The sequence below is a fragment of the Gorilla gorilla genome, chromosome 19 (genome assembly GCF_029281585.2).
Source record: "Gorilla gorilla gorilla isolate KB3781 chromosome 19, NHGRI_mGorGor1-v2.1_pri, whole genome shotgun sequence".
NCBI lineage: Eukaryota > Metazoa > Chordata > Mammalia > Primates > Hominidae > Gorilla > Gorilla gorilla.
The window spans coordinates 42,083,627-42,155,715 of record NC_073243.2 but is presented as its reverse complement, the minus strand read 5'-3'; the positions used below and the strand labels follow the sequence as shown (position 1 = coordinate 42,155,715).

Sequence of the window (72,089 nt, the reverse complement as noted above, 5' to 3'; positions counted from 1 at the left end):
GATAGTCACTCAAATATTTTTATTATCATTATCATCATCATTACTAATATACTTTTCATAATTACTCCATGTGCTTCACCTCCTTTTATCTAAAACATGTGTTTTCCTCAAAAATAATTTTCATAGCAGTTGCAGTAGTAACTAGCAGGGTTCTAGTGAAAAAGCAGGCCCCCCTCATATATGTTTGTTTTATAAACAGAACACTCCATACTACTCACTTATTCAACAGCTATTGATTGCATTTTATTATATATAAGGCAATATATATGTATGTCCTAGTCCAGTATACCTTTCCCCACCCTTCCCCACTTTCAGCTCACTGTTTTTAAAGGATGCCATGTATCTAAGCAACTGTTTCCAAAGGAACAATGTAACACTGGTTTAGTTAAAATACAACCGTCACACATGTGTGGCCTTAAAAGGCTCTCTCAGGATAAAGTGTAGTAATAGTACATTAGAATGGGCATCAGGAGCCTAGGAATGTAATCTCTGTTATGCAACAAGCAAATTAGTTTTGTGATTTCAGGAAAGTCATTTCACCTTTGTGGGCTTTAATTTCCTTGAAAAATGGTCCTCCAATTAGCCTGGTGGCTTTTAGTCATTTTGGTGAACAGAACCTATGACTCAATCTAAGGATATCATTAGCTCCTCTCCAGAACATGAACATACACATGCAAACTCATAATTCACATTCAATTTCAAGAAGTTCCTGGCTTTCCTTGAAGCCCATCTGTGAACCTTGAAGGTTCATGGATGAGAGGTAAAGAACCCTTATGCTAGAATAAGGCTCTCTGCTTCACTGTTTTGAAATTCTAGACCCCACTACCAACACATGATCTCCTACTCAAAAATAACAGGATTAAAGTCTCTTCCTAGATAAGATATCATTTCACACCTCCAGGATTATAACTAATCTTTCATCACCTTCTCTAATCGCCTTTTATTATTCCAAATATGCTGATAGGAATATATCTCAGAAAAAAATATTGGCAATCAAAACTCTGTACAGATCTTGAATAATCACTGAACTTTAATTCCATGGAAAACTAATTAACAAACTTCCCCTAGGCACTACAGCTTCCAAAGGGATTACCATGAAGAGAAATTGTGCTCATTTTCTTAGGCCTCCAATATTTAGACCCAGCTATTTCCACCAGAAGAAGTCTGTGTCATTGTCTTCTTATATGATAATACAGCCAAGGGAAAAGTGAAAGGCTTTTGGACCACAACATATTTTAAATTGGGAAAGAAAGAGTAGTGGGTTAAAAAAAGAAAGAAAGAAAAAGAAAAAAAAAGAGCAGAAGCCATCCCAGAGACCAGGCAATGAAAATATATTCATATTTTAAAATGGTGCCATTGCAGATGATCCTTGGCTTATGGACCAATTGAACTGACCTCAGAGGTCAGAATAATCCAACCTCCCACACATCACATGTGTGACACATCATAAACTCTTACACACACACAACACACACACACACATCCTCACACACACACACACTATTGACAACACCTGAGCTCAAGCCAAAGCCTTGATGTAAGGCAATGTCATAGGCAGGTTTCTAAGAGGATCTTCAGTGACCTTTACCCTTATGTAATCTCCTCCTCTCAAGTGTGGACAGAGTCTATGAATAGACGGTCATGCATTGTTTAATGACAGGGATATGTTCTGAGAAATGCATTGATAGGTGAGTTCATCCTTGTGCTAACGTCATAGAGTGTATTCACACAAACCTAGATGGTATAGCCTACTATACACCTAGCTATATAGTATAGCCTATTGCTCCTAGGCTATACACCTATATAGTATGTTACTGTCCTGAATACTGTAGGCAACTGCAACACAATGGTAAGTACTTATACCTCTAAACATATCTAAATATAGAAAAGGTATAATAAAAATACAATATTATAATCTGATAGGACCATTGTCAATACGCAGTCTGTTGTTGACTGAAGAGTTATGAGGCACATGATTGTCATGAGATACCACTCCTATGACTATGTTACATATATAGCAAAATGGATTTTGCAAATGTGATTAAGTTCCCAAATCAGTTGACCTTAACAGACACAAATTATTCAGGTGGGCGTGACCTCATCAAGAGCCCTTTAAATCTGCATCTAGAGGTGAGAGACAGAAGAAGTAAGAGACTTGAAGCATAAGAAGAATTTCCTGTACCATGTCATTGCAGGCTTAAAGATGGAAGGAGCCATGTGGCAAGGAAGTGGGTGACCTTAGAGACTGACAGCAGCCCCCATCTGACAGCAAGCAAAGAAATGGAGACCTCAGTTCCACAAGCTCAAGCAACTAATTTCTGTCACCTAAGAGAATGAACTTGGAAGTGGATTTTCCACCAGGGTCTCCATTTGAGAACTCAGTACGGACAATGTCTTGATTTCAGTCTTCTTGAGCAGAATCCAGTCATGCTGTGAAGGACTTCTGACCTACAGAGCTGGGCTAATGAATGGGTATTATTTTAAGCCTCTAAACTTGTTATTTGTTACCCAGCAATAGAAAACTAATACAGGGAAGAAATAAGAAAGATGTTTGTAATTTGATTCTCCATAGTCAGGCACATGGAAAAGTAAACTCTTTCTTCCCACTTCTAAAAGCCAAATTCATACACCCTCAGGCTATGTGTGATTTGCCTAAGCAGTCATATAAAGCTATTTTATGCTTTCAACAAATATTTATTGACCTTCAGGTGATACCTTGGGAACTGTGTATGTAGGAATGAGTAAAAATATTGGAATTTGATATTTTAACATTTTAAACTAGTTGGACCATTAGAGAACTAGTAGAAGATCTTACCAAAAAGAAAAGAATGACTTATGACAGCAGTCCCCAATCTTCTGGGCACCAGGGACCATTAGAGAAGTGGAAGTATAGCATTTTAAATGATTTGGTTTAAAACTGGCAGCATCATCATAGTGTATGTCTGCCTATATTTTAATATAGATGCATAATTTATTTTTATAACAATTTTTATAATTTATTGGCAGTGTGTATGTATTTGATAACTGATATGGTTTGGCTGTGTCTTCACCCAAATCTCATCTTGAATTTTAACTCCCACAATTCCCACATGTCATGGGAGGAACCCAGTGGAAGGTGATTGGATTATGGGAGTGGGTCTTTCCTGCGCTGTTCTCATGACAGTGAATGAGTCTCATGAGACTGATGGTTTCAAAAAGGGGAGTTTCCCTGAACAGGCTCTCTTCTCTTGCCTGCCACCATGTGAGACATGCCTTTCACTTTCCACCATGATTGTGAGGTCTCCCCACCCACATGAAACTGTAAGTCCAATAAACCTCTTTCTTTTGTAAATTGCTCAGTCTCAGGTATGTCTTTATCAGCAGTATAAAAACAGACTAATACAATAACTTTCATCATAAGTGGTTCTCAACTAAATCAATTGAACAATACATTAAATTGTGTATTGAATCTTGACATTGTTTGGGGTATATTCATTCACTCACCAAGTATTTACTAAGCATCTATTATCTGTCAAACATGCTTTCAGGCCTTCAGTGTATAAAGATTAAAAAGAAAATTAAATATGACTTAAGGAGTTTACAGTCTAATGGAGAAGACCAACATACAATAAACAATTATACATGTTATTATATACATATAATTATACATATACACATACAAAATTATATATGTATATATTCATATATACAATTAAGCTATAAGCTCCTTCATGTGTGTGTGTGTGTATATATATATACATATATATATATATATGTGTATATATATATATATGAATCTCTTTTTCCTCTTTAAGGACAGACATAGACCCTCTGCAATAGTGTTGTTGTATCATGAATGACCTTTAAAGAGAGATACCAGAGTTTAGAGCAACTAGAGACTCAATCCCCTGATCTCAATCCTAGGCCTGCTACGGGGCTCATCAGGGCACGAATGTCAGCAGCCAGTCCAAACCAGTCTGCTGCCTGTGTTCCAGCCAGTAGCCAACTTCCCCACCAACTCCTTGCTACCTGGCCATTGGAAGAACATCTGTATCATGTGCTTGGGAGCTAAGACCATCTGCCAAAGAAACTAGCCAAAACTCTAGGGTTTGGGAAGATAGTTCTAAGTGTCCCACCCTCTGAAGGCCTTTCTCTTCCTATTCTAGAAGCCAGGCCCTAGACCATCAAGACTCTGCTGTCCCAGCAAATTGGGAATCTGGGAGATATGGACAGCCTGCTTGAGGGCACCACAAGCTGAGATCCTCTGGCACTTGACACATATAATATTCTTTTTATTGAATGCTTTTTTAGTTCAAATAAATCATTTGTTTTCTTGCTCAAGTGCAAATGATTGGGATTATTACCCCCAGCAACTCCATAACAAGGAAAAGTACATGCACTTGGCCTACTGGTTAGGAAAAATATGAAATGGAAGAGCAGTGAAAACAGAGATGGGTCAGGGAAAGAGACCTGTGGTCTGCAAACATCATGTGCAGAGGTCAGGAAGGGGGCCAGAGGTTTTTTAACCAGAAAAAAAAGCACACCTTATGGCAGCCATCCACAGCCTTTTGGGCACCAGGGACTGGTTTTGTGGAAGACAATTTTTCTGCAGACCAGGGTCAGGGGGTGGTTTCAGGATGATTCAAGCACATTACATTTATTATGCACTTTATTTCTATTATTATTATGATACATAATGAAATAATTATACAGCTCACCATAATGTGGAATCAGTGGGAGTCCTGAGCTTGTTTTTCTGCAACTAGACAGTCCCATCTGGGGGTGATGGGAGACACTGACAGATCATCAGGCACTAGATTCTCATACAGGGTGTGCAACCTAGATCCCTCACATCTGTAGTTCACAATAGGGTTCACACTTCTATGAGAATCTATTGCTGCCACTGATCTGACAGGAGGCAGAGCTCAGGAGGTAATGCAAGCAATGGGGAGCAGCTGTAAGTACATACAGATGAAGCCTCACTCACTCATCCCCCCACCACCCACCTCCTATGTGGCTCAGTTCCTAACAGGCCACGGACCAGTACCGGTTCATGACCCGGGGGTTAGGGACTCCTGCCTTATGGCACAGAGAAGAGAGCAACTTGTGGAATTTGCCAAAACTCAGTTCTCACTCAGTATTATCAATATTGATCAATTTGCCTGTTTTTCAGTTTACCAAAAACTTAATTAACTTTCTCCAAATACTATAGCAAATCATTTCCCTTAAATGGTTGCAACAGCCTTTAAGGATTTTTTTTCACCATTTAGTTTACCTTTTTAGTTGAAGCAATTTGAAATTCACAAGAAATCTTCATTCCCCAAATCATAAATTTAAAGTACCTAAAATACAGAACTTTGGCTCACTGCTGATAATTGAGTAAATTGACTTTGTGAGGTTAAACTAACTGAAAACTAATGAAAACCTGTGTTTATATGTGGTTTTAAATCACTTTACCTTTTGATTTCCTCTATTTCTCCCAATTGCTACCACATTGACATTTATTATTCTTTTGGCAACTTAACATCTGAATCCTGTTTCAATGGGGATGTCTTCTAATGAGAGAGAACATGCCTCCTGCTAGGAAAGGTAAAAATTCCAGTTACTCCATTCTCTTGCTTTCCTTACAGCTAGGGCAGGGCTATGCGAATTGCTATAAAAGGTATCAAATGCTATAAACATTACTTTTTTTAAATCTCCTTAAATTTTATCAAAGAATTAGACACACTCTTCCCCTAGAGCTTTTCATGTCTGGCTCCCTCCTACGATTCAGTTACTAGAAATCTTCTCCTAAAACCCCTGATCCCAGCACCACCACACACCTCCCACAATGAAAAGCTGCCTCTCCTTATCCTGTGCCGTATTAAATCAGTAGATTAATTAATTATAATTGTAAAATTGAATTTCAATTCCCTAAAATGCTGCTATGAAAGCAATAAAATGAAAACCAGTCAACTAAAGCATTACAGAAATAATCAGAAGTTGTTTAAAAAATCCCATCTAATATAAACTGCCATGAAGTTTATAGTTTTTTTAACACATTTTTTTGGAAAATTAGTATTTGGGGTATCTTAAGGATAATTGATTCCTTGGTCAAATTCATTTCTAGTGAATCGATGTTTGGTGACTTTGACCTAGAAAGCAAGAGATGATGGATAGAGCCATGTGCAAGGACCAGCTCATGGCTTATCTCAGCCATGCTAAGGGGTCTGAACTCGATCCTGAGAACATCTGAGAATCCCTGAAGGAAACTAACTTGCTACGACTGTATTTTGGAAAGATCTGAATTAGCTGGATAAACTTAACAGTAGTTATATGGGGGTGGGAGGGGAGGACAAGGGAGGTATTGGGGAGATGCCAAATTATCTTTTTGTTTGGCTTCTCTAGTTTCCCAACAGTGTTACTGCAATGATTTGGGAGAGGGAAAGGAGGAAGAAAAGTAAGGCAAAGAGCCTCAAGTTTTCCCTGGGCTTTTTGTACAAAGAAGTGATGCTGGCTAGATAGCAATTTGTACCTTTTTTTACTTCTTTGTACATATTCTTACTCTACCTTCACTAACAAAAGCAAAAATCAATATTCCACTATCAGAAAGAGAACTTTTTGCATGATTCTTCTAGTAATTATGGATATTGCACTCAGCTACAGAAATACTCTCTTCTATTAATAATAAACAGCATTAATCCAGTAGCTGCTCAATAATTAGCTGTCTGTGGCTAAATTCTGGTTCACTGCTGTCCCAGTGTTTCTCAAAGTACATTTTTTGACTCACTAGCAGCAGTTTCACCTGGGATGCTCACTAAAAGTGTAAATTCCTGGATCCTGAGCCAGTTTCACTGAATCTGAATCTCTGGGGTTGGGGCTTAAAGGTTTGCATTTTAATAAACTATCTCTGTGATTCTTAAACAAGATAAAATTAGGGATCTTCTACCCAGACTATCTCTGGGCAGTGGTTCCCTAACCAATAGCAAGCTGGAATCACCTGTATTGAAAACACAATCCTGGATGTCTCCTAAAGACTTTATTTCATAGGTCTGGCCTGGGGCTCTGGATGGCTGAGAATCCTCTGAAAATCAGTGGATTTACCTGGTACACTTGATGGCACTCATACAGGTGGTCCAAAAGAAATGTGAGCACTTCCCACAGAGGCCCTCTTCACTTTGCCACACTGATTATCTAATCTTTTAATTATTCACCACTAAAAGCAGGTTTGATATGAATCCACAAAACATCTGCCTGCATGTCAACTGAGTATTTCTATGTATGTGAAAAACATTAGTGGTAATGACAGAGAAACTGAAATAAACTCCAATAACTAGAATTCACAAAGATCCAGATGTGGATTCTCCTTGTTCACAGATAGCCTGACATACATTGTAAAATTCTTGGAGGCTTCAACCTAAGCGTAGTCTTTACTTGACCAAATAATTTTTTTCTCTTTTTCAAAAATGATAACAGAAGTGAGTTACAACGAATATAGGCCTAAAATATCATTTTTCCAGTCTGTCAAGGTGATGATTAACCTAATGGCATTTCAGAGGTAGAAGTAGTCATCTTCATAGCATCAAAATGGAATTTCAGGCAAATTATTATTTGCTGGCATGAAAAATATATAAAATTGACTTGCACAAGATGGCTAAATAGGAACAGCTCCAGTCTGCAGCTCCCAGCCTGATTGATGCAGAAGACGGGTGATTTCTGCATTTCCAAATGAGGTACCTGGTTCATCTCATTGGGACTGGTTGGACAGTGGGTGCAGCCCATGGAGGGCGAGCTGAAGCAGGGTGGGGGCGTCGCCTCACCCTGGAAGCACAAGCGGTCGTGGGAATTCCATTTCCTAGACAAGGGAAGACATGACAGACTATCTGGAAAAATGGGACACTCCTGCCCAAATACTGCACTTTTCCCAAGGTCTTAGCAACCAGCAAACAAGCAGATACTCTCCCGTGCCTGGCTCGGCAGGTCCAACGCCCACAGAGCCTTGCTCACTGCTAGAGCAGCAGTCTGAGATCGAACTTCGAGGCACACCCTGGCTGGGGGAGGGGCGTCCACCATTGCTGAGGTTTGAGTAGGTAAACAAAGTGGCTGGGAAGCTCAAACTGGGCGGAACCCACAGCAGCTCAACAAGGCCTACTGCCTCTAGACTCCACCTCTGTGGGCAGGGCATAGCTGAACAAAAGGCAGCAGACAACTTCTGCAGACTTAAAAGTCCCTGTCTGACAGCTCGGAAGAGAGCAGTGGTTCTCCCAGCATGGCATTTGAGCTCTGAGAATGGACAGACTGCCTCCTCAAGTGGGTCCCTGACCCCCGTGTAGCCTAACTGGGAGACATCTCCCAGTAGGGGCTGACAGATACCTCATATAGGTGGGTGCCCCTCTGGGACGAAGCTTTCAGAGGAAGGATCAGGCAGCAATATTTGCTGTTCTGCAATATCTGCTGTTGTGCAGCCTCCGCTGTTGATACCCAGGAAAACAGGGTCTGGAGTGGACCTCCAGCAAACTCCAACAGACCTGCAGCTGAGGGACCTGACTGTTAGAAGGAAAACTAACAAACACAAAGGAATAGCATCAACATCAACAAAAAGTGCATCTACATCAAAACCCCATCTGTAGGTCACCAACATCAAAGACCAAAGGTAGACAAAACCACAAAGATGGGGAGAAACCAGAGCAGAAAAGCTGAAAATTCTAAAACTCAGAGCACCTCTTCTCCTCCAATGGATTGCAGCTCCTCACCAGCAACGGAACAAAGCTGGATGGAGAAGGACTTTGATGAGTTGACGGAAGTAGGCTTCAGAAGGTCAGTAATAATAAACTTCTCCAAGCTAAAGGAGGATGTTTGAACCCATTGCAAGGAAGTTAAAACCTTGAAAAAAGGTTAGATTAATGGCTAACCAGAATAAACAGTATAGAGAAGACCTTAAATGACCTGATGGAGCTGAAAACTGTGGCTCGAGAACTTCGTGTTGTATGCGCAAGCTTCAATAGCTGATTCGATCAAGGGGAAGAAAGGGTATCAGGGATTAAAGATCAAATTAATGAAATAAAGTGAGAAGACAAGGTTAGAGAAAAAAGAGTAAAAACAAACATACAAAGCCTCCAAGAAATCTGGGACTATGTGAAAAGACCAAATCTACATTTGAGTGGTGTACCTGAAAGTGACGGGGAGAATGGAACCAAGCTGGAAAACACTCTTCAGGATATTATCCAGGAGAACTTCCCCAACCTAGCAAGACAGGCCAACATTCAAATTCAGGAAATACAGAGAACACCACAAAGATACTCCTTGAGAAGAACAACCCCAAGACACATAATCGTCAGATTCACCAAGGTTGAAATGAAGGAAAAAATGTTAAGGGCAGCCAGAGAGAAAGGTCAGGTTACCCACAAAGGGAAGCCCATCAGACTAACAGCAGATCTCTCGGCAGAAACCCTACAAGCCAGAAGAGACTGGGGACCAATATTCAACATTCTTAAAGAAAAGAATTTTCAACCCAGAATTTCATATCCAGCCAAACTAAGCTTCATAAGTGAAGGAGAAATAAAATCCTTTACACACAAGCAAATGCTGAGAGATTTTGTCACCACCAGGCCTGCCCTACAAGAGCTCCTGAAGGAAGCACTAAACATGGAAAGGAAGAACTGGTACCAGCCACTGCAAAAACATGCCAAGTTGTAAAGACCATCAACACTATGAAGAAACTGCATCAATTAATGGGCAAAATAACCAGCAAACATCATAACGACAGGATCAAATTCATACCTAACAATATTAACCTTAAATGTAAATGGGCTAAATCCTCCAGTTAAAAGACACAGACTGGCAAATTGGATAAAGAGTCAAGACCTATCAGTGTGCTGTATTCAGGAGACCCATCTCATGTGCAAAGATGCACGTAGGCTCAAAATAAACGGATGGAGGAAGATCTACCAAGCAAATGGAAAGCAAAAAAAGGAGGGTTTGCAATCCTAGTCTCTGATAAAACAGACTTTAAACCAACAAAGATCAAAAGAGACAAAGAAGGCCATTACATAATGGTAAAGGGATCAATTCAACAAGAAGAGCTAACTATCCTAAATATATATGCACCCAATACAGGAGCACCCAGATTCATAAAGCAAGTCCTTAGAGACCTACAAAGAGACTTAAACTCCCACACAATAATAATGGGAGATTTTAACACCCCACTGTCAACATTAGACAGATCAATGAGACAGAAAGTTAACAAGGCTATCCAGGACTTGAGCTCAGCTCTGCACCAAGCAGACCTAATAGACATCTACAGAACTCTCCACCCCAAATGAACAGAATATACATTCTTCTCAGCACCACACCACACTTATTCTAAAATTGACCACATAATTGGAAGCAAAGCACTCCTCAAAATGTAAAAGAACAGAAATTATAACAAACTGTCTCTCAGACCACAGTGCAATCAAATTAGAACTCAGGGTTAAGAAACTCACTCAAAACCACACAACTACATCGAAACTGAACAACCTGCTCCTGAATGACTGCTTGGTAAATAATGAAATGAAGACAGAAATAAAGATCTTCTTTGAAACCAATGAAAACAAAAACACAATGTGCCAGAATCTCTGGGACACATTTAAAGCAGTATGTAGAGGGAAATTTATAGCACTAAATGCCCACAAGGGAAAGCAGGAAAGATCTAAAATCAACACCCTAACATCACAATTAAAAGAACTAGAGAAGCAAGAGCAAACACATTCAAAAGCTAGCAGAAGGCAAGAAATAACTAAGATCAGAGCAGAACTGAAAGAGATAGAGACAAAAAAAAAAAAACCCTTCAAAAAATCAATGAATCCAGGAGCTGGTTTTTTGAAAAGAGCAACAAAATTGATAGACTGCTAGCAAGACTAATAAAGAAGAAAATAGTGAAGAATCAAATAGATGCAATAAAAAATGATAAAGGGGATAACAGCACCGATCCCACAGAAATACAAACTATCATCAGAGAATACTATAAACACCTCTATGCAAATAAACTAGAAAGTATAGAAGAAATGGGTAAATTCCTCAACAAATACACCCTCCCAAGACTAAGCCAGTAAGAAGTTGAATCTCTTTTTTTTTTTTATTTTTTTATTTTTTATTGATCATTCTTGAGTGTTTCTCGCAGAGGGGGATTTGGCAGGGTCATAGGACAATAGAGGAGGGAAGGTCAGCAGATAAACAAGTGAAAAAAGGTCTCTGGTTTTCCTAGGCAGAGGACCCTGCGGCCTTCCGCAGTGTTTGTGTCCCTGGGTACTTGAGATTAGGGAGTGGTGATGACTCTTAACGAGCATGCTGCCTTCAAGCATCTGTTTAACAAAGCACATCTTGCACCGCCCTTAATCCATTCAACCCTGAGTGGATACAGCACATGTTTCAGAGAGCACAGAGTTGGGGGTAAGGTCACAGATCAACAGGATCCCAAGGCAGAAGAATTTTTCTTAGTACAGAACAAAATGAAAAGTCTCCCATGTCTACCTCTTTCTACACAGACACGGCAACCATCCGATTTCTCAATCTTTTCCCCACCTTTCCCCCCTTTCTATTCCACAAAACCGCCATTGTCATCATGGCCCGTTCTCAATGAGCTGTTGGGTACACCTCCCAGACGGGGTGGTGGCCGGGCAGAGGGGCTCCTCACTTCCCAGTAGGGGTGGCCGGGCAGAGGCGCCCCTCACCTCCCGGATGGGGCAGCTGGCCAGGCGGGGGGCTGACCCTCCCACCTCCCTCCCGGATGGAGCGGCTGGCCGGGCAGAGGGGCTCCTCCCTTCCCAGTAGGGGCGGCCGGGCAGAGGCGCCCCTCACCTCCTGGACAGGGCGGCTGGCCGGGTGGGGGGCTGACCCCCCCACCTCCCTCCCGGACGAGGTGACTGCCGGGCGGAGACGCTCCTCACTTCCCAGACGGGGTGGCTGCTGGGCGGAGGGGCTCCTCACCTCTCAGATGGGGCGGCTGCCGGGTGGAGGGGCTCCTCACCTCTCAGACAGGGCGGTTGCCAGGCAGAGGGTCTCCTCACTTCCCAGACGGGGCGGCCGGGCAGAGACGCTCCTCACATCCCGGACGAGGCGGCAGGGCAGAGGTGCTCCCCACATCTCAGACGATGGGCGGCCGGGCAGAGACACTCCTCACTTCCCAGATGTGATGGCGGCCGCGAAGAGGTGCTCCTCACTTCCTAGATGGGATGGCGGCCGGGCAGAGACGCTCCTCACTTTCCAGACTGGGCAGCCAGGCAGAGGGGCTCCCCACATCCCAGACGATGGGCAGCCAGGCGGAGATGCACCTCACTTCCCAGACGGGGTGGTGGCCGGGCAGAGGCTGCAATCTCGGGACTTTGGGAGGCCAAGGCAGGCGGCTGGGAGGTGGAGGTTGTAGCAAGCCGAGATCACGCCACTGCACTCCAGCCTGGGCACCATTGAGCACCGAATGAACGAGACTCTGTCTGCAATCCCGGCACCCCGGGAGGCCAAGGCTGGCAGATCACTCGCGGTTAGGAGCTGGAGACCAGCCCGGCCAACACTGCGAAACCCCGTCTCCACCAAAAAAATACGAAAACCAGTCAGGCGTGGCGGCACGCGCCCGCAATCGCAGGCACTCGGCAGGCTGAGGCAGGAGAATCAGGCAGGGAGGTTGCAGCGAGCTGAGATGGCAGCAGTACCGTCCAGCTTCGCCTCGGCATCAGAGGGAGACCGTGGAAAGAGAGGGAGAGGGAGACCATGGGGATAGACCAATAACAGGCTCTGAAATTGAGGCAATAATTAATAGCCTACCAACCAAAAAAAGTCCAGGACCAGACAGATTCACAGCCGAATTCTACCAGAGGTACAAAGAGGAGCTGGTACTATTCCTTCTGAAACTATTCCAATCAATAGAAAAAGAGGGAATCCTCCCTAATTCATTTTATGAGGCCAGCATCATCCTGATACCAAAGCCTGACAGAGACACAATAAAAAAAGAGAATTTTAGACCAATATCCCTGATGAACATCAATGCAAAAATCCTCAATAAAATACTGGCAAACCAAATCCAGCAACACATCAAAAAGCTTATCCACCACGATCAAGTTGGCTTCATCCCTGGGATGCAAGGCTGGTTCAACATATGCAGATCAATACATGTAATCCATCACATAAACAGAACCAATGACAAAAACCACATGATTATCTCAATAGATGCAGAAAAGGCCTTTGACAAAATTCAACAGCCCTTCATGTTAAAAATTCTCAGTAAACTAGGTATTGATGGAGTGTATCTCAAAATAATAAGAGCTATTTATGACAAACCCACAGCCAATATCATACTGAATGGGCAAAAACTGGAACCATTCCCTTTGAAAACCAGCACAAGATGGCCAGGCGCAGTGGCTCGCGCCTGTAATCCCAACACTTTGGGAGGCCGATGCGGGCGGATCACGAGGTCAGGAGATCGAGACCATCCTGGCTAACACGGTGAAACCCTGTCTGTACTAAAAAAATACAAAAAAATTAGCCAGGCGTGGTAGCAGGCACCTGCAGTCCCAGCTACTTGGGAGGCTGAGGCAGGAGAATGGCATGAACCTGGCAGGCAGAGTTTGCAGCGAGCCAAGATCACGCCACTGCACTCCGGCCTGGGTGACAGATCAAGACTCTGTCTCAAAAAAAAAAAAAAAGAAAAGAAAAGAAAAGAAAACCAGCACAAGACAAGGATGCCCTCTCTCACCACCCCTATTCAACACAGTATTGGGAGTTCTGGCCAGGGCAATCAGGCAAGAGAAAGAAATAAAGGGTATTCAATTAGGAAAAGATTAGGAAAAGAAGTCAAATTGTCCCTGTTTGCAGATGACATAATTGTATATTTAGAAAACCCCATCATCTCAGCCCAAAATCTCCTTAGGCTGATAAGCGACTTCAGCAAAGTCTCAGGACACAAAATCAATGTGCAAAAATCACAGGCATTCCTATACACCAATAACAGACAAACAGAGAGCCAAATCATGAGTGAACTCCCATTCACAATTGCTAAAATGGGAATAAAATACCTAGGAATCCAACTTACAAGGGATGTGAAGGACCTCTTCAAGGAGAACTACAAACCACTGCTCAACGAAATAAAACAGGATACAAACAAATGGAAGAATATTTCATGCTCATGGATAGGAAGTATCAATATCATGAAAACGGCCATACTGCCCAAAGTAATTTATAGATTCAATGCCATCCCCATCAAGCTACCAATGACTTTCTTCACAGAATTGGAAAAAACTACTTTAAAGTTCATATGGAACCAAAAAAGAGCCCGCATTGCCAAGACAATCCTAAGCAAAAATAACAAAGCTGGAGGCATCACACTACCTGACTTCAAACTATACTACAAGCCTACGGTAACCAAAACAGCATGGTACTGATACCAAAACAGAGATATAGACCAATGGAACACAGCAGAGCCCTCAGAAATAATACCACACATCTACAACCAACTGATCTTTGACAAACCTGATGAAAACAAGAAATGGGGAAAGGATTCCCTATTTAATAAATGGTGCTGGGAAAACTGGCTAGCCATATGTAGAAAGCTGAAACTGGATCCCTTCCTTACACCTTATACAAAAATTAATTCAAGATGGATTAAAGACTTACATGTTAGACCTAAAACCATAAAAACCCTAGAAGAAAACCTAGGCAATACCATTCAGGACATAGGCATGGGCAAGGACTTCATGACTAAAACACCAAAAGCAATGGCAACAAAAGCCAAAATTGACAAATGGGATCTAATTAAACTAAAGAGCTTCTGCACAGCAAAAGAAACTACTATCAGAGTGAACAGGCAAGCTACAGAATGGGAGAAAAATTTTGCAATCTACTCATCTGACAAAGGGCTAATATCCAGAATCTACAAAGAACTCAAAGAAATTTACAAGAAAAAAACAAACAACCCCATCAAAAAGTGGGCAAGGGATATGAACAGACTTCTCAAAAGAAGACATCTATGCAGCCAACAGACACATGAAAAAATGCTCATCATCACTGGTCATCAGAGAAATGCAAATCAAAACCGCAATGAGATACCATCTCACGCCAGTTGGAATGGCAATCATTAAAAAGTCAGGAAACAACAGATGCTGGAGAGGATGTGGAGAAATAGGAATGCTTTTACACGGTTGGTGGGAGTGTAAATTAGTTCAACCATTGTGGAAGACAGTGTGGTGATTCCACAAGGATCTAGAACTGGAAATACCATTTGACCCAGCTATCCCATTGCTGGGTATATGACCAAAGGATTATAAATCACGCTACTATAAAGACACATGCACACGTATGTTTATTGCAACACTATTCACAATAGCAAAGACTTGAAACCAACCCAAATGTCCATCAATGATAGGCTGGATTAAGAAAATGTGGCACATATACACCATGGAATACTATGCAGCCATAAAGTAGGATGAGTTCGTGTCCTTTGCAGGGAAGTGGATGAAGCTGGAAACCATCATTCTCAGCAAACTATCACAAGCACGGAAAACCAAACACTGCATGTTGTCACTCATAGGTAGGAATTGAACAATGAGATCACTTGGACACAGGGCAGGGAACATCACACACCAGGGCCTGTTGGGGGATGGGAGGCTGGGGGAGGGATAGCATGAGGAGAAATACCTAATGTAAATGATGAGTTGATGGGGGCAGCAAACCAACATGGCACATGTATACCTATGTATCAAGCCTGCACGTTGTGCACATATACCCTAGAACTTAAAGCATAATAAAAAGAAAGAAAAGAAAGAAAGAAGAAAGAAAGAAAGAAAGAAAGAAAGAAAGAAAGAAAGAAAGAAAGAAAGAAAGAAAGAGTTTAAAAAAATAAAATAAAATAAAATTCTGAGTGGCAGATGAGAGCCAAAACTTGAGAGGGGCCATAAACCATGGAGAGATTGCTATCAGTGAAAGATGATTAATTCTCATAGAGACTAATAAATAAAGATAACAATATGTTGTATTATGCTTAGCACGTCTGGTACTTCAAAACTCATAATCAAAGCACAAACTGAAATTTGAGTCAGCTATCCTCACTGGGGAAGTTACCTCAGAGGTGACTCTGAACTGCTTTTTCATGAAATCAGCACTGCATGGGACGTAATCGCTGGCCTTCAGCTCAGGACAATGCAGTAATTGCAGGTGGTGAAAGGGGGATTATCAGGTTTCAAGTGGCTAAAGAGTCAGGTGGCACCAACTTTGTAAAGTGGATCAATATTTGTACAATCGATTTTTCTCTCTTTCTTTGGTCTTCAAATGTTAAAGGGTCAGAGAAAAGCATAGAAGATGTATTCCAAGTTAAGAACAAAAAAAAAACAAGAGCATACATCTGAGTCACTTTTCTTAAATTGTTGTCATCATGAAGTAACCACATATTAGTTATTAAAATCAGAATTTGAGAATTGAATGGGCAAGCTAAAATCCACTTAATCCAACTTGCTTCCTTTCTGGATGTAGAAACTTATGATCAGCTGAAATGAACTTATCATTTTAATGAATGTAGTATTTATTTCTTAAATACAAGTTCTATTGGAGCTATCCCATTGATTATTTTTAGGATTTCTTAAATTGAGATTCCATCTTTATATAAAATTCAGCTCAGTTTTTTTCCCTGAAATTATGCTGTGTGCTTTAAATTATAACTTGTTTTTTTAGAAAATGAAAATGTTACATTATCAGGAAGAGGCATAGAAATGACTATTTGAAAAACTCCTAAGCCATATAAAATTCTCATGAGACATTAATTGATCAAATTGTTCTTAATCATGATCTATGTGCCTGACACTGGGTTCATTGCCAGACCTAAAGGAACTAATAGCCCATAAAGGAAAAAAGACACCTGAACAAATATTTAATAAAGCGTTTCAATAAATATATGGTAAATATTGTGGTAAATAAAGATGTGGTAAATATTGCAATATTGGTACATAAATGCTGTGAAAAGAATTAGAAGTAAAACATCTTGAAAAAATAGTAACCTGTGTAATCTGGAATATTCTGTGGCACCATTTCCAAGGAATAGTATTAATAAATCACTTTAATTGCCCTTATCCAAGTCAGGATGACAAAATAAATGCTTTATATGAAATGGTGAAAAGCAGAAAAAATTAAAATTGGGGGACTTTGTTATTTCATAGGCTGTAATTTCTAGATGCTATTACTACAAAAAATACTTCATGGTAGAAATAATTTATGGACAGCATAGTACTTCATGTGGAATTATGCTGGCTGATAGAGATACAGAATTACTGAGTTCCGTTCTTGAGAATCTCACAGTCTTCAGAGAGAAAGAGACAGGTAAATAAATAACCATAAATGCTACAATACCTAAAGTACAGAGAAATGTTTCTCTTGAATCTGTTTTGGCTACACAAGATAAATCTCTTTGAAGGATGTCAATGAAAAGTACAATCATAATTAGGAGCAGAATCCAAGCCTTGTAAATAAGAAGCAAGGTAGAACACACATTCTGTTGCCTACTCTGAGTTGGCACAAATCTGGCAGGTGTGGATTTGCATCCAGGTAACCACCTCAGGTTCACACAGGTCAGCACCTGTAGCCACAAACACAGGTGATGGTTGGCAGCATTTTTGAAACTTTACCTACTAAATTACAGTCTCCTGTTTCCACCTTCCAAATACCACCGTATGTTAGTCTGGCCTTATTTTCTATCCTCCTTAAAGAGAACTAGGAATTTCAAACCTTCCAAAGGGCTGTGAAACCCAAATAAAGTAAATTTCCTGCTCCAGTGGTTCTCCAACTCTGACCATCAGTTTTTTTAAATGCAAATTCCTAGGACAATCCCACATCTATCAAATTAAATCCACTGGGAGTAGAGCCGGGGGAACTGGTGGTTTTTTTTCAGGTACCCCAAAGGAATTCTGATATAGGTAGTTTATAAGCCTCACTTTGAGGAACACCACCTTAGGTTATACAAATATGTACATGCTAGTCAGATACCATCAGGTATTTTGATCCAAGAGTAAGGTGATAAAATGTCTCAGCCACATTTTTTAAGTGATTAAAGTTATGATAGTTTTCAGTTATATTCTGCAATTAACATGGCCATGTATGCTTGTTATACACATTCACGAATGGGGAATTACATACAATAAACACTCTCCCCTTCCTCCTCCTCCCACTAGGCCACTTTCCACCCCAGAGGCTGAGCACTTGGTCACTGCATACAGAGCCTTCCAGGCCTGTTTCTATACAACCACATATCTATAACTATGATACAATTAAGATTTACTGTGTTTTAATTTTACAGAAATCAAGCTTTTTCATTTTTCACTTAAAAATTTATACAGATTTTCGAAGTTAGAATTTATGAATACATTTCATTCTTTTTATTTATTCTATTATATTCTAGTATAAATATACCGTAAGTTGCTTAATTATTCTCAACAGATGTACATTTAGGTTATCTCTTTCCTTTGCTATTACAGAAAGCATTTCAGTGAAACATCTTTATGTATGCCTCTTTGTGCAAACGTGCAAGAATTTCTTAGGGATAACCACATAGGTGTAGAATTTCTGAATCCAAAAGTATATACATTGTAAGTATCGATTGCCTTCAGACACTACCCATTTACCACCACATAATAAAACCTAAATAAGCCTGGTATAATGTCTTGAGCCTGTAGTCCCAGCTACTTAGGAGGCTGAAGTGGGAGGATCCCTTGAGCTGAGGAGTTCAAGGCTAGTCTGGGCAACATAGCAAGACCCTGTCTCAAAAAAAAAAAAAAGCAAAAAACAGACCTCTCTTTTAGCTTTATTTGGACCTTTGTAAAAAACAAACTAATGAAATATACTTTTTTAAGCCAACTTGATGGGTGGAAATTATATCTTATGTGTTTAATCTGTATTTCCCTGATCATTACTCAATTGAGATTTTTTTTGAGAAGTATATGGGTCATCTGTGTTATTTCTGTGAATTGCCTACTCATATCTTTTGCCCACTTTTCCATTCATCTGTTTATATTTATCTTGTTGATTTATGGGCATTTTAAATAGTCTTGGTGGTAATAATATCTATGAAATAATCCTGAGAAAAGTAGAAAGAAAACCAACAATCACATAATAATTACAGAATTGGGGCTATAAATATGAAATTAATATTATAAGCAATATTTCAGTGTGTCTATTATATGCGTTTTTGTTTTATTTATGATGCCTACTGTCATACAGAGCTGTTTTCTATTTTATGTAGTCTAACCTGTCCATCATCATGTCTATAGAGTCTAAATGTACTTACTGTCTCTGTTGCTTTCTGGATGTGCATGGGGGGTGGCTGCTGGGGTGAAGAAGAGAGGCAGGGTAAAAATTGATCAGGGCTTTTTAGCTTCAGTGACTTCACAGTGAGTGGTACCATTAACTGACATAGGAGATGGAGGAAAAAAAGCAGACTTGAGAAGGAAAACCATTGTTGAGTTCTGTGTGGGGTATGTTGGGTTTCAGATTCGAGATGAAAATCTTGATTGCGATGCCCAGTACAAAGTTGAAAATGTACCCATCACTCACCAAAAAAGGAATTTTTTTTTTTTTTTTTGAGACAGAGTTTCGCTCTTGTCACCCAGGCTGGAGGGCAATGGCACGATCTCGGCTCAGTGCAACCTCCGCCTTCCAGGTTCAAGTGATTCTCCTGCCTCAGCCTCCTGAGTAGCTAGGATTACAGGCATGCACCACCACACCCAGCTAATTTTTGTATTTTTAGTGGAGATGGGATTTCACCACACTGGCCAGGCTGGTCTTGAACTCCTGACCTCAGGTGATCCACCCGCCTCCAAAGAAGCAATCTTTTTATGGATGTTTGTGGCCCCTGACTGGTGCTCACCTTCTAGTTTTGCTGTGTGAGCCTACTTTCTTTTGTTTACATGAGACTGGAGTCCAGCCATCAGCTCAAAGCACATGATGTCAAGTTTCTAGAACCAGATTGACTAGAGCCTGCTAATGAGCTCACTCTCATGGTCTGTGTTCTTGTCTGGAAATACAATATTGCATACATTTTTTAAATAAGCCCACTGGGGCAAAAATTATTCCTAAGCTCCTTGCAGAGGTTACTACCTGTTTGTTCTAATTTTCACGGTTTTTAAGCAACTAGATAAACAGAAAATATTGGCGTTTCAGCAGCTACCTGCTCTTTCTGCTTCAAGGCTTTTTACATTTTATGAACATGGACAGTTTAGACCTATGTGTAGGCTGTAATTATCAATATATTATTGACTTACCAGCTTGATGTTTGCAAACATTCCTATAGCCTTCAAATTTTACAGAGACACTGAAGCTTAGAGAGATTGAATGCCTTGCTCAACATCATGCCGCTAGTAAGTGAAAGTGCCCAGATTTAAACAAAATATGTTCCTTCATTTCTGGGAATAATGGTTAAGCCCTGAGCTCAGGAGAGAGGTCTAGGCTAGAAATATGGACCTGCGATACATTTCCTTGAAGATCTGGAGCTGAATACAGGTTTGGCTTCATGGATGTACAACTTGTGTAGTTATAAAGGAATGCTATGTCCTCACCAAAACTCATGTGAAAATTTGATTCTCAAAGTAGTGATGTTGGGCAAGGGAGCCTAGTGGGAGATGTTTCAGTTATGGGGGCAGATCCCTCATGAATGGCTTGGTGCCATTCTTACAGTAGTGAGTTCTCATCCTAGCGTGACTGGATTTGTTCTCCAGGAATGGATCAGTTTCCATGTCAGTGAGTTGTTATAAAGCCAGCATGCCCCTCAGATTTTGTTTGTTCACAATGTATCTGCTTCCTTTTCAACCTTCTCTGCCATGTTATGATGCAGCACAAAAGCCTTCTCCAGAAGCCAGGGCCATACCCCTTGAACTTCCCAACCTGCAGAACTATGAGCTAAATAAACCTCTTTTCTTTATAAGTTTTATAAGTTATCCAGTTTCAAGTGTTCTATTACAGCAACACAAAACAAAGAAATGAGGTCATGTCTGGCTTAATGTTCTGCTATTGCCATCTTGAAATTTTTAATAATTGTTAAGCAAATGACCCTGCATTTTTATTTTACACTAGGCCTCACAAATTATGTAGCCAGTCCTGGCTGAATGAGATTGTTTAAGGGATGTGAATAAATTAAGGCTCACAGCAAGACAAGGGACAGAATCCTAGCAGACCCAACTTGGAAGTATTGGCAGAAGTAGAATTGTCCACGAAGAGAATTTTGAAATAATGATGCAAAAAGTAGAAAGAAAACCAACAGGCGGGGTTGTGGTAGGAAGTGAGGGAGGAGCTCAATAAAGGAAGAGAGGATCCACAGTGTCATCTCTTATAAGGGGTCCAGGCCACTAAAAACTAAAATGAGGCATTTGTCTTTTGAGGGGTCAGAAAGTGAGAAACGGTGCTGGCAGAGGCCAGATGCAGCTGAAGTGTGACAAGGAGGTCATGAAGTGAAGCTGGTGTAGACTATCCAAGGAAGAATTTTGGGAAGCAGTTTGGAGATTATGCAGAGACAAGGGACAGCAATTTTTTAATGGGAGAAATCAGAAAATGTCTATGCCTGGGGGAAGAAGCAAGAAAGGGGAAATAAGTAGAAATAAAAGAACAGATGATTCAAGAGAAATTAGCATTATCATGAGGTCTGAGGTCATATGTAAAAGAATGAGGTAGATGATGGGCATGCAGTTAGACAGAAGAACAGAGAGAAAAGAGAATGAGTACAGATAAACAAGGGAAGGTGGAAGGTAAGGAAACTTAAGGAGTTTATGCTGGGTAACCTCTGTTTTTTTCTAATTACATAGGAACAAGACTTCAAATGTGAAGATAGGAGGAGCAAAGATAAAAGTCATTTCTAATTGGAAAGAGAGCCAACCATGCATGAGTAATGGAAAAGTCAGGCTGTGGGGTTACTGACTCCCTGAAATTTTTGTCAGACCACATGCAACATTTTCTTGCATGGCTGTGAATCAAACAGGAGAGAGTCATCTTCACATTTCTGTCCAGTTGGTTTTAGTTGTTCAGAATTATTTACAAAGTGACATGTTTCTTGAATGCTTTCTTATATTCTAGATCTGAGAATTATCAGAGGTAAGACAGAAAGAATTAGCTTAGCTCTGCTTTTGGCAGCATGAGGATTCCAGGAAGTATTGATATTCAAATTCTCTAATTATACTAATTTTTGAATCTGTGTCACTTCTTTTTCCTTTTCAAAAAATTTTTTTGTAGAGATGGGGTCTCACTATGTAGCCCAGGCTGATCTTGAACTCCTGGCCTCAAGTAATCCTCCTGCCTCAGCCTCCCTAAGTGGTGGGATTACAGGTATGAGCCACCTCACCCAGCCTGAGTCTGTGGCATTTCTGTGCAAGCTTACTAGGCTCCAGACATTTTTATATACATCATCTCATTTAATCCTTGTAAGATTCCTATGTCATTATCTTAATTATGCAGAGAAAGAAATTGAAACTCCAAGAACTGATAATAAAGTTCAAGGTCACAGGTAGTACCAATCAGGATTCAACCAGACCATAACAACACTGTGGCCACTGCCCATTCCCCAACCATATGCATTAAAAGCACCTTATGAGTTATAGCAATTTTGCACAGATGGTCCCACATGAAGTTCATAAACAACCCTGAGAGGTAGATATTATTATTTTCAGTTTACAGATAAGAAAACTGAGATTCAATGTGACTTGCCCCAAATCACTCAGTGGGTGAATTCAGCCTTTTTAGCATAAAAACCCATGCTATTTCCAGAAAATACATTTAGGGCAGCATTCCTCCCAGTGAACCATATCAGGTTTGCATATAGCCACTGAATTTATCTTGAGATGATACTGTCTGAGAATGCACAGCCTGCAGGTGTGGTTACCTAAAAAGAGAAAGTGTATAAGTTGATGGGAACTGAGACTTTCCCCAAAGGGTGTAGAGTGTAGAATTAAAAAGGAACCAGCGTCACATTGGGCAAATGTGACCGTTGTTCTCTGTGAAGAGTTACCCAAAGATTGGAATATGTCCTTGGGGTTGCCGAGGTGGCAGCTGTGTACCCAGGATGGAGAAGGGGAGAGTAAGACAAAGTTCCCCTTTTGCTTAACAGGACCAGGTGGAGGTCCATGAAAGGACAAGCCTTTAACCCAGAAACTGCAGGGAATCCAAAGAGCCGGTGGTGGCAGGGGAGAAAGCCCATGATCCTCTAAGGGGGCCCCTGCCTTGTTTGAGGCTGAAAACTGAGTGATCCTGAGAAGTCAAAGATAGAGGAAGAACCCTCTTGCTGGAGAGAAGCAAAACAGGGAGGTCCTGGCCAAATTTTTTTTAAGTTAATTTTAAGCCTATGCTAAACTATAACTTACCAAATCTCTATATTGCTTGGATGCCCTGAAGTGTTGTGCATCATAGTTTGAGGCAATGTGTTCTATTTCATTTACATGGTTTGGGGAACAGTTCTGCAGCAGAATTAAATGGGGAAAGTCAGAAGCTCCTCAAAGGGCCATCTTTCAAGGAGAATTTCTTCTTAGTTTGAATTAGTGGTGATAGCAGAAAGTTACCAGAATAATCAGCAGCAGTACGCAGGAAAGCACCTTCTACACACAGGCTGCCTTCCTGGCACCTGTTGTCCCTCATAGTGATCTATTCACACTCCCAGTGGTTACTGTGTGACACCAGGATCTCTTCCCACAGTTTCAGTTCAGAGTTCATCTGGCCTCTCCCACCAATACACACTGACGTCCTGCTCCTCCTAGGTCTGGCTCTGCAAGCTTACTAAATCAATGTCACAAGTTTCTCACCAGGGTTAGTAACTTATAAGTGAGAAGTTGCTCAGATTATCATTACTAGGACAATAATTATGACCTTCAGTCTTATTGGAGCAAGAGAAAATGTCTAGGTTTATATATGTAATTCTATGTATGAATATGTGTGCGTACACATATATTTACACACACACAGTGCCATCAGCAGTTTATCTGAAATTGATTTTCATTATGAAAGGCATAATGAAAATTGGAAGCTTCATCAAAATAAGACGACATGAGTATTGCATGTTGCCAAAACCATTAAAATGAATGAGATAGTTATGCTCCTAGCACGGGGCCACCAGCTTAGGCTGGAGTGTTATCACAGCCCTGCTGGTTAATCAGCAGTCCTCCAAGGACAGCTGCTATTTAGTTAGTTAATGCATTTCTGTTTGGCATGTGCCCTCATGTTGTTGAATATCTGAAGTGTGTAGTTTAGCAAAGCAGACACAGAAGGATTATATTCCTATGACTTGACTGCAGACACAGCTGACTAGACATAATTTTTCGTTAGAAACTTTATCTTGTACTATTAGCAATATTTAACCCAGCATATTTTCCATTCATGTAATTTACCAAAAAAAAAAAAAACAGGTATTTAAAATGTTCAGAGTAACACACCACTTTGGAAAAGAGTTTGTCAGCTCCTTAAAAAATTAAATGCAAATCTACCATACTAATTCAGCCATTCCTCTCCTACGTGTTTATCCAAGAAAAATGAAAGCAAATGTCCATACAAAGATTTATAGAACAAGAATGTTCATAGCAGCTTTATTTATGATAGCAAACATCTAAAAGCAACACAAATATCCATCAGCAGGTGAATAGATAAGCCAATTGTGGTACATGCGTGCACTGAAATACTACTTGGCAATAAAAATGAATCAGCTGTTGATACAATGAAATCACACGAATGAATCTCAAAATAATTATGCTGAGTGAAGGAAGTCAGACAAAAAAAGAATACATATTGTCTGACTCCATTTACATAAAATTATAGAAAGTGTAAACTGATCTATAGTGATGGAAAGCATATCAGTGGTTGAGTACACAAAGAAACAAGTTCATTAACTTGATCGTGGTGATGGATTTATAGGTATATGCATATGTAAAAACTTATCAAATTATACAATGTTAAAGATGTGTTATTTACTGTATTTCAATTATATCACAATGGATTTTTTAAAAGTAGAGACTGTATGTAGGAATGTGGACAAAGTAAACAAGATTGGCAAGGATATCCTTGCTCTATAGGAGCTGTTTGGTTAAGAAGGCACTACATGACCAACTCAATAATAGAAGGTGAGAGAAAATCATGTATATGCTTATTTTGCATTAGTTACATATTTCTTTTCACCATCTCTACGTCTTCTTCTCACCTCCTGCCCCCAATCCTCTCATTGATTAGTAAGTGCTATTATTGAAGCAGAGATATTTTGGTTCGTTGTTAGCAATTTCAGCTTCTGTTAATATCTTTCTTCCTCTTGACTTAGGGTGGAAATTTAGCATTACAACTGTAAAAAAAAATTAGGAGTAGAAGTTGAAACTGAGGTTGAGAGAGAACAGTTAATAGATCAGTTTAGTAGTAGGTAGAAATTAGAATTTGGGAAGTTTGCCTTGGAAAGAAGGGCGGATACTTTTGTTTAGGGAAATGGGACCAAAGGAATAGAGGAGGAGATGGAGGGATATTGAAGGAGTTGGAACACCGCTTAGCAAATGGTCTTTTTTTCTGGCATGTTAATGGAATAGTCTTAAGATAAAGATAAGGAATATAAATAATGGGCTGGGATTTGAGGCAAAAGAAGAATTTGGGAATAGTCCCATGGGAAATCACTAGGGAGTCAACAAGAAGTGGGGGGAAAAAAAGAAAAACAAAAGCTTTGCTGAATAGCACAGAAGCAGCACTTGAACTCAACTAGCATGAATTTTTGTGGAGTGCCCTTAGCATGGTTTAGAAAATTTTCAACAATATTAGTGGTATTCAGTTAGGGGCACAATCAGCCTTCATTGTCAGAAGCAGAAAAAAGTGTTTGCACCTTTAAAAAAATTAAAGTCCATTCTCAGCCAGATAAACTACTATATTAAGAAAAATTGAGGGGCTGGGCACGGTGGCTCACACCTGTAATCCCAGCACTTTGGGAGGCTGAGGCGGGTGGATCACGAGGTCGGGAGATCGAGACCATCCTGACTAACATGGTGAAACCCTATCTCTACTAAAAACACAAAAAATTAGCCGGGCGTGGTGGTAGGCGCCTGTAGTCCCAGCTACTCGGGAGGCTGAGGCAGGAGAATGGCAGGAACCCAGGAGGTGGAGCTTGCAGTGAGCCGAGATCGCGCCACTGCACTCCAGCCTGGGCGACAGAGAGAGACTCTCTCAAAAAAAAAAAAAAGAAAGAAACGTTGAATTATGCTTTTCAAAATGTTTGCTCACAGATTTTCAACTACTTTCAGTAACGTATATTGTCTCCCAAACATGCACTTTATTGTATGTAGTAACTGAGTATTTTTACAACTAACTATAAATAAAGCTATTGTAACCAGCTTATTTACTTCCTGGTTTCAATGTGGTAGGCACTACTTTAGGCATTTTAAATATATTAACTCATTTAATGCTCATAACAATGCAATTACATGCTTCACAAAGGAGAAAACTGAAGCACACAGAGGTTAGACTTCTGATCAATGACAAAGCTAGGATTCAAGAATCTGGCTCCAGGGCCCAGTTTCTAACCGATATAATACAGTGCCTTGCATACAATTATGATATTACATTATGTTAGTCATGTATGTCACAATTATACCAAATAAGCCAGAGTCATGGAATACAATCAGAAAGCAACTTTCTTTTCATCCCCCACTGTACTTTTACATTTATTCAGTATGTCTAGTCCATCCCTATTTCTGAATGAAATTTAGGGCAATCTCATGACTTTTAGAGTTACTCTTAATAATTTAAGATCATGCAATCAGTAATATACACATCCAGTCCAGTGCAATAACTAGCCTTTAGATTTCATCAAAAGCTGATTCTTTTTTTCCAGTGCAGGCCTAATCACCCTAGCAACCTATGAAAATGGTAGTAGGAAGGAAGTTTGACTTTTTCTCTCTCTTTCCCACATTGCACTTTTATACTTCCTGACCTGCCTTGTCTACTGTACTTTCTGGCGCCTACCTCCAAGGTCAAAGGGGGAAGAGGAGCTTAAGTGGCAGCAAACGTCTAACTAACAACACTGTGGTATTAGTGCCTTCCAGTTACGGGTTCAAAGCCTACCATCTCCCAGAGGCACTTTGGTGGTCTGTTTGCAATTCATTCCTTACCACCAGGGATTTCTTACTTGCAGTTCCCTTGAGTAAGGCAAGTCCAGCTGATCATTAGCTACTTCGTTGACTTTCCAGGTAACTGACAGTTTCTTCTGTTGGGGTTTGCACACACTTAGACAGTTCTCTTGAACAAAACTCAGGTGGTCCTGTACAGGCATTCTTTCCCATTGAACCATATCTGATCCATGAGAAACATTCAAGCATCATTTGTCCTGACCAACTCCAATGGTCCAGGCCACTAACATAGCCATCTCTCCTTTGATAAGCCACCTCTTTTACATTTTCCATAAAGGATTCGGGAGCACAGTTCACCTAGAACTGTAAACTGTAGAGAATAGTTTATTCGGTTCTTTAAATCCCTCATATCTTGACTTGAGGTGAAGGAGAAAGTAGTTCCCAGTCAACCCCTTCCATTTAGGTTGAAGGACTTATAGCACACCCCTAGCTGTCTCCAAAAAATTCTCCTATAATCTTTGATCCCATCTCCTTTTGTTTATTTTTGAGAGTGCATTAAGAGTTACAAACCTAAATTTCTAATAATCAAATTCAGCAAGTTTGCTGGATATAACAGCACTATACAAATTCAATAGTGTTCCTAGGTGGTTATCAGTAACCAAATACGTAATATTTATAAGCATAATAAAATATAATTTAGAAGCCATTCACAATAGCAACAAAAATTACAAGGCATCCAAAAATAAATTTACTCTATATAAGATAGTTATGGGAAGGCACAATATCATAAAATCTGTTCCTCCAACATTTTCTATAAATGCAATAATATTCCAAAATTTTTAATAACTACAATGAAATGTTTCATGTCATTTAACAACTAATGAAAAATATATACAAAAGATTAAAGGGTGGGAGTTCTAAACAATTCTGAAGAAAAGAAAAAGGTGGGAAGTCTTGATGTACAAGCATGCAAGACTTTTTTTTTTTCTTATTTTATTTTATTTTTTTTTTTTAGAGACAGAGTCTCACTCTGTCTCCCAAGCTGCAGCCTTGACTCCCTGGGCTTAAGCAATCGTCCCACCTCTGCCTCCTGCGTAGCTAGAACTACAAGTGTGCACCACCATGCCTGGCTAAAAGATTTATTTTAAAGTTATGGAGAAGTAAAAGTGAAGTATTGGTTCAGGAACAGACAGATAAAGAACAGAACAGAGAATTTTTTAAAGTCCAAGCAAAAATGAGATATTGTTATAAAATGTGGGACTAAAACTTAGCTGGAAAAGGATGAGCTATTCAATAAACTAAAACAAGAGGACAAATGAAAATAGGTCTCAGTCAAAAAAAATTCAAACAAAAATTCCATAAAGACTAAAACAAGTATAAAATTGAAACTTGAGGAACAAAATATCAAAAACTATCCCATGATATTAGGAAAGGTAGAGATTTCTTATAAAAGACACCAAAAGCACAAAACTAAGAAAAAGATGGAAAATTGTGACTACTTAAATGCAAAACATCTGGCAGTCAAAAGATACCATAACCAAGTTAAAGCAAGCTACAAAGTGAAGAAACATATTTACATATATACAAGCAAAGGCTTATATCCAGAATACGCAAAAAGCTTCTACCGCATCATTAAGAAAAGAAATAGAAAAATACTGGCGGGGAGAGCAAGGTGGCTGTCTAGATAGAGCCAGGTGGAACGGCTCTCATGGAGGGATTGAAACAACTGGCATCCTCCTAACAGATCTTTAGAGGAAAGACACCAGGAGTAGACAGAGGGAAGACACAGAAGCTGGGCTGAAGGGGAAGAAAGCTGGGAACCCTGAATGGAACTACCATGCACTGGGACTCATTCCTGACCCACAATGGCTCTGGGGGAATAGATGGGTTGAACTGGGAAGGAGAAACCCACTCTCACCATGGGCCTCTGGAACCCTAGTAGGAGACACCTTGACCACCATGGACACTTGAGTTGGCAGGGAGAGCTGCTTAGAGAAGTGGTAGGGGCAGCAAGTCAGCTGATGTGGAGCCCAGAGGGTTTGGTGCGGGAATGTCTATAGCAGAGCACAGCCAGGGATAGCCATCTGCCTAGGCTCAACTTGCTTCCATAGGAGACTTTAGCCCTTAGGGAACTGTCAGACCTGATCTCTGCAGGATGGTCTTGCCCATCAGAAGATGCTGGTCTGACCTGAGTACCTATTGGTCTGTTGGCCTCTCCCAGGGCCCCAGCCTGACCACACCTGCTTTCATGGCAGCCTTGGGTGTCCTGGGGACCTGCACCATAGCTTCTATGCTGGTGGACCATGCCTAACCAGCAAAGATCTCCAGAAGGGTGGTCCTATGGCCATGCACCAAACTGCCCTCTCCCTCCCCATACTGCAGCTTTTCCCAGGGCCTCGAAAACTCTCCACATCACTTTTCTGGCACCTGTCTGCACAGGCAGGTCTTGCTTTCCTTGCCCTGCCAGTGTGGGAGTGCACCTCACCCTTCTTCCCCTACTGATTGCCTTTGCAAACAGAGCCTTGGCAGGCACAGAGCCATCCAGCCCCACCCCCACCAGTGTCCCACAGTTGCACTAATGCTGTGCAGAGAACAGCAGATCCTACCCTGCCCTGAGTGATCACTCCTGCTTGCAGGGCACAGAGAAGGCACCCAGACCTGTGTCCGCCAGTGCCCTGCTCCCGAGCAAACACCAACTCCAGTGAGACTGTGTTCAAAATTGCCAGCAGGGACTCCCCACACCCCCTACAGCTGCATTGCCTTTGCCTCTGTGGTGAACACCTGCAGGGAAGCAGGCACCCTGGGAACTGGTAGCACTCTGTTGCAGCTGCCATACCTCAGCCCCACAGTACAGTGGATTCCTAATCTCAAGGAGCCAGAGAACAAAGTTGGGGCCCAATACAAGCTCCCCAAAGTTAGAGCATGCAGTACGGGAGTTGAAAGCTGAGCGTTGGCTCCCTAAAATCCTCTAGAAACCAAGCCAGTCAGCTGAATCCACCTTAAATCAAAATCAAACCCTCAAGGTCATAGGATAAAAGAAAAAGAAACCCACCCAAAGGTCGGCAACCTCTAAGATTGAAGGTAGACAAGCCCACAAAGATGAGACAGAATCACCACAAGAGCCCTGAAAACTCAAAAAGCCAGAGTACCTTCTTTCCTCCAAACAACCACATCCCTTCTAAAGCAAAGGTTCTGAACCAGGCTGAGATGGCTGAAATGACAGAAACAGAATTCATAATATGGATAGGAGTAAAGATCATTGAGCTACAAGACTACATTGAAATCCAATCCAAGGAAACTAAAAATCATGCTAAAACAATGCAGGAGCTGACAGACAAAATATCTAGTATAGAAAAGAACATAACCAACATAATAGAGCTTGAAAACACACTATAAGAATTTCCTAATGCAATCACAAGTATTAAGAGCAGAATAGACCACGCAGAGGAAAGATTATCAGTGCCTGAAGACTGGCTTTCTGAAATAAGATAGTCAGATGAGAATAGAGAAAAAAGAATAAAAAGAAACAAAACCTCGGAGAAATAATAAATTATATAAAGAGACTGAATCTATGACTCATTGGTGTCCCTGAAAGAGATAGAGAAAATGGTACTAACTTGGAAAACATATTTCAGGATATCATTCATGAGAACTTCCCCAACCTAGCTAGAGAAGCCAACATTCAAATTCAGGAAATGCAGAGTACCCCAGTAAGATACTTCACAAGATCATCCCCAAAACACATAATCATCAGATTCTCCAAGGATAAAATAAGAGAAAAAATGTTAGAGGCAGCTAGAGAGAAATGTCAGGTCACTTCCAAAGTGAAGCCCATCAGATGTAACAGCAGTTCTCTTAGTTGAAACCCTGCAAGCCAAAAGAGATTGGGGCCAATATTCAACATTCTTAAAGAAAAGAAATTCCAATCCAGAATTTCATATCTGGCCAAACTAAGCTTCATAAGCAAAGGAGAAATAAAATCCTTTACAGGCAAGCAAATGCTGAGGGGATTAATTACCACCAGACCTGCCTTATAAGAGCTCCTGAAGGAAGCACTAAATATGGAAAGGAAAAACCATTACCAGCCACTACAAAAACAAAATGAAGTGCACAAACCAGTAACACTATAAAGCAGCCATATAAACAAGTCTGAAAAATAACCAGCTAACATCAGGATGATAGGATCAAATCCACACGTATCAGTAACAACCTTGAATGTAAATGGGTTAAATGCCCCAATTAAAAATTGCAGAGTGGCAAGCTGGATAAAGAATCAAGACCAATTGGTATACTGTCTTCAAGAGATCCATTGCACATAAAATGACACACATAGGGTCAAAATAAGGGGATGGAGAAAAACACACCAAGCAAATGAAAAAACAGAAAAAAGCAGGAGTTGCGATCCTAGCTTCAAACAAAACAGATTTTAAACCAACAAAAGACAAAGAAGGGCATTACATAATGGGAAAGGGTTCAATTCAACAAGAAGATTTAACTACCCTAAATGTGTATGCACCCAACACAGGAGCACCCAGATACGTAAAGCAGGTTCTTAGAGACTTTCAAAAAGGTGTTAGACTCCTACACAATAATAGTGGGAGATTTTAACACCCCGCCAGCAATATTAGACAGATCATCGAGTCAAATCAGGAGTGTAATCTCATTCACAATTGCTCACAAAAAGAATAAAATACCAGGAATACAGCTAATCAGGGAGGTGAAAAGGCTCTGCAAGGTGAACTACAAAACACTGCTCAAAGAAATCAGAGATGACACAAACAATTGGAAAAACATTCCATGCTCATGGATAGGAAGAATCAATATTATTAAAATGACCATACTACCCAAAGCAATTTATAGATTCAATGCTATTCATAATAAACTACCATTGACATTCTTCACAGAACTAGAGAAAACAATTTTAAAATTCTTATGCAACCAAAAAAGAGCCTGAGTAGCCGAGGCATTCCTAAGCAAAAAGAACAAAGCTGAAGGCAACACACTACCTGATTTGGCTGTGTCCCCACCCAAATCTCATCTTGAATTGTAGCTCCCATAATCCCCATGTCATGGGAGAGACCTGGGGGGAGGTAATTTAATCATGGGGATGGGTTTTTCCCATGTCGTTCTCACGATAGTGAATAAGTCTCCAGAGATCTGATGGTTTTATAAAGGGCAGTTCCCCTGCACATGCTCTCCGTTGCCTGCCACCATGTAAGACATGGCTTTCTCCTCCTTTGCCTTCTGCCACGATTGTGAGGCGTACCCAGCCATGTGGAATTGTGAGTCCATGAAACCTCTTTTTCTTTATAAATTACCCAGTCTCAGGTATTTCTTTATAGCAGCATAAAAATGGACTAATACAATACTATTTTAAAATTCTTATGGAACCAAAAAGAGCCTGTGTAGCCAAGGTATTCCTAAGCAAAAAGAACAAAGCTGGAGGCATCACACTACCTGATTTCAAACTGTATTACAGGGTTACAGCAACCAAAACAGCATGGTACTGGTACAAAAACAGACACATAGACCAATGAAACAGAATAGAGAACCCAGAAACAAGGCACACACCTACAACTATCTGATCTTTGACAAACCTGACAAAACCAATGGGAAAAGGATTCCCTGTGGTGCTGGGAGAACTGGCTAGCCATATTCAGAAGACTGAAACTGGACCCCTTTCTTCACCATATACAAAAAATTAACTCAAGATGGATTAAAGACTTCAGTGTAAAACCCAAAATTATAAAAAACCCTGGATGACAACCTCAGGCAATACCATTCTGGACGTAAGAATAGGCAAAGATTTCATGACAAAGATGCCAAAAGCAATTGCAACAAAAGCAAAAATTGACAAATGGAATAGCATTAAAGTAAAGAGCTTCTGCACAGCAAAGGAAACTATCCACAGAGTAAACGACCTACAGAATGGGAGAAAATTTTTGCTAACTATGCATCTGACAAATGTCTAATACCTAGAATCTATAAGGAATGTAAACAAATTTACAAGGAAAAAAACCATTAAAAAGTGGGCAAAGGACATGAGCAGACACTTTTCAAAAGAGGACTTCCTTGCTTGTTGTAACTCTCTCACCTATTTCTCTCTCTGTCTCTGTCTCTCTCTGTCTCTCTCTCTTTCACACACACACGCACACACACACACACACACAAACACACACACCACTCCCAAGAAGACTGTAGTATTTTCTAAAATTTCTGGCTCATAAGAGTCACTCAGAATGTGTACAAAAGCCAGACCTCTAGCTCCACTTCAGAACTGTGAAATCAGAATCTCCAGGGAAGGGGCCTTAGAACCTGTGTGTTGGTCAGGCACAGTGGCTCACGCCTGTAATCCCAGCACTTTGGGAGGCTGAGGCGAGCAGATCACCTAAGGTCAGGAGTTCGAGACCAGCCTAGCCAACATGGTGAAATCCCATCTCTACGAAAAATGCAATAATTAGCCGGGTGTGGTGGTATGTGCCTGTAATCTCAGCTACTTGGGAGACTGAGCCAGGACAATTGCTTGAACCCAGGAGGTGGAGCTTGCAGTAAGCCAAGATCATGACACTGCACTCCAGCCTGGGCGACAGAACAAGACTCTGTCTCAAAAAAAAAAAAAAAAAAAAAAAAAAGAACCTGCATGTTGAACAGCTGAATCTTAAAAGCAGGCAAGTTTGGGAACCAGAAAGGGAAGCCACATCTGAGCAGGTTTGCTAGCACCTGATTTGAGCTCATGAGACAATCTGAGCCAAAGAAGCTCATGCGTAAGCCCAGTGTTATAATATAGGTAGAATCATGTCCAAAGAAGCAAACAGACCAGAGGGAGAGTTTCACCCGTGTACCATGGCAGGGGAAGAGGAAAGACAAAAATAATACCTGTGAAAGGCATTAAAACTGTTCACAGAGGTGGAAGGCTGTGAAGACCACAAACCTGCCCTCCCATGTATCAGTGTCCCCATTTTATTTTATGTTCATTGCTTCTGGGCTTCATAAAAGGCTCCACCTCTCCCTGGGCCTCAAACTACTCACTTGACCAAAACCACTGGAGGAGTGGGGCAAGAAGAGGCAAGAAGAGAGAGGAATAGCTGAGTGTGTCATCTGTGCCGAAGTCATAACCACTTTGTGTTCTATCACTTCAGAAACTTGGTGGCATTAGAAGAATTTTCATGTAACAACAGAGGCCTGTTACTAGCCCTCAGGAGCAATGATTTGTGTTGGAAAGATGCCATAAGTTTGGAAAACTGCTCACATTATGAGCCTGCAAATCTCATGGAAAAAAATAGTAAACGGATGGGGGTTAGAGGGATGGGGGAGCCAGAAGCTGAGAAGGAACCGAGAAGCTGTTAGTTTATCAATCTGCAAATCTGGAGCCAGGCCAAATTTGGTAGCTGTCAAATCAAGTATGCACCTAAATTAGAAAGACATATCCATCTGTAATGATTCATAAGAGGGCCCTTATAAAAGTTCAACTTATAAAAATTCAAAAGGATCGGCCGATGTGATGGCTCACGCCTGTAATCCCGGTACTGTGGGAGACCAAGGAGGGTGGATCACCTGAGGTCAGGAGTGCAAGACCAGCCTGGCTAACATGGTAAAACCCCATCTCTACTAAAAATACAAAAAAAAATTAGCTGGGCGTGGTGGTGGGTATCTGTAATCCCAGCTACTCGGGAGGTTAAGGCAAGAGAATCGCTTGAACCCGGGAGGCAGAGGTTGCAGTGAGCCGAGATCGTGCCATTGCACTCCAGCCTGGGCAGCAAGAGTGAAACTCCATCTCAAAAAAAAAAAAGAAAAATTCAAAAGGGTCTATGTAGGCATTTTATGCTACAATTGGGGGAGGAGTTAACACCTAACCATATTTCATTTGGCACTTATTTATAACATGTATTGTAAAGTAAATAGTTATTTTAGAAATTGAGGACATTTTGGTACTATTGCTAAACCTGGGGAACATATAATTAGTAATAATAATAATTGCCTGTGTAGCATAGACTCTAGGCTAATTACTGTATGTTTGCTGTCTCATTCAGTCCTCAGTCCTCAGAACAGCCCTCGGAGAGAGTGACTATCTTTATGTCCAGTTTATATACCAGCAAACTGGTGCTTGGAGATGTTAGATTACTTTCCCAAGCAGAATGCTTTCGAGAGTTCATATGGCCAACAACTGTGCTCTTCATCAACTCTAGCTGTTTTATTGGTAAATTTCTTGGACCTGTATCCCACTTCTTTAAGGTGCTTTCCTCATTTCTGTGTATACCAACATCTCCTCCTCCCAGCTTATCCTGATATTCACTGTGACTGTCTTTCTGCTCCTTAGTTCAGACACACTCAAATGTTGCTATTTAAATGGTGCTTTGTTGGTGTGTTACACCATCTTCACTAGATCCCAAGCTACCTGGGGGCTGAGATCATGTCATATTAGTTCATCTTCTTCTTTCCTGATCTCTCTCTTTTTTTTTTTTTTTTTTTCGAGACGGAGTCTGCTGTCTCCCAGGCTGGAGTTCAGTGGCACAATCTCGGCTCACTGCAAGCTCGGCCTCCCGGGTTCTCGCCATTCTCCTGCCTCGGCCTCCCCAGTAGCTGGGACTACAGGCGCCCGCCACCACGCCCAGCTAATTTTTTGTATTTTTAGTGGAGACGGGGTTTCACCATGTTAGCCAGGATTGTCTCAATCTCCTGACCTCGTGATCCACCCACCTCGGCCTCCCGAAGTGCTGGGATTACAGGCGTAAGCCACTGCGCCCTGCCCTTTCCTGATCTCTCTAAGTAGCAGATATTCGTTAGACAATTATTAAATACATGTTATGTCACTGGAGGTTATCACACTTGTTATTCTAGCTGAAAGAATGAAAAAATTACTAATTAGGGCATTTTAAAAACCAACCAACTTATTTTGCTATTAAAATCTGATATTCTCAGTGAAACAGTTTTCAGACACTAGAGTTTATGGCTCAAGATTATTTTGTTATTAGGAGAAATAAATTTAAAAGAACCTACAAGCTTGATGGCCCATATGTAATGAAATATACATTTCGTAAATCATTTCATTGTCAATCTCTGCTTAGTCAACCTCGTCTTGCCAGTAGTTAATGGCAAGTCTATTAACTCTACTAAGAAGTAATGATTTGAAAAATGAAGATTGATTGAGCTGCAGTATCTTCAGATAACCATTTATCATCACTAATTACACTTCTGACTTTGTAACTATTTCAAGGTAATTTATAGGAACTAAATTCATTATTCACAAAAACCAATGACAGATGTCAAGGATAGAGGGTTACAGCCCAGCAGGTCTCACTAATCAGCATTTCCTTTCTCCAGCTTGCCTGTTGCTCAATTTATGCCCGATCTCCATGATCTTAGGTAAGCATTATTCATAGTAAGTCTTAACAGAGAAAGAAATCTGAAGGCAGTTTTCAGAAAATCACAAACAACCTCTACCATTCAGCTCTTTCAAATAAAATATCAAAAGTAAGTTTCCTTGCTTTACTTCAGTTAGAAGAATTTTTCCAAGGTATTATCAATGAAACAGGTCACAGTGCTCTTTGAGTTACCTAAGCGGGCAGCTAAGCTCCCCGTTGCATCATTAATGACATATACAGTGAGATGTCACTTTTAAGAGCTGCTGTTTAACCATTCATAAAATGATTGTTTCTTTCTGTATCTTATATAGTGAAAATTAATTGTCTTCAGTGGAACACCAAAGCAGGTGGCTTTTTGATGGGCTGGAATCCAGTCTTTTGCCATTCACACCCCTACTTCTGTGGAGTCTACTTTGGTGGAGGTTTTAAAAGGTCATGGCTTTATATATATATTACACCCTAAGTGTTGCTTTTGTATGTGTTCAACTTGCCACTTGGTAAGTCACCATATCTAGATTGTCTCTGCTAAATTAAATCAATTTGATATGCAAAGATGTCACAGGTTTGACCTACTGAAATGTGAGTGTGTATGTGTGTGTAATTTAAAAAAAAATCTTTATTAGATTGGAGTGTATTTTTTAAAAGCACAAAATATATGGAGGAAATCTAATTTTGTTCACAAAAATAGTACACATGAAAATATATCTCCCTGCTACAGACAGAAGTCATGCCTTTTATGATTTTATTTTATTTTATTTTATTTATTTAGTTTTTGAGGATGGCATGGGGGAAAATTGTGCAAGAACAGTTAATCCCAGAGAAAATATCTCTGTTGGAACACTAGCAAGGTCAGTGTTCCCTTAGTTATTCACTGTCAAATGTCAGTCTGACTGCAAATAATAGATGAGTCTTATATGTTGAAGGTCTCCGAATATCTCTGTATCTCAAGGTTGTTCTCGACTCTGTATGATCTAGACTTCAAGAGCAGATGCCAAAGCAGTGGATGTCTCTTAAAACCACTTTTGCTGAAAAGAGGATTCCCCCTTTTGTGTGTCCCTAGAAAAAGGTATTGGGTAATGCTGCTGACACCGTGATTTTGTACTTCTGGCCTCCAGAACTGTGAGAATAAATTCCTGTTGTTTTAAGTCACCAAGCTTTTGGTAATTTGTTATGGCAGTGCTAGGAAACTACTACAGGTCAGTAACATTGTCTTTATAAATAAAGTGTCTATAAGCATCACCTCCACTATCTGATATCCAAAGACTCCTCTGAGGATGGCTACTTTATCAAGAATTGGTGCCAAAAATTAAAAATCAACTTCTCCTCTTAAGGATTCATGACATGAAAGCTAAAATAAAATGTTTATAGACTGGGCGCAGTGGCTCACGCCTGTAATCCCAGCACTTTAGGGGGCTGAGGTGGGCGGATCATGAGGTCAGGAGTTCAAGACCAGCCTGGCCAATATGGTGAAACCCTGTCTCCACTAAAAATACAAAAATTAGCCGGGTGTGGTAGCGCACGCCCATAGTCCCAGCTACTCAGGAGGCTGAGGCAGGAGAATTGCTTGAACCCAGGCTGGTGTGCAGTGGCATGATCTCGGCTCACTGCAAGCTCTGCCTCCCAGGTTCACGCCATTCTCCTGCCTCAGCCTCCCGAGTAGCTGGGACTACAGGCGCCTGACACCACGCCAGGCTAATTTTTTGTATTTTTAGTAGAGATTGGGTTTCACCGTGTTAACCAGGATGGTCTTGATCTCCTGACCTCGCGATCCACCCGCCTCAGACTCCCAAAGTGCTGGGATTACAGGCGTGAGCCACTGTGCCCGGACTGGTTAACTCTTATTCGTCATGGATGACTTGGGTCAAATGTAACTTCTGTAAAGCCTTCTCTGACCTCACACCCTGCTTCATATTCCCACTGGACCATTATACCAGTTCATGTTTGTATGTTGCCTCTCCCACTAGTCTGTAACTCCTTGAAACCAGAAACCTCTCTTATTAAAAATGAAAAGTTCAGTCTCTGGAAACAGACAGCCCAGATCCACACCTAACACCAACAAGCACTGCTGTGTACCTTTCAGCAATTTTATTTAATCTCTCTAATCCTTGATTTTCTCATCTATAAAATGGACATAATACTAATACCTACCTCATTCAGGTATCTCTGAAAATTAAATAATAGACATGTGAAGGATATATCTATTACATAGTAAAGACCTATGATTATTAGCTATTATCTGTTTTTATAAACTTTGCATATCCAGTATTCAGCATTCTTCTGAGCAATGAAAAGGTGTGCAATAATGTTAAGTTGAATGTAATCAGAAAGACTTGAACAGAGTTGAAATAGACTGAAGCCAAGTTGGTTAGGACGGAAAGTGGGACAAGAAAAAAATGAAGGCACAGATGGAGAAAGAGGTAAAAACTGTACTGAAATTTGCAATCTTCAATGTGCTGATTGGACATAGAGAACACAATAAGGAGGGGATCAAAAGTGACTTCAATGATCCCAATTTGTGGATGTATGGTAATGCCATTGCTCATTGCAAGAAACATGAGAGGGAAAGCAGATCTGTATGCAAAGATAAAGAATTCCATACAGATCTTTCCAAACATTCCAGTTTCAGTTGTTTTGAATCTGAGGTGCCAGTGAGATAGCAAAGTGTAAATGTCCACTGGGGCTAAATGTAAGGGTATGGAAAGCAAGGTCATGCTCTGGTAGGGAGAATTGTATTGGAGCTGGAGGAAGATTGCTTCAGATGGAGACCCAAGGACAAGAAGAATAGTGAAGCCCTTGGCTTTCTGCTCCTTCATCACATCTGCTGCTGGTCCTGTCTCCAGTGTGAGCCTCAAACATTTTCATAATCAGAGTCAAGGATTCTATGCAACACATCAAAGTGAAAGAAAAATTTATTTATTTCTAGATCTGTATCTATTCATCCACCTTCCCATAATAAAGCTTCCATGCCCTCTAGATTTGAATCCTGACCAAAATATTAACCCGAGAAACCCAGGAGACACACAGCCTAAAAATTGACTATCAGGATGCTAGTGACTTTACCTGTGTGGATAGTAGATTTGAGAAATTAAAATAAGTTTGTTTCTTGGGTGTCCTATACCTAATTTCTTTTTGGAAGAAGACCTTATTTAAAATCCACTATCTTTACTTATCGAGAGTTAGAGGAACCACATGAATGAATTACTTTACTGCATCACTGCAGCTGAAGGTATGGAGGTGGGGTTGGTGAGGTGAACAAAGTGGCCCAACCAAAACACTCTTGGTTTTACTTTAATAATGAACTGGATTAACCCGGAAATAAAATGCCATGGAAAAAAGCTAAGAACTGAATCCATGAGCAGATTGAAGGGACTTTCCTTAAGCCGTCTTAAGGAATTGGTTTAGACTATAGACCAAGTCTAAACCAATCTCACCCTCCTCACTGACAGCACCTCCCTTCCCTTGTCTTCCCAGTTCTCCCTCTCTTGAGAGACAAAAGGAAGTTGACCAAGGCTGGAGTCACCCCAATTTTGTTTTCCTTCCTTCCAATGTCTTTTTCATTTTTATTCATTTGTTTATTTATTTTGAGACAGAGTCTCGCTCTGTCACCCAGACTGGAGTGCAGTGGCACAGTCTTGGCTCACTGCAACCTCCACCTCCCAGGCTCAAGTGATTCCCCTGACTCAGCCTCCCCAGTAACTGGCATTACAGGCATGCACCACCACACCCAGCTAATTTTTGTATTTTTAGTAGAGATGAGGTTTCACCATGTTGGCCAGGCTGGTCTCAAACTCCTGACCTCAAGTGATCTGCTGGACTCAGCCTCCCAAAGTACTAGGATTACAGGGGTGAGCCACCGTGCCCGGCCCCAATGTCTTTTTCAAAATTAATGTTCTATTATTGTCTTATTTTGTTACAAATGGGGATATACTCATCAGAAAACACAGCAAAAATAAATTTCTTAACATCCATAATCCTATACACCCAAAGATATCCAATGTAAGCTCTTTGTTGTATAGAGTTTGTTTTTCTTATAAAGATCTAGACAGATGTGTATAGACCTAGATCTACATAATAGATTATAGCTATAGATATAGATGTATTTACAGATATAATTACATTTATAAATATAGACATAGCTATGTTTATAGATACAAATATATGTATATTTGCAGGGCTAACTCATGCAGCAGCAGAGGGTGCTGAGAGTAAAGGCACTTTATTCAGTGGATGGGGCATATTTTGACTCATAATCTGCCTTTTTCATTCAAATTAAGACACACTTTGTTTAATCCTAAATTCTTTCTAGATTCTTGGTTGTTCCCCACCACCCCCAGTCCAGCTTTGCCCTCCCCAACTAGAGTCCATCCTTAGCTGTGGCCTCTCCAGTGAACCCAGCTCTGCTGTGGGTAACCCAGTCCAGGGAGTCCTCAGATTTTCCTACCACAGAGAACTGGCTGCTCCTGTTATGTCTGGGATGAAGGGAACAAGGCCTGCTAATTTCAAGCCAGTACATTCAACCAGCAGCTCTGGTTTCCTCTTACCCTCTCATACACTGCATGATCCTTGAATGTGTTTTCCAATGGCAATGATTCTTTCCAAAATAAGGCTGAGTGGAGTCTTAGATGTAAAGACAGAAATACTAACAATACACTAAACATTGAGTGTTATCTATAAAGCTGACGGCTTTATAATTAACCCTTAAAGCAACTTCTTAAGGCAAATATTGCTATTATCCCCAGTTTACAGATAAGAAAACCAAAACTTAAAGAATGATCTAAAGTTTGATTCAAACCCAGGATTGCCTGACTCCCTGACATGAATCACACTACACTGCTTCTGTCTGCGGGAGTGTCTCGCAGGAGATTTAGCAAACGCCCACGACATGGATTCTGTGTTAAACTCCTCTTTCCCAAGGCTTCAGTTCTTTCTGGCTGAGCACAAGCAAGGTCTGCAGCCATGCAGAAGCATCTTGGTGAAGGGAGGCAGGACCCCTGCTGAGCAATCATGCATCCACCACAAAAGTGCTGGTGGCGCCAGCTTAGTAAACTTGGAGTTACATCTTTCTCCCTGAGATGGTTCAGAAGTTTGGCTTAGTGATCACCATTTGAATGATAGAAATTCTGTGTACCTGATGGTTTGGGTAATCATCTTCAGAGTGCTGAATGCCAGGCTTGGCACTGAGCCGGGTGGGGCTTTACCTAGCCTAGCTTGACTCAGGGTGCTTTTTCCCCAAAGGCCATTCCTCTACGGAAGACTTAGCAAGTATATTAAAAAACCCTGAGTCAGGCCCGTTTGTATATATAATCTAATATTGTCAAAACAAATTGATTTGGAATGAAGAGCTTCCTGTTTCTGCAGATCATTTTCCTTTGTTGAGGATCATCTGAAGCTCCGTTTTTATTAACTTTTATGAGCACCTTCTCTCCTCTTCTCCTGTCAACAGATTGTTGATATTGGCCCTGATTGTTCCATGTATGGGTAAATGTGAACCTTGTTCTCTTAAATCCTAGTTTGATAAGAACTAACAGGAAACAAAAAAAAAGAAATTAAATAAAAAGTGTAAGTCCTGGGTAGGTTAGCAATGCAGAATCCAAAATAGAATATGGAATAAGGTAGTCAAGAAATCAGCACATTTGTATCTCATCATACAAATCTTACAACTTGCCCCCAGATTTTTAAATAATGAGCCCTTGAAGGAGATCCTAGATTTAACAGTGAGATCCAATTATAAGGGTAGATATTAGGACATAGTTACCCAAGCAATGACCTTAAAGGGAGAGGATGCAGAAGCACCGATTCCAGCTGACACGTGGAAACCTCCCTTTTCCTCATGAAAACTGCTTCAGCAACCCAGAAGAATAAACTTTATTCAGGGAAGGAACACCTTTTCTACTGCAGCTGAAGGTGTGGAGGTAGGGATAGTGAGAAGGCAGATATTTCATAAAAAGGAATCCTTGGGTTTCGGGGATATCATACACGACGGCTTTAATTTTTTCTATGAAATAAGGTGCAGAGGAGATGGGGAGGGTAGCTTGAAGAGAGTAGTGAAAGTCTGGCCCCGGTAGAGAAGGAGAGGGGATCTGAAAAAGGCAATTTTTTAAAGGACACAGAGCACTCTGAGGACCAGTCTGGGTTTGGAGACCCTGAATGTACAGGGGCAGCAATAAGTAGTGGAGTGACATACCGAACTAAGAGACAGCAGAGAATCAGGATGATCCACTTGTGGAAATTGGAGAGACAGGTGCAGCAGAAAGACAGTGGTTCAAGAGACACAGCCCATATTTAGTTTGGATAAGGAAGGAAACAAGCCACAGGTGAGGATATTCAATGGGAAGGGAAAGGAGCATTTAAAGGGCTGGTGTATTGAAATAGAATGAGGTTGAATAACAAACACTGGGGACATGAGAGGCAGAGAACAGAAAGGATAGAAAGTTGGTTAACAATTGGTAAAGGAGAGCTTAAGATATTGGAGGAGGTGGAGCTCCTGTTGGTAAGACCAAGGTTGGATCTATCAAGGAGAATGGGTAACTGAGGCAGAGAGAACATAAACTGTTGAAGATGCCAGAATCTTGAGGCTAGTTTGTTGAAAAAGTGGACCAGCAGGATTTGAAGACACCTATAATGATGACAATGCTTTCTTTTTTCTTGTAATATTGTATCGTTATTTTATGGCATGCTTTCTTGTTATAAGCCATTTCCAAAACTTGTGGAGCAAGGAAGAAAACAAATAAAATAGGAAGAGAGCCAGAGAGATCAACAAAATATGAAAGTCATCACTGGATATAGGAAGTGCCCAAAACCATGTGAATTAGGTAGTTGAGGGATCTTAATTTCTTAATATTTTGGGGATTTAAAAATCTGCTCTTCTGGGCTATGGATTCATTGAAGGGAGGTCTATGACTTATCATCTGTGCATCCTATTATGGTTCTGAGCACAGCTGCCTACACAAAGCTATTGTTCAGTAAAACTTCGTTCATGGAATTAAGTTTGCAAATGGTTCTAATGCATCCTTAGATGTTCATCTACTTTATTTATTTATTTATTTATTTGAGACAGAGTCCTGCTCTATCATCCAGGCTGGAGTGCAATGGCACGATCTCAGTTCACTGCAACATCTGCCTCTCAAGCTCAAGTGATTCTCCCACCTCAACCTCCTGAGTAGCTGGGACAAAAGGCATGAGCCACCACACCTAGCTCATTTTTGTATTGTTGTAGAGACATGATCTCCCTATGTTGCCCAGGCTGGTCTTGAACTCCTGGGTTCAAGCAATCCACCAGCCTCAGACTCCCAAAGTGCTGGGATTACAGGCATGAGCCACCAGGCCCAGCCATGCTGTTTTGATAAGTACTTATATTAATGCTCAAGCGTTCACATAATGATTTCTACATGTGCAGCTTTAGCCCACTTGCATATTTGGAGGGTTCCAGATGGTAGAGAGAGCAGGTGTGGATGCTGCTGAAGACAGATAAGATCTCCTATAGCTTCTAGACTCCCCCCACCCCTCCAGTACAGGGCTCAGAACTTAATAAATGCCAGTGAGTCCAAGACTAGAAAGATGACTCCCCACCTTGCACAGATTCTGCTTCTAACCAACTAGACATTTGGAAGCAATGAAGATCAGTATTACCAGGAGCACAGACTCTTCCAAGCATCTTCAGTACTGCTCACAGAGTCAAGCTCAGACAATGCTTTTTTTTGTTTGTTTTAAGATTAACCTACCATGGTCCTGGCGTAGTGGCTCAAGCCTGTAATCCCAACACTTTGGGAGGCCAAGGCAGGTGGATCGCTTGAGCTCAGGAGCTGGAGACCAGCCTGGACAACATGGCAAAACCCTGTCTCTACAAAAAAATACAAAAATTAGCCGGGTATTGTGGCACATGCCTGTGGTCCTAGCTGCTCAGGAGGCTAAGGTGGAAGGATCCCTTGAACCCGGGAAGTGAAGACAGTGCAGTGAACTGTGATCATGCCACTGCACTCCAGCCTGGGCAACACTGAGATCTTGTCTCAAAAAAAAAAAAAAAAAAAGAAAAAGATTGATTAATCTACTGTGTATCTTTTTCTTATGAGAGGAGATACTTGAATTATTTTATAAGTAAATAAATAAATTCACAGTTGGGAGGTATTTACTATATTGTAGGATAATGTGTTCCAAATGTTGGTGATTTCAAGCCCAGTAATGTGGTTTTGATACCATTCCACTGACTTTCTGTTCCTAACCAATCTGTGAAATTGTTGGTGTGTCAGGAATGCTTCAAGTCAGTGAAGGGACATTATGACAAAAAGGCAAAATTCTTATAAACACTGGAGGGACAGTCCTGAACTGGGCTGGGCCTGGCCAGGCAACCTTCCTCTTCATGAGCGCTATGTTTAGAAGCAGGAGAATTGGAGTAGCAGGGTAGAAGCAAGGCCTCAAGCTGTACATGAGGATCTATAGTATGTCAATACACATTTTTTGGTGACCATCTGGGGATTAAATTAACATATTTAAAGTTCAAAAGGAAATAGAAATTCATTACCAGAAAGGGAGAGGTCATTTTTTTCCTGGATCACTCCCAAACAGAAAATTGTGAACAGGATTTGTTGCAGTAAAAACCCAAAGGGATTGGTATTTTCCTTCAACAAAGCCAGCAGATGTTTTCATTCTTTTTAGAGCCAGCTCTCGGTTAATCAGCACTTGGTTGTTTGGTTTTCAGTTATTTAGTTTTGCTTCTCTTTTTCACGTCCTCAAGCCTGAAAATAACCTCTCTCTAGTCAGTATTTGAAAGATTCTACTGTTTGTTAGAATATCTGCTACCAATTGGACAGAGCAAAATGACAGATGAAAAGCAAATAAGGTTTACTTTCCTATTTAACAGCATTTTGGCCTCCTTCATTCACACCTTCTCATTTTTCCTCTTTACCATCATATTCTCCCACCATCTCCTTCATGCCAGCATGTGGACAGGTCCTCGGAGCCTTACTGCCCTCCTGTCCTCTCCCCAACACACATAGCCTTCCCAGGAGAGCTCACAAGCACCTCCTCCTCAGGTAGCATGACATGGGATAATTAGAAATTCAGGGCAGGTCAAAGAATTTCAAAATGCTGAATAACACTGCAGTGAATAACCACTGGAGACCTAATTTACGGAAGTAATTTTCTGTTTTTCAATTTAAAGATTTTTTTTTAATTTAGCAACAAACATAAGATTGCCATTTGGTTGTAGTATCAGATCAAAAACTCAGAGTGCCAAGGTCATTGGCCCCTGGATGCACACATCTTATAATCTATGCCTGCCATATAAGACAGAAGAAAGAAATGTGCGCTGTGCCTGCTGAACCCTTTTATATCACTATTTTATTTAATTTTCTCAACAATATGCTTGGATCATCTCATGAGCTCTATTATACAGATGAAAAACTAAAATTTGAAGAGATTAAGTAGTCCAAGTTCATGCAGCTGGTAAGTGTCATCAGCCACCATTTAAGCTCAGGTCTGTCTGGCATCAAAGTTTGTAACATACCTTTACCTCCTAATTCAAGAGAGGACATATGACAATTTTCATTATAGTCTACCCTGATTTATTTGCAAGTATATTATCCTTTTTTCAGTGACTATGGATCTTAGGGGCCATCGAGTTTATAAGCTCTTGAAGTGATGATATCAGTGATATCAGTTTTAAAAGGAAACTTGGAAAAAATACAGAAAAGTGAAATGTGTATGGGTGTTATATTAGTCAGGGTTCTCTAGAGGGACAGAACTAATAGGATAGACATACATATAAAGGGGGGTTTATTAAGGAGTACTGACTCACACAATCACAAGTAAGGTGCCACAATAGGCCATCTGCAAGCTAAGGAGGAAGGAAGCCAGTCTGAGTCCCAAAACCTCAAAAGTAGGGAAGCCGGCAGTGCAGCCTTCAGTCTGTGGTCGAAGTTTCGAGTCCCAAAGCTGAAGAACTTGGAGTCCAATGTTCGAGGGCAGAAGGGATCCAGCACAGGAGAAAGATGGAGGCCAGAAGACTCAGCCAGTGTAGTCTTTCCATGTTCTTCTGCCTGCTTTTATTCTGGCCTGGCTGGCAGCTGATTAGATTGTGCCCACCCAGAGTGAGGGTGAGTCTGCCTTTCCAGTCCACTAACTCATATGTTAATCTCCTTTGGCAACACCCTCACAGACACACCCAGGAACAATACTTTGCATCCTTCAATCCAATCAAGTTGACACTTAATATTAACCATCACAGGTGTGTTTATGTTTGACTATTTGAGCTAATGTGAATATTGCCTGACATCCAGAAGTGAAAAAGCACTGGGGTTTTGTGGGGGTTTTTTTATTTTTCTGTTTGTTTAGTTTTTTGTTTGCTGGCCTGAAGCATGGATAATTAGGAGCAGAATTTATGACTGAGCCCAGGGTCACAGATGTTGAGGGTAATAACTATAATGATATCATGGAAAGTTAGAGATGAAAGGGATGTTAAAAACCAACTAGTTAACCCTATCATTGTGCAAATGGGAAACTGAGGACTAGACTTGTTGTGACTTGTGATGTCTGTCAGAACACCTTCTGAGTAATTAAGGGTTGAACTGAATCAGGAGGTTGAAGACAAGATCAATTCAATGAACTGCCCACGACTACAAGGCTAAGCCATGCTCACTCAGCCTGGACCAGGTCTCCTTGTATTCTTGGTCATTTATTCCTTCATTTAGCAGTTTGCTTACTTAAGATACCAGTGGTTGGGTGCATATGCTGCTTATCAGGCACTCTGATAAACAAGTTTATTTGGATTATCTCACTTAATCATCACCACAACTCAGTGAAGCAAGCAACATTATTATTCTAATTTAACATGGGAGGACATTGATTCTTAGAAGAATTAGGTAACTTGACCAAGGTCAAAACTAAATAGCAGAGTCAGCAGTAAACCCAGGTGCATCGACCCTATCCAGAGCTCTGAATTCTTGCAGTATTTCATAAAGAGATGGAGGGTAAGCTATTATCACATAAAGTTTTTTCCTGAAGAATTGAGATCTTCAACAATATTCAAACAATACTGTTAAAATATTGTTTTAACAATATTAAAACAATGTCAGCAGTCTCCCCCGTAGCCCACAGAAAGTGGGAAAACCACAGCCAGATTCAGGTTCTCACAGCCCTCCACTCTGAGCTCTTCCCTCATGCCTTGGGCTACAGGTCCACATTTTTTATATCAAGATCTTAAATGTCTCACCCAAGCAAAGTAGCTTCCATGGACAGCCTCCGCTTTCACCCCTAAGACAATCTGAAATCACTCCCAGCTGATAATGATAAGTCCTTCCAAAAGGTCCAACCTCACCACACAACAATGAAAAAAAAAAAATTGATCTTTTACTGAAGACTCTGAAGAAAACCAGAGAATCACCCTCCACAGAGTAGAACTCATCACAGTATCATGAAACATTTTGATTCTTTCCTGATGGATTTCTCCTGCTTCTAGCTGATTCTTCTATTTTTTTCCCTTGCATATGTCTACCAACCTTTTCTAGTGGAGCAGTTCAACTCTGGCCTTGCCCAAAACCCCTTCAACTCCCCCACCAGCAACATGAAAGCCTAGTGGTTAGCTAAACAGTACTAAGCCTGTCTCCAGAGATTCAGTTCCTGTCACTACAAAAGCCTTACCTGGTCAACCCTTAAATCCCCTGTTGTTGCACCAACAACCACTCTACATGTCTCACCCCTTTTCTAACCTCCTTTCTCTCTTCATGTTCTCCTCAAGGAAGAGGAAAAGGGGTCAAGGAAGTGATTCTGAACAAGAAATTCATACAGCATCTCTTTCCCCACCATACTCTGCCCCTGCACACACGTACACGCATACACACATGCAAACACACACACACACTTTCACTCCAGAGATATCTAGCCTTCAGAGAAATTTAAAGATGTTTCTCCTGCTAAGCACTTTTTTCAGTTGCCTGATCACAAATAAACTAGATTTTAATGTTAAAAACTAGAAAATGAAACAAAGCAAGAAAAATAATACCCTACATTCCAGAAACTGAAAAATTCTTTTTTAACTCTTGTAGCAAAGAATAAGTCAAATCAGAAACTGAAAAATGCAGATAATAAAACACAACATAGCAGAATCTATGGAATATAATTAAAGCAATGCTGAGAGGAAATTTTATATTTATGTAGTTAAAAGGAAAAGTTTAGACAAAACAAATTTAACAGAGTTTATTTTAACATTAAATGATTCATGAATCAGGAACACTCAAAACCGGAAGAGGTTGAGACAGCTCCACTGAACCTGCATGAGCTGCAGGCCTTTATAGGCTGAACTGGGAAGCAAAATAATCAAATTACTTGATTGGTTATAACTCGGTATTTGTCTTATTTGGGTCTGATCCAGTGGAAAGTCCCTACTTAGAGGTCGGTTGGCAGTTTCTGACTGGTTAAGTGTAACTAGTGTAACTTTCATTTTACTATTTACATGGGATTGGGTTTTGGTTTGTCTACATAGGAACCCCAGGTGCTGGCGCCATCTCAGCCTAATGGCCTCCCAATTAATTGTTTTAATAATATTAATAAATAAGAAAGAAGTAAGTACATAATTCAAAAATTTAGAAAATGAACTATCAAAGAAACCCAAGGAAAGACTAAGTGAAAATAAAAGCATGAGTCAATTAATTATAAAACCAAAAGTATTATAAAATCAATAAATAAAGCCAAGAACAAGAAAAACAATAAAAGAGAGCCCATTAGCTAGTCTTTTTTTTTTTTTTTTTTTTTTTTTTCTGAGACAGCCCCATTAGCTAATCTTATCAAAAGCAAAATAGGGGCTGGGTACCATGGCTTACACCTGTAATCCCAGCACTTTGGGAGGCCAAGGCAGGAGGATCACCTGAGGTCAGGTGTTTGAGACCAGCCTGGACAACATGGTGAAACTCTGTCTGTACTAAAAATACAAAAATTAGCTGGGCATGTTGGTGGGTACCTATAATCCCAGCTATTTGGGAGGCTGAGGTGGGAGAATCACTTGAACCTGGGAGGCAGATGTTGCAGTAAGCCAAGATTGTACCACTGCACTCCAGCCTGGGTGACAGTGAGATTCAGACTCAAAAAAAAAAAAAACAAAAGTCCTAGCCAGAGCAATCAGACAAGAGAAAGAAAGGAAAAGAAGTCAAATTATCTCTCTTTGTGGAGGTGATGGTTCTATATCTAGAAAACTGAAAACTCTGTCAAAAGTCTTCTGGAACTGATAAATGACTTCAGTAAAGTTTCAGGATACAAAGTCAATGAACAAAAATCAGTAATATTTCTAAACACCAATAACACTCAAGCTGAGGGCCAAAAAAAACATAATTCCATTTTCAATAGCCACACACAAAAAAATAATACCTCAGAACATATCTAACCAAGGAGGTTAAAGATTTCCACATGGAGAACTGCAAAACACTGCTGAAAGAAATCATAAATGACATAAACAAATGGATAAATACTCCATGTTCGTGGTTTGGAAGAATCAATATTATTACAACAGTCATACAGCAATCTACAGATTCAATGCTATTCCTATCAAGCTAACAATGTCATTCTTCACAGAACTGGAAAAAGCTATTCTAAAATCCATATGAAACCAAAAAAAGAGCCCAAATAGCCAACACAATCCCAAGCAAAAAGAACAAAGCTGGAGGCATCGTTCTACCTGACTTCAAACTATACTACTGGGCTACAGTAACCAAAACAGCATGGTACTGGTATAAAAACAGACACAGAGACCGATGGAACAGAATGCAGAACTCAGAAAGAAAGCGGCATACCTACAGCCATCTGATCTTCAACAAAGGCAACAAAAATAAGCAGTGGGGAAAGGACTCCCCATTCAATAAATGGTGCTAGGACAGTGACTAACCATATGCAGAAGAATGAAATCAAACTTCTACATTTTACCATACAAAAAAATTAACTCAAGATAGATTAAAGATTTAAATGTAAGATCTCAAACTATAAGAATCCTTGAAGAAAACCTAGAAAACGCCATTCTGGACATTGGCCTTGGGAAAGAATTTATGACTAACTCCTCAAAAGCAATTGCAGCAAAAACAAAAATTGACAAGTGGGACCCAATTAAACTAAAAAGCTGCTCCACAGCAAAGTAAACTATCAACAGAGTGAGCAGAAAACCTACAGAATGGGAGAAAATATTTGTAAACTAAGCATCGGACCAAGTCCTAATATCCAGAATCTATAAGGAACTTAAACAATTGAATAAGCAAAAAATGAATAACCCCATTAAAAAATGGGCAAATATCTGCTATAAAGACACATGCACACCTATGTTTATTGCCACACTATTCACAATAGCAAAGACTTGGAACTAACCCAAATGCCCATCAATGATAGACTGGATAGAGAAAATGTGGCACATATACACCATGGAATACTATGCAGCCATAAAAAAGAATTAGTTCATGTCCTTTGCAGGGACATGGATGAAGCTGGAAACCATCATTCTCAGCAAACTAACACAAGAACAGAAAACCAAACACTGCATGTTCTCACTCATAAGTGGGAGTTGAACAATGAGAACACATGCATACAGGGAAGGGAACATCACACACCCAGGCCTGTCAGGGGGTGGGGGGCTAGGGGAGGCATAGCATTAGGAGAAATACCTAACATAGGTGACAGATTGATGCGTGCAGCAAACCACCATGGCACATGTATACCTATGTGACAAACCTGCACACTCTGCACATGTACCCCAGAACTTAAAGTATAATAATAGTAGGAAATAAAAAATAAATAAATAAAATGGGCAAACGACATGAACAGACACTTCTCAAAGGAAGACATAGAAACGGCCAGGTGCGGTGGCTTACACGTGTAATCCCAGCACTTTGGGAGGCCAAGGCAGGTAGATCACCTGAGGTCAGGAGTTTGAGACCAGCCTGGCCATGATGGTGAAACCGTGTCTCTACTAAAAACACAAAAATTAGCCAGGTATGGTAGCAACTGCCTGTAGTCCCAGCTACTTGGAAGGCTGAGGGAGGAGAATTGCTTGAACCAGGGAAGTGGAGGTTGCAGTGAGCCGAGATTGTGCCATTGCACTCCAGCCTGGGCGACAGAGCAAGACTCTGTCTAAAACAAAAAGAAGAAGAAGAAGACATAGAAGCAGCTAACAAACGTATGAAAAAATGCTCAACATCACTAATCGTCAGAGAAATGCAAATCAAAACCACAATGAGATACCATCTCACACCATTCAGAATGACTTAATAAAAAGTCAAGAAACAACAGATGTTGGTGAGTCTGTGGAGAAAAGGGAATGTTTATACACTGTTGGTGGGAATGTAACTTAGTTCATCCACTTGAAAAGCAGTTTGGAGATTTCTCAAAGAACTGAAAACAGAACCACCATTTGACACAGCAATTCCTTTACTGGGTATATATCCAAAGGAAAATAAATTGTTCTACCAAAAAGACATATGCACTCATATGTTCATCACAACACTATTCACAATAGCAAAGATGTGGCTCAATCTAGGTGCCTATCAATGGTGGATTAAAGAAAATGTGATACATATACACCACGGAATACTATGCAGTCATAAAAAGGAACTAACGCATGTTCTTTGCAGCAACATGGATGCAGCTACAGGCCATTATCCTGAGTGAATTAACTCAGCAACAGAAAACCAAATACTGCATGTTCTCACTTATAAGCTGAGAGCTAAACATTGGATACTCATGGACGCAGACAGGGACAATAGAAACTGGGGACTACTAAAGGTACAGGGTGGGGGCAAAAGTTGAAAAACTGACTACTAGGTACAATGCTTGGTACCTGGGTAACGGTATGATTCATACCCCAACCTCAGCATTACGCACTATATCCAGGTAACAAACCTGGACATGCACCCCCGAATCAAAAATAAAAGTTGAAAAAATAAAATAAAAATAAAGAACAAAATTAAGCAAGCAAAAATATATTCAAGAACAAATGAATGAAAAATAATCACACTACAAAGGCAATACAAAAAATAATAAACTCAGCCCCAGATAAGTAGAAATAAAAATCTGGATAAAATGTGTCATTTTTTAGAATTGACTCCCAAAGAAAGGGGAAAAAATCAAATAGGCTAATTTGTAAAAGAGAAATAGGAATACATGTGAGCTACTCCCTAAAAACATCCTTTGGCCGGGCACCCTGGCTCACGCCTGTAATCCCATCACTTTGGGAGGCCAAGGTGGGTGGATCACAAGGTCAGGCTTTTGACACCAGCCTGGCCAATATAATGAAACCCCATCTCTACTAAAAATAGAAAAATTAGCCGGGCATGGTGGGGGGCGCCTGTAGTTTCAGCTACTTGGGAGGCTGAGGCAGGAGAATCGCTTGGACCTGGGAGGAGGAGGTTGCAGTGAGCCAAGATTGCGCCATTGCACTCCAGCCTGGGTGAAAGAGCAAGACTCTGCCTCAAAAAAAAAAAAAAAAAAAAAAAAATCCTTTTATTGTTATGGTTTTTTTTTTTTCCTATTCAGATGAGTTTAAATAGTATTGGGGTTATCTGTTCCACAACAGTTTCGTAACACTTAGCTATAAAACCTAATTTGGACATCACATTCTTTAGGGAATCAAATTATGATTAAAGTAGTATTACAAATCAGTACGAAGAAAAATTAAAATTATTTATGTAATGGTGTAAGGAGAACTGGGTAGTCACTTGAGAAAAAAACATTCAATCAATGCCTTGCTTGTTACATTAAAAATATGTTTAAGAGAAATCAAAGATTTAAATGTAAAAAATAAATAAAAATACCAAAATAAATTTAAAAATGTTTTTGTTTGTTTTTGAGGCGAAGTTTCACTCTTGTTACCCAGGCTGGAGTGCAATGACGAGAGCTTGGCTCACTGTAACCTCTGCCTCCTGGGTTCAAGCAATTCTCCTGCCTCAGCCTCCCAAGTACCTGGGATTACAGGCATGTACCACCATGCCTGGCTAATTTTGTATTTTTAGTAGAGAAGGGGTTTCTCTATGTTGGTCAGGCTGGTCTCAAACTTCCCGACCTCAGATGATTTGCCCACCTCAGCCTCCCAAAGTGTTGGGATTACAGGCATGAGCCACCGCGCCCAGACTATAAAATGGTTTTATAATCTCAGAGCATTAATTGCTTCACTATGACACAAAACCTAGAAAGTATTTTTAACTGAAAAATTAGAATACATAAAAGTCAAAATTTTCCTGTAAAAATATACCATAAACAAGATGAATAGAAAAATTATTAACTAGGTAAAAATACTGGTAGAAACATAAAAAATGGCCAATTTCCTTAATATTAATATTTAAATATTTCCTAAAAATCAATTTTCAAAAATCCAAATACCCTTCAGAAAAACAACTAAAGACACAGTTCCAAAGAAGCAATTACACATGGCTCTTAAGCACATAAAATACCATTCATAATGAGAAAAGCGTAGATTTAGGCCAAGCACAGTGGCTCACACCTGTAATCCCAGCACTTTGGGAGGCAGAAAAGGGAGGATCACCTGAGTTCAGGAGTTCGAGACCAGCCTGGCGTAAATGGTGAAACCCCGTCTCTGCTAAAAATGCAAAAATTAGCTGAGCAAGGTGGCAGCAGTCTGTAATCCCAGCTACTTGGGAGGCTGAGGCAGAAGAATTGCTTGAACCTGGGAGGCAGAGGTTGTGGTGGGCTGAGATTGCACCATTGCACTCCAGCCTGGGCTACCGAGTGAGTGAGGCTCCATCTCAAAAAAATAAATAGATAAATACATGAATAAAAAGAACAAGGAAAATGTAGATTTAAACTATCAAATGCCTTTCTTCATCTATCAGATTGGCTGTTGTGAGTTTGTGGGGAAATATGCAGTCTGTCATACACTTTTGGATGGAATGGTAAATTAGCACAATTTCTTTGGATGATAATTCATGAATAATAACAAAAATTGAAATGAGGCTGGGCATGGTGGTTCACACCTATAATCCCAGCACTTTGGGAGGCCAAGGCGGGTGGATCACTTGAGGTCAGGCATTCAAGATCAGCCTGGCCGACATGGTGAAACCCCATCTCTACCAAAAAATACAAAAATTAGCCAGGCATGGTGGTGAGTGTCTGTAGTCCCAGCTACTTGGGAGGCTGAGGCAGCAGGATCGCTCGAATCTGGGAGGCAGAGGTTGCAGTCAGCCAAGATCCTTCCATTGCTCTCCAGCCTGGGCAACAGAGTGAGACCTTGTCTCCAAAAAAAAAAAAAAAAAAAAAAAAACTGAAATGAACGTTCACATCTAGATTATGTTTAGACATGTGAAATTGATACTGACAGTTGATTTTAATAGGAAAACCTGGGAATAATCTAGATATCCATCATGAGGGAACTAGTTCAATAAAACATGGAACATCCAACTTTGGAATACCATGTAACCATTAAAAGAGAAGAAGACCCCCTAATCTGTCAGACGTAGAATAAGCTCTGAAGTATGTTGTGTTAAGTGGGAAAAGTAAAGAGGAGTAAGATGTGTAACATGCTACACTTTGGTGGGTTTTTCTAAACCCACAAATATAAAACTAACATATTGAATAAGAATGACTCATGGAGTGAAATCACAAAGCAACTTTATTTTGTGTCCCATTGACCCACTAAAATATACTCAGTGGGGAAGTTCTCCCGATTCTGAATGAAAATTCAGAAAGTTTTATAACTTTTCTAATCACTTGAGAAATACACACTTTTATATCACTTTAGATCACCGACTTCATCTCAATTAAGAAATTAAAATGCCCAGTCTCATGTCATAGTCAAACCTGCCAACTCAAAGTTATTCTTACACTCCTCCCCCAGGTAAGGCTTGCTTTTTCTAGCTGGACATTTCTGCTAGTCGTTTCTCACCATTCCAGGGTGAAATGACAAGAAGTAAGAGAGCCTGAAAGTAAGAACTTGACTCTACTGTCTTAAGATAGCTTTACACTCTGTAGGTATGACAAGTATTTAAAGCTTACATTTTCACTTAGTGGCAGGATGACCAACTTACCCCGGGTTTCCCAAGACTTTCTTGGTTTTAAAACTGAAAGTCTCATGTCTCTGAAACACCCTAAGTTCTGGGCAATGCGGGATGGCTGGTCTTCCTACTCAAGGAACACTGTTATTGCCTTTTGGAGGCATCTCCCTCACCGATGGAGATATCTCACCTGCATTCCCCTGATGCATACAATGATGTACTCTTAGGAGCACTCTGCCATTCTTCCTCCTGGGAAACTTGCAGTTCACCCTCATCTTTTAACTGCTAAAGTCTCGTGCCCATCTGCATCGGCTATTGTGCATATGCATGACTGCTCTGGTTTGAATGTGTGCTTCCTCCAAAATACATGTTGAAACTGAATCTCCAGCATGGTAGTGTTAAGAGGTAGGGTTTTGTGTGAAGTGATTAAATCATGATATCTCCTCCCTAACTAATGGGTTAATGCCCTTACAAAAGAGGTTTCAAATCCCAGCACTTTGGGAGGTCAAGGCAGGCAGATCACCTGAGGCTGGAGTTCAAGACCAGCCTGACCAACATGGAGAAACCCTGTCTCTACTAAAAATACAAAATTAGCCGGGTGTGGTGGCACCTGTAGTCCCAGCTACTCAGGAGGCTGAGTCAGGAGAATCGCTTGAACCCACGAGGTGGAGGTTGCAGTGAGCCAAGATCACGCCATTGCACTCCAGTCTGGGCAACAAGAGCAAAATTCCATCTCAAACAAAAAAAAGAAAGAGGTTTCAGAGAGTGTGTGCCTCTCTTGCCCTTCCTTTTTCCACCATGTGAGGACACAGCAACAAGGCACCATCTTGGAAGCAGAGAGACCAGGTGGTCAGCATACACCAAACCTGCCAGTACCTTGATCTTAGATTTTCAGCCTCCAGAACTGTGAGAAATAAATATCTATTGTTTATAAATGACCCAGTCTCAAGTATTGGTGTTACGGCAGCACAAATGGACTAATGACCTTACAAAACTTTCTCTCTCTCTATCTCTATCTCTATCTGTCTTCCCTGCATGGCTCACATCTGCTGCAGGAAAATCACTCACACATATTTTGCCTTGACAAACTCTGAGCATGAAAACCCAACCCACATGGCCCACACTCCCATTGCTTCACTATCAGTAGCCAGCCCAACTGTTGCCCCTGGTTCTCAGGCGAAAGTGAAACACTGTTCTTGGTGTCTGCCACTCAGCAAGGGCACAAATCAAACTCTCAAAAGTACTGCTATGGAAGGCTCTTCTCTCTAGGCCTGATGTTGGTGGGAAATGCAACATACAGCACAGTTTTATCCGAAGAAATTATCTTCACAATCATAGTTCTATTTCAGTTTACTTTTTGCCAACAGCCTACCATTGCATATCCTCAGTCTGGCTAAGAAATTTAAGGCTCATGAGACTGGTTTCTGAGTGTTTCCATTGAAGATTTCTATTTTTATACAGCACTCACGTTGGTATCTGAATATCTAATATCTGTCATCTTAGAGTTTTAGCTGAAAGTGTCAGCTTAATATCTTATTTCTATGCTTACATATGCATAGAATAGCACTGGAAAGACTACGAAAAATAGCAATTGCTTCCAGAGTGGGGAAGTAACTGGCAGAGAAAGTAAAGGAAGAAGACTCACTTTTCACATTTTACAATCCTGTATCATTTGAATTTACACACTGTGCATATATTACCTGTGAAAACACTGAAGTGAGTTAATGTTTCTAAAAAGGGAAAGGTAGAATACTCATGATTAAACCTGTATAAATATAATAGCCAAATTTTGATAAAAATACCCACTAAATTTATAATAATTAATAAATGTGCTTCCATGCAGGAATAGACAGATGAATCAATAAAATGGAATAAATACAAAGTACCAAAACAAGCCTTAGGTTACATACAAACTTACTATTCAATAAGGTGCACCTCAAATCAACAGGGCAAGATGGATTATTTAGTAAGTGGTGCCTAAGCAACAGGCCAGCCATTTGGATAAACTTAAAATGCGGTTTATGGCTCACTCATAAACCAAACTAATTTCAAATTGATCAAAAATTTTAATGAAAGAAATAAAATCATAATAGTAGTAGATAAAAATACAACTGAAAGTGTTACAATCTTAACGTGGGCAAGGACAAGTATGATACAAATAGAGAGGCTATAAAGGAGAAGTGAGGTAATTACATAAAAATTAAAACCTTCAAAATGTCCCAAAATACAAATAATGAAAACAAATAAAAAGATCACGCACACATAATCTATAAGACTATATACAATAATGTTAACAGTAGTTTATGTTTTCATGGTAGTATTACACATGGTTATAATTTTTTTTCTTATTTCCTTGTTTTTTCTTGAAACTAATATGCAATATTTAGCAACAAACTTATTTTAAATTACATCAAAAGTAACGAGCGATGCAACAGTCAAAAGACTCACTATAGAAACAGTATTTTCCAGTAAAATATGAAGATAAAATATGTTTGCTCAGGTAAAGGAAATGTCTTTTTTTTTTTGAGACAGAGTCTCACTGTGTTGCCCAGGCTGGAATGCAGTGGCATGATCTTGACTCACTGCAACCTCCAACTCCTAGGTTCGAGGGATTCTCCTGCCTCAGCCTCCCGAGTAGCTGGGATTACAGGCATGCGCCACCATGCCCGGCTAATATTTGTATTTCTAGAAGAGACAGGGTTTCCCCATGTTGGCCAGGCTGGTCTTGAACCCCTGACCTCAGGTGATCCGCCCATCTCGGCCTCCCAAAGTGCTAGAAATACAGGCTTGAGCCACTGCGCCCGGCCGGAAATGTCTTTATAGCAGGTTATTTACCCCAGTGGGCCTATTTCTAGAGCTTGCCGTTTCTCATAATGGAAAAAGGGCTGAAACTTGAATCCTTTTATGTGCTTACTTTCTTTGAGCTGATGTTAATAGAATGATGTCTACAATAACATAGGAGACAGGATCTGTTGATGAATCTGAAATTGGAAGCTCTGGTATAAGCACCTCCCAACAGAATGCTATTGTGGAGGGTGTATGCACTCTAATTGATTTATTCTTTCACACCCAGGTTCAGTTTTTCTTATTCCAGCCTTATAGAAGAGGACAAGGGAGATATTTTAGCTAGAAAGTCAGAAAAGGAGAAATGATGATTCCTCTACCTTAAGAAGTCAGCATTTCCAGTATTCAGAAATTCTAACAAATACTATATTCACAACAGAAAAGTAACCTATGTGATAAAGTACTAATAAGGACGACAAAACAGATATGAACATGCTACATTAATCGCAGTGACAGTGACATTTACTGAGTGCCTATTATGTGCCAGCTGCTGTGCTGTATGATTTATAAACATTATCCTTAGCCAGAAGTAGCTTCTTAAAAAACAAACTTCTTTACTAATTACTTTTCAAAAAGATAATTCCATAAAAATTAGATTTGGGGCCTGTCCATCACATTATCCTGAAAATTAGTGCTATTGAGTACAAACATAAATAATTACTAAGGTCCTAATACCAATTATAACTTCCCTAAGGAATTTTCAGGCTATAAATGAAGCTCTTTGGGACTATGTAGTTTTCCATAGTGAAAACAAAGTTTATAGCGAAAACAAACGGGTCAAACACTTAGATTCCTACAAGGGGCTGGGAGATGATGATGGTGATGGTGATGATGATGGTGATGGTGATGCTGACAATAATGATGATGCTAGCTAGTACTTAAGGAAGCCTCACTGTATGTCAAACACTCTTCCCAGTGTTTTACATGTATGAATTAATTTGATCTACCCAACAACTCTATGAGGAGTTACAACTATTAACTGTTTTAAGAAAATGGAACTGAAACATAAAGAAATGTTAAGACTTATCCAAGATCATGCAACTAGCAAACGACGATACTGGTAATTGAATGCAGACAACCTGACTCTAGAGTTCTTATACAATACACTGTGCCAGCCGGGCACGGTGGCTCACGCCTGTAATCCCAGCACTCTGGGAGGCCGAGGCAGGTGGATCACCTGAGGTCAGGAGTTCGAGACCAGCCTGACCAGCATACCGAAACCCTGTCTCTACTAAATACAAAAAATAATTAGCTGGGTACGGTGGTGCATGCCTGTAATCCCAGCTACTTGGAAGGCTGAGGCGGGAGAATAGCTTGAACCCGGGAGGCGGGGATTGCAGTGAGCCAAGATTGAACCCCATTGCACTCCAGCCTGGGCAACAAGAGCAAAACTCCATCTCAAAAAAAAAAAAAAAACCAATATACTGGGCCTTGGAGTCTGACACTGCATCTCAGAGTCCAGTAGGGTAGTGGGAAGATCTACTTATCAGATTTTTAGAAATAGGTCTGCCTCCTTTTACTAGCATATCAAAATGAATAACTGAAACAATATTTGGACAAAATTACCCCTCACTCAAATACGGAATTAAACAAAACTTGAAGAGGGGGTGCCTAAGTTGCTGAGGTAATTGCCTTGGGGTTTTTTTAGCCTCTGCTAGAGGACACTGACCTAGAAGGCCGCATTCTCTTGAGTGCCTGCTTTCTCTGTGACTTTAGGGCCAGGTTTTCACTTTATGTCATTGTTCTTACCCTGGGAAAGCTAGTTTGCCTCTTGTCTAAATCAGTAAGGCAGTGACTGAAATGACAGCATTGTAGAAATATAGAAAATACACACTAGTATACAGAGTAGAAATATGAATTTTACTACACACCCATATGTTGTCTCCTAAAACACAGTTGAGTCCATGTCATGTAATGATTAAGGACATGGACTCTGCAAGGTAGATAGAACTGGCTTTGAATGGTGGCCCTCAACTTATTAGCTTGAGACCTTGAGGAAGTGACTTAACCTCCCAAAGCCCCAGTTTTCCCATCTTCAAGATGGGGATAATACATACCTACTTCACAGAGTTGTTAAGAGGGCCAGATGAGGTAACATATCCAGTTCAGTTACTGGAGCAGAGTAAGTGCCATCATTGTTGGCTGCTGTTATTTTCATCATCGTCACCTTCAATACCTTCATTATAATTAGCCAACACCTGCTCTGTTGTCAGCATTCTTCCACATTCAAAGTGATTTCCAGTGTGGCTGTCATCCTTGCTTTTCATTATTAACTAGAGTTGGCCCTCAGTATCCAGGGGACGGGATTGGTTCCGGGATCCTCTCAGATACCAAAACCTGGGATGCTCAAGTCTGTGATATAAATTGGCATAGTCTTTGCATCAAACCTATCCACATTCCTCCCTTATACTTTAAATCATCTCTAGATAACTTATAATATCTAATACAGTGTAACTGCTATGTAAACAGCTGTTACACTGTATTGGCTTTTTGTTTGCACTTTTATTGTTGTATTTTTTTTCTTGAATATTTCGACCCACTGTTGGTCAAAATCCTCTAAATTTGTGTATGGAGGGCCAAGTTTAAAGATAATGAGAGGTCAAGATGCAAAACAAAGCGTCTCATCAAGCTATTGAATTTCCATCTAAATTTTCCATCTAAACAAAGAAAGGAGAAACAAGACAAGATGATAATGAGGAAAGTCCATCCCACAGAGGATCTTGTGGCCCAAGCTTTTGCAATAAATGCAAAGCACATAAAATGGAATGTCCCCTTATGTCACAACGAAAAACTGTAACATAAATACTTTTGTCAGTTGGTTTTATTCTACAGATGTTTTTGAAAATTTGTTGTTGAAACAGCCAATTCACTCCTGAATTAAAAAAAAAAAAAAACTTCTGGCAATACTCAAAGTGTCAACTAATTAGATCCAAATTACAGCTGAACATTTTGAAATATATGCATCGCCCACGTGAATACTGATTGAATTTATTATAAATAGAATTTCAATTGCTGTGAAAGAAGGATACAATGGCATGGGAGTAAATTAATTTATGAGCTTTTATTAAACACCTTATTAAGAGCTCCCCTCACAAGGGACAGTATACAATGGATTAAATGATGGTTATTCCAATGCTGTGCTCAGGGAAGGCACTCTGCGTTGAGTCACAAAACCACTGGAGGTTTTCTTTCATATGGAACTAGATTCTAATCCTATCTTGGCTACTAAATTTGTAAAGCTTAAAAGTTGCTTATCCTTTTTATAAACTGGGCCCCCAACCTGTCGTCCTAATTCTGCAAACTTCTTTAAAACTGAATGTGGCTGATTTGACGTGATGCCACCCATTTTCATTCATGGTAGCCACAGTTTTTCCTTTGACCTCAATGGGACACTTCACCCAGTTGAGCTACACGCTCACTTTGTAGATAGATGGTCAGTAACCAGAGCCTTGATTTGACCTTTTGGGATTTCAGTTTCTGTCTTTGAACAAGATGAACTTTCAGTGAGTCATTTGCCAAAGTATATCATGGTATGTATTAAAGATGACAGAGTTCTAGACTGTTTATAAAAATTTAAAAATGTGGCCAGGCATGGTGGCTGATGCCTGTAATCCCAGCACTTTGGGAGGCTGAGGCAGGTGGATCATGAGGTCAGGAGATCAAGACCATCCTGGCCAACATGGTGAAATCCTGTCTCTATTAAAAATACAAAAATTAGCCAGACATGGTGGTGCATGCCTGTAGTCCCAACTACTCAGGAGGCTGAAGCAGGAGAATCCCTTGAACCAGGGAGGCAGAGGTTGCAGTGAACCGAGATTGCACCACTGCACTCCAGCCTGGCGACCAAGCAAGACTCCATCTCTAACTAACTAACTAAATAAATAAATAACAAAAAATGTAAACAACCAAGCAGACATATCTGTCTGTTCATTATAAGGAAGAACTCTATAACTTTTAAAACCAGCCAGCAGTGAATCTGCCTGTTCTGTTAGGTAGTGAATGCCCCATCACTGGACTCTCCCAGCCCAAGACCATTAAACTACCTGCAAAAGGTTTGAAGAAGAGGCTTTGGTATAGACTGGTATGCTTATTAATTTCCTAGGGCTGCTGTAACAAAATACCACAAACTCCGTGGCTTAAAACAACAGAAATGTATTGCATTACAGTTCTAGAAGTCCAGAATTGGCAGAGCCATGATCCCTCTGAAGGTTCTAGGAAAGAATCCTTCCCTGCCACTTCCTAGCTGCTGGCAGTCCTAGAAATGCTGGGCATTGGCCGGGCGCAGTGGCTCACGCCTGTAATCCCAGCACTTTGGGAGGCCGAGGCGGGCAGATCACGAGGTCAGGAGATCGAGACCATCCTGGCTAACGTGGTGAAACCCCATCTCTACTAAAAATACAAAAAAATTAGCTGGGCGTGGTGGCGGGCGCCTGTAGTTCCAACTACTCGGGAGGCTGAGGCAGGAGAATGGAGTGAACCTGGGAGGCAGAGCTTGCAGTGAGCCGAGATCACACCACTGCCCAGCGTGGGAGACAGAGCGAGACTCCCTCTCAAAAAAAACAAAAGAAAAGAAATGCTGGGCATTCTTGGCTGGTAGCTGTTTCACTCCAATCTCTGCTTCTGTCTTTATGTGGCCTTCTTCCCTCTGTGTGTGTGTGTGTCTCCAAATCTGTCAGTCCTTATAAATACACCCGGGATTGGTTTAGGGCCCATCCTAATCCAGTATGACTCCATTTTAACTTGATTACATCTGCAAAGACCCAATTTTTAAATGAAATCACATTCATAGGTATCAGGGGTCAGGACTTCAACATACCGCGGGATGAGGAGTAATAGTTGGGAAGATATAATTAAACCGCGCGTAGGTATGACTAGTTGACTGATATGATGATCCCACCTATGGTGAGATTTTAGGAGTTATATAAATCCTCTCTTACCAAAATGATGTCATTAATTTGTCCAACAACCAGTAACTAGCTTCATTCTCTAGTACTATTCTATTTTTCAAAAACATGACATCTTACTAATGCTTTAAGTCTTGTATTTTATGGATGCTTGGGGAACCTTAGACGATGCCTTGAGTCAAAGCCCAGAGTACAGGGTGCTATAATTACTGTGTCTTTTACTTCATGTTCACATTCGCTGGCCTCACATTTGCTGTGTATTCAGAAATACAAATACAGATTACAATACCAAACATGAGTTATATGTTGAACATGAGATAGAATGAATTTCTAAAACTCTATTAGTTTTAATGATAAACCAGAGCTTAAAAATTAGCCCTATATTTTCCCGTAGAAAATTACAGGCTGAGGACTGGGCCCAGTGGCTCACGCCTATAATCCCAGCACTTTGGGAGGCCAAGGCGGGCAGATCACGAGGTCAGGAGATCAAGACCATCCTGGCTAACACAGTGAAACCCCATCTCTACTAAAAATATAAAAAATTAGCCAGGCATAGTGGTGGGTGCCTGTAGTCCCAGCTACTCGGGAGGCTGAGGCAGGAGAATGGAGTGAACCTGAGAGGCAGAGCTTGCAGTGAGCCGAGATTGTGCCACTGCACTCCAGCCTGGGCGACAGTGCAAGACTCCGTCTCAAGAAAAAAAAAAAAAAAAATTACAGACTGAGGCCGGGTGCGGTGGCTCACACCTGTAATCCCAGCACTTTGGGAGGCCAAGGCAGGTGGATTACCTGAGGTCAGGAGATTGAGACCAGCCTGCCCAACATGGTGAAACCTTGTCTCTACTAAAAATACAAAAATTAGCCGGGTGTGATGACACCTGCCTGTAGTCCCGGCTACTCAGGAGGCTGAAGCAGAAGAATAGCTTGAACCCAGGAGGCAGAGGTTGCAGTGAACTCAGATTGCATCACTGCACTCCAGCCTGGGTGACAGAGCAAGACTCAGTCCCTCCAAAAAAAAAAAATTACAAACTATTCTCTCTAGTGAATCAGAAAACAGCTTTCATGACTTAAACCTAGTATCTTACTCTAATCTCTATGCATCTTGGCCTTAAAATGTAGCATTTTGGATACATACACTTAGGTGATTTGGCTTCATTGTTTTGTTTTGACAGGCAGCTTTTGTATCTGTCTTCTGTAATTTAGTCTAGGGCTTCTCAACCTCCACACTATTGACGTTTTGCGCTGGATAACTCTGTCGTGGGAGCTGTTCTGTGCATTATAAGATGTTCAATAGCATCCCTGGCCTCTACACACTAGATGCCAGCAACACCTTACCTGCCACCTGCACCCAATGTGACAACCAAAAATGTCTGCGGATATTGCCCAGTGTCCCTGGAGGGGAGGTTGGGCAATATCATCCCAAATTAGGAATCACTGCATATGTGATGAAAATTAACTGCATTTTTTTAAATAGTGAGAAAAGTAGCATTGTTACATCATTGCAAAAATGTTGATGTCTGTGTGCACATGTATATTTATTGCAGCACTATTCACAATAGCAAAGACTTGGAACCAACCCAAATGTCCATCGGTGATAGACTAGATAAAGGAAATGTGGCACATATACACCATGGAATACTGTGCAGCCATAAAAAAGAATGAGTTCATGTCTCTTGCAGGGACATGGATGAAGCTGGAAACCATCATTCTCAGCAAACTAACACAGGAACAGAAAACCAAACACGGCATGTTCTCACTTATAAGTGGAAGTTGAACAATGAGAATGCATGGACACAGGGAGGGGAACGTCACACACTGAGGCCTGTCAAGGGTGGGGGGAAAGGGAGGGAGAGCATTAGGACAAATGCCTAATGCATGCAGGGCTTAAAACCTAGATGACAGGTTGATGGGTGCAGCAAACCACAATGGCACATGTATACCTATGTAACAAACCTGCACATTCAGCACATGTATCCCAGAACTTAAAGTAAAATTTTAAAATAAATAAATAAAAACCTTCATGTCTCGCTTAATAGAAGACAGTTGGATTCTCATGTCTACTATTTCTTTCATTCTGCTGATATAGTTGGAAAATGGAGGAGTATTTTAATAGCCTTTTCAAATAGTTGTGGATATTTTTCTTTAATATTACCCCAAAATCACCAAGTAGTAGTTTCTTAAATGTTGCTTGTCAAATTAAAATTCTTCTATCTTTCACTTTGAATGGATCTTTTACCCATGCATTGATCATTTGGAAAATACTGGTTCAGTGAGTTACGTTGTTCTTCCCAAATTTGATGTGTTTTATTATCAATGTTATTATTATTATTATTTTAATATTTTAAAAAATTACAATTGTTAGCTGGGCACAGTCAGGTTTACCTGTAGTCCCTGCTACTTGAGAGGCTTAGATGGGAGAATCGCTTGAGCCCAGGAGTTCTAGTCTAGCCTGGGCAACATAGTGAGACCCCTTCTCTAAAAACATTTTTCTTTCTAAATCACAGTTGTTAACATCATCACCAATCTCATCAGCAAAGCCTTAAGTATTAGGATGTTGTCAAGCCCACAGTGGTGAATACGAATTTTCTGATATTCTAATTTTTACTTGAAAGCTTAAATTTTATCACTGGCAACAAATACCGCCAGTTGTTTTCCTTGAAGTGACAGACTCACTTCATTAATTTTTGAGAAAATGTCTGACAAATACTCAAGTATGAATAACTATAATTTGTCTGTCAGTTGTTCTTTCAAGTAAAAAAAAAAAGTGTATTGTGAAAAATGGCTCTTCAGCTTGTATCTCATACAATTAAACATGCACTTTTCCTCACACCGACTGTCACACTTCAGCATTCAGCCACAGCGTTTTCTGTGCAGTTCCCATTTTGTCATACAGAGTATTTTCAAAGTGTACATAATGGTTGAGATTTAAGAAGTTTTTTAATGCTGTTTCAAAGACATTCTTTTTTAAAACTATAGAAGGCTTCACAAATGTGTATGCCATCCTTGCATAGGGGCTGTGCTAATTTTCTCTGTATCATTTCAATTTTAGTATATGTGCTGCTGAAGCGAGCACTCAAAGACATTTTTTTTTTTAATCTTTCAAGCTTTTATTTAAATGCCATGATCCAGGATGGATTTTAGATCTTGCTGAAAGCAGCCACATCCATGGACTGCACATAGTCCTCAAAAGCAGTGATCTGCTCCTCCAGCATATCTGTTCCAACTTTATCATCTTCAACTACACACTGTATTTGGTTTCTTAATTCCGTATCCCACTGGAACTAGTTTAGATGAGCCCCAGACTAAGTCGTCTGCTTGAATGCTTCTGACGCACTCCTCTAATTTCGCCAGATCTGTCTCGTCATCCCAAGGTTTCACATCTAGTAAGATGGAAGACTTGGCAACAAGTGCAGGTTTTTTGGCTAACTTTGATTCATATTGTGCAAGACATTCTTCCCTTAGCCTCTTTGCTTCTTCACTTTCCTCCTCATCATCAGATCCAAAGAGATCAATGTCATCATCATCTTTACTATCTGTACCTCCACTTCCTGTAGCGTCTTCCACATTGGCAGGACCATACTTGCCCAAAGCTTTCTTCACTCCTGGCAGGCTGGCCTTTTCCTTTTCGTAAGAATTGACATGATTATACCAACGTAGGGCATGACACAAGCCAGCAGGCGGTGGGCCGGACACGGCTTCAAATACTGCCACATCTGCTTGTGATGGCACATACCCCTCAATGTAGCTCTTGTCCACCAGGTAATCGTTGAGCACCTGGAGGCCCGCGGGACTTTTCAGGTCTCCGAAACCCATGGTGTCGGCTGTATCTGAGAGCTGGGGAGCAGCAGAAAGAGAGCGCGCAACTTGTGGGCACCCCGCACTGAAGAGAGGAAAAAAGCTCAACGACATTCTTAAGTGAAACAGTGAAACTGGTTTTTTTTTTTTTTCTGCAAGAGCCTTGTGGTGAAGAATACAGTATCTGCTGGCACACTTTTATGCTACTGTTATGGTTTACACTAAAGCACAAACACCATTGATGTAAATATCAACACAATGATAAAGGCTATTATTAATAATACTAATATTAATAATACTAAGGCAAACAATGTCTTAGTATTACTATAAAAACTAGTTTTGACCTTGGGGACCCCCAGAGGCCCAAAGACTACACTTTGAGAACTGCTGGTCTATGATCATTCCGCTCCACACTTAATTTGAACGATATAGAAAATATCTGCTGACAGACTTGCACGATAGTAGATACACTTCATCAAAGTAGAATTTAGTATATTCTAGGAACTGCATGTAGCATTGCAGGAACATACCTCTCACTACCAATCAAAATTGTTGAAAGACTGCTGGGCACGGTGGCTCATGCCTATAATCCCAGCACTTGGGAGGCTGAGGCAGGTGGACAGGTGGATCACTTGAGGTCAGGAGTTCAAGACTAGCCTGGCCAACATGGTGAAAACTTGTCTCTAAAAAATACAAAAATTATCCAGATGTGGTGGTGGGTACCTGTAATCCCAGCTACTCAGGAGGCTGAGGCAGGAGAATCACTTGAACTCGGGAGGCGGAGGTGGCAGTGAGCAGAGATCACGCCACTGCACCTCAGCCTGGGTGACAGAGCAAGACTCCGTCTCAAAAAAAAAAAAAAAGAAAGAAATTGTTGAAAGACTTGTTTGCTCTCTTTGTCAAGAGTCTCAGAGGTTAGAAATATTTCCACAACATTTTAGCTTGTCTCGATGGAGCTGACAATTATGTGCTTTCCTATATCTTTTTCTAAACTGTTTCCACATTTGGCCTAGACCCTCTTGGAGTAATGAGTTTCAAAACCTTGTGTGTGAGCACTCCTTTCTGGGATTTGTAGAAAACTTGATTTTTTTTTTTTTTTTTTCTCAAAGAGTAGGTCTCAGTTCCAAGGAATTTGGTAAGGAAGTGTGCATTCTCTCAATTTCTAACACAATGCCGTGTTCAAATTAGGCACTCAATAAATATTTGTTGACTATAAAACTTAACTGATTGACCTCTTTTACGATCTTGGTAGTTTTATGATCTGATGAGATGACTCTCAACCTTCATCCATCTAGACTGGAGAGGGCAATTTTTTAGACCCCTGGAACATTTGAAGGTGAAAGTAAGGCTCTTTATTGAAAACAGAGTGATTAAGGAAACATCTGCATACTGAAGAGTAAACCCGCCCCTTCCCCAAGGCCTTTCCAAAACGCTGGCTGCCAGTCTTTTATGCACACCCCTACCATCAGGCAACTGAATGATTCTGTCTGAGAAAGCTGATAAGCCCAAGAGATAAATCTTAAAGATAACTGGCATTTGGGATTCCACAAAGAACCAGATGGGCCTTGTGTACAGAAAGGCCTACCATATGACAAGCCCCACCCTAAGCACACAGGAGAAACAAGGAAGATGGTATCCCACAGAAGAAAAGAAGTGATGAGAATTTCTAGGATGATAGTCAAGGAAGTCTGGGGATAACAACTCTTCAGTAAGCCAGATTGGAATAAGAAGATGGAGTACTCCAAGAGGGATGTCTTCAAGGGGGGAAAAATGGAACACAGAAATTACCAATTAAATTTGACAATATTGAGGGGCATGTTAGACGCTTGAATGGAGAATTTAGGGATAACTTATTGCTATGTGAATAGAAAATTATAAATACAAAAGAAGCAGTTAACCCTGTAAAATATGGAAGTTATACAAGGAAAAAATGTGTTCACAGGGTACCACATGGCTCAACCGAGAACAATACTTACATGATCAAAATAATGTAAATACTGTACTCTGATTTGGCCAAAAATTGTGAAAGATTTATGTTGGGAACATAAAGATGAAGAAGTAATTGTGTGCAGTAAAGTCTAGGGATGGTAGTTATGAAAGAACTAAATCCTAATTTAATAGAGAAAATCATGTCTAAATCAAGAAGTAGCAATATAAGTATGTTTCTTCAAAAATGGAATTTAAAATCAGAAAAGCCTGAAAGTTGAAAGTAGTTCCTCTAGGTAGTGGAACTCAGGAATGGGCAGGGTTAGACAAGATTAATTCTTTTTCGTTGTAAACCTTATAGAGTGATCAAGTTAAAAAAATGCCTACATATATTACCTCAAATTACCTAATAAAAATTAAAAATAAGGCCAGGCACGGTGGCTCACGCCTGTAATCCCAGCACTTTGGGAGGCTGAGGCGGGTGGATCACGAGGTCAGGAGATCAAGACCATCCCAGTTAACACAGTGAAACCCCGTCTCTACTAAAAATACAAAAAATTAGCCAGGCATGGTGGCAGGCTCCTGCAGTCCCAGCTACTTGGGAGGCTGAGGCTGGAGAATGGCGTGAACCTGGGAGGTGGAGCTTGCAGTGAGCCAAGATCGTGCCACTGCACTCCAGCCTAGGCGACAAAGCGAGACTCCGTCTCAAAAAAAAAAAAAAAATTAAAAATAAGTTAGTAAGTCAAAGATGTTTTACTTTTCACATAGATGGATCTGACTACATAATCAGGCTTTTGCCTAAAAGTTTGTGGTAAACTATATATACTATTCGAATTTTTTCTGTGTAGGCACAGAGAGCAGCCACACGTCAGACTTTCTTTGACCTCCTCCCATAAGAATGTATCTGCAGTGTGTCTTATCTTCTCAAAATTCATATATAGTTAATTGAATTAAGAATTTGGGCCAGGCACTGTGGCTCACGTCTGTAATCCCAGCACTTGGGGAGGGCAAGACAGGCAGATTACGAGGTCAGGAGTTCGAGGCATAGTGAAACCCCGTTTCTACTAAAATTATAAAAATTAGTCAGGCGTGGTGGCGGGCACCTGTAATTCCAGCTACTCGGAAGGCTGAGACAGGAGAATCGCTTGAACCTAGGAGGCAGAGGTTGCAGTGAGCCGAGATGGAGCCATTGAACTCCAGCTCAGGCAACAGTATGAAACTCTGTCTCAAAAAAAAAAAAAAAGAATTTGATCTAACTTCCTTTCCAACCTGATCTGCTTGACATATCCCATATGAACAATTCTCTCTAGACAGACTGGTCTACTTCTTATGATTTGATTATGCCATTTGGCCAAAGTTAAAATTTCTTTCTCCCCTTCTCCTTCCAGAGCTTTGCCTATCAAATTTTTGATAATAGTTCAAAACCCAATTCCCTGTGGAAACCACTCTTGCCCTTTTCAATTGGAAGTGATTGCTTCTTACTGTATACGATCTGGTTTCATTACCTTTTAGCGTTTTTGAGAGATCTACCTTAGATACAAAAAGTATGCATCATTTATCCTTACAACTTAGAATAAAATAAACATCCAATAACTCACCTCTTAGCTTAAGAAATAGAACATTACTCTTCGTGACTGCATCTTCTCTTCCCACCCTACAGAGAAAATTGCTATGCTATTTTGGGTTACTCCTTTTCTTGCTTTTCTTTATGGTTTTATCATAACTAGATATATCCCTAAACAATGTCTTAATTTGTTTCCCCTGGAACTTTATTTTTCTCAAATTTTCTTCTTTTGCTCAAATATTGTGATAGTTAGCTGTAGTGGTGCACAAAGCTGTAGTTCATTCTTTGTCATTACTATATAATGTCCAATTGTCTTAATATACTATGAGTTATTTATCATTTCTGTTGTTGATTGCCATTATGGGTTGTTGCCAATACTTTTCTGTGATGGTCGATGCTTCTATAAACTTTTTTATATATACATTCTATACTATCCTATAAACTTTCTTGGTGCATACGTGCAGGACTTCTGTGCAGTACTAGTTCTCAAGGGGAGAACATTCTGGGAATGGGAATTCTCAGGCCCCACTCAACCTATGGAATCAAAAGCTCAAAAACTCCCAGGGTGGGACCCAGCAATCTGTGTTTTGTTTTTTGGGTTTTTTGCTTTTTTTTTAAGATGGAGTCTTGCTCTGTTACCCAGGCTGGAGTGCAGGGCACCATCTTGGCTCACTGCAACCTCTGCCCCCAGGGTTCAAGCAATTCTCCTGCCTCAGCCTCCTGAATAGCTGGGATTACAGGCATGCACTACCACGTCTAGCTATTTTTTGTATTTTTAGTAGAGACAGCGTTTCACCATGTTGGCCAGGCTGGTCTCAAACTCCTGACTTCAAGTGATCTGCCCACCTCAGCTTCCCAAAGCCACCACACCCGGCTGCAATCTGTGTTTTAACAAGCCATCAAGGTGGCTCGAATGCTCACTGAAGTTTGAGAACTGCAGATACAGTGTGACAATGGATTTGTCATGTCAGTTTCTCCTTGTAGCTCTTTTCATATTTATTTTATATATTCTGAAGCCATATTATTGCACTATATGAATTAGAGTGGCTATATTTTCCTGATTAATTAAAATTATTTCAGTATATTTGGTAAAGGCTTTCAGGCTTAAAGTCTACTTTGATACTAAAATAGTCTTGCTAACTTTCTTTTGATATCTGCTTATTGTCTAGTTTTCCATCTTTGACTTTAAATCTTTCTCTGCACTTAAGTTTTGGCTGAATGTGGCATTTGTAAAATAGTAAATTACCTTTTTAAAACAATTCAATCTGATAGTATCATAATTGGGGATTTTAGTCCACCTACCTTTTAATTCATTTCTACCATCTCACTTTCACAGTCTATACACTCCGATTTTTCTTTTTCTTTCTTTCTTTTTTTTTTTTTTTTTGAGACAGTCTTGCTCTGTCACCCAGGCTGGAGCACAGTGGCATGATCTCAGCTCACTGCAACCTCCGCCTCCCGGGTTCAAGTGAGTCTCCTACCTCAGCCTCCCGAGTAGCTGGGACTACAGGCACTTGCTACCATGCCCGGCTAATTTTTGTATTTTTAATAGAGACAGGATTTCTCCATGTTGGCCAGGCTGCTCTCGAATCCTGACCTCAGGTGATCCACCCGCCTCGGCCTCCCAAAGTGCTGGGATTATAGGCATGAGCCGCCGTACCTGGTAGATTTTTTTTTGTTTGTTTTGCTTTTCCCCATTTTTACTT

The 72,089-nt window shown here is 40.5% G+C and overlaps 1 protein-coding gene and 1 non-coding gene across 2 annotated transcripts; both read right to left on the bottom strand.

The window, feature by feature from the left end:
• Positions 1–66,064: 66,064 nt before the first annotated feature.
• On the bottom strand, positions 66,065–66,171 carry LOC115931387 (U6 spliceosomal RNA). Its single transcript, XR_004067886.1, has one exon. It is a non-coding gene; the product is annotated as a U6 spliceosomal RNA (small nuclear RNA).
• A 15-nt stretch (positions 66,172–66,186) lies between these two features.
• LOC101130619 (elongation factor 1-beta-like) lies at positions 66,187–66,969 on the bottom strand. The gene has a single exon (XM_055367062.2). It carries the CDS (start codon positions 66,909–66,911, stop codon positions 66,333–66,335), a length of 579 nt encoding a protein of 192 aa, XP_055223037.1. The 5' UTR covers positions 66,912–66,969; the 3' UTR covers positions 66,187–66,332.
• Positions 66,970–72,089: the final 5,120 nt, after the last annotated feature.

What these genes read in the sequence shown, in the direction of transcription:
- LOC101130619 (XM_055367062.2), bottom strand. Translation starts at nt 66,911, where the DNA reads ATGGGTTTCGGAGACCTGAAAAGTCCCGCGGGCCTCCAGGTGCTCAAC.